The 71889-nt window shown below is 36.5% G+C and overlaps 1 protein-coding gene across 2 annotated transcripts; it reads left to right on the forward strand.

Moving 5' to 3' along the window:
* The first annotated feature begins 4584 nt into the window (after nucleotides 1–4584).
* On the forward strand, nucleotides 4585–57732 carry acj6 (abnormal chemosensory protein 6). Of its 2 annotated transcripts, none has more exons than XM_067348395.1 (4): nucleotides 4585–6621; nucleotides 35246–35302; nucleotides 43292–43480; nucleotides 47871–57732. In XM_067348395.1, exons 1-4 carry the CDS (start codon nucleotides 6460–6462, stop codon nucleotides 48633–48635), a joined length of 1173 nt encoding a protein of 390 aa, XP_067204496.1. In that variant the 5' UTR covers nucleotides 4585–6459; the 3' UTR covers nucleotides 48636–57732. The 2 variants fall into 2 exon arrangements, with proteins under 2 accessions (XP_067204496.1, XP_012223404.1); XM_012367981.2 differs by having other exon boundaries at nucleotides 4592–6621; nucleotides 43292–43498.
* The last annotated feature ends 14157 nt before the right edge of the window (nucleotides 57733–71889 follow it).

Below are 71889 nucleotides of genomic sequence, written 5' to 3' on the forward strand. Positions count from 1 at the left end.
TACCTATATTATTTATAATAATATTATAATTTATATTGTATACACATAACATATAATTTGCCCTTTGCTAGTGTCTTTAGCAAAAGTGTTTATAAAATTGCGAAATTAGTTTCCTAAAATAGTATCATCATTTTATTCATACTGTTTGTAATGTTATTGTAATTAACTCTTCAATTTTTATTACGTTATATTTTTTGTTATATTTCTCTTTCGAAAAATTTTTCTTCTAACAAGAAAAATCTTTGACTTGATGATATAATAAAAATAAAGTAATTTTTTGTAACACACAATTAAAATAATTTATATATTGTAAGATTATTAAAATTTATATGTTTCTCAGCGGGATAAATTGTCTATGATAAATGAAAAAATTTGTTCATTACTTGTTTTATATAAAAAAAGTGAATACTTCTTTTGTCATTTTGCTGAAACCATTATAAAACGCAATTATATGCCTATCACATTAAAAAATACCAAATACCAAATACCATTTACCATATAGGAATTGACAAACGGCCCAGTATTGGGTCAATATCGGCAAACGAGACTCGATATCGGCATGATATTAATAGCCAATATTGGACGAATATGCTTAGTGATCAGATCAGGCCAACACTGGCTCTTAAGCCTGGTACGATATTAACTTTCGATATTAGCCCGATTGCTTTTAAGTATTGGCACAATGTTGCAGTTTGATACTGGCGGGACAATCTTAGCCAATACTGGCCGAATATTCTTAAATCAAAACAGACCGAAGTTGGCATTTAAGCTTGGTACGGTGATACTTATTGTTAGTAGAAAGAATTAACAATGCTCTTAAATTGTCAGAATTAATTTTATTAACGAAAAAATTATAATGCCATCAAATTTTTCAACTTAAATCAGTCGGATATTTTTTCGAACAAAAAATAAGATTATAATTTTTAATTTCATCGATTGACTAAATAAAAACAAGAAAAAATAACAATATGAGTAATATTCTTGCGCACAGAAAAAAAAATAAAATTTGTTTTTTAAAATCTAATAATAGTATAACTAAAGTATAGTCTAGTATAACTAATCAAATAAAAAATAACTTTTTATATGCTAAACATACACATATATAATAAGAAACATTGAACAGAACCTATTAAAACTGTAACTTACAGATTGGTCCATCAGTAGTGCCAGTATGGGTCTGTTGTTTTACCAGTGCAAAAACGATGCTTGGTAAAATTACAGTTCCAATGTTGGTCCTGTCTTCTTGTCAATATTGGCCCAATATGGATGCCGAGTACTAGTGAAACAAGCAGGCTAATATTGGGCCATTTATAAATACAAGACTGGGACAAGACTGGGCCAATTGTCAATATCGAATATCGGCTATCATGGTTGGGCTTTTATTGGTCCAGTAGTACTACAGGAATGCTATCGGCAATTCCTACATGGGTATGGCTAAGTTTCTTAAAACAAAAACTTGTCACAACTCATTGACATATTTCTCTAATTCGAAATCTCTTAGATTTTATAACACCTCCATGCAGTTGAACTGATTACATGTCGTATTCTGATAAAAAAACGCAGTTATTAAAAAGTTCACTTTAACCCTCGGTATAAAACGTAATTACACATATGAAATATTAATAAAGCTAGTATTACGTCGTGGTCAAAATATATAACGACATGCGTGAAACTATATATGTTAACTATTAAGCGGATATGGCGTTGTATGGAGTGTACCATTTCTGTATTTTTATGAATAGCTAAAATAGTAACACATTCTTTTTGCAATTATTTTTTTATAATACTTTCTACAACCATTTTGTCACGTGTAAAAAGTATCATCGTGTGCCTTGTAATCTACAAGACTAGCGTAAAATAAATAAGTTACATTTCACTCTCTCATATAAATTAATTTGCTGCTTGCTCGATCAACGTATATATAAGGATCTTCCACAAATTTTGTTTTCAATTCTACTTTAATAGTGTCTTGGAAAGGATAGAAATCGAACCAAAAACATTGGCTTATCAATTCTAACTTGAGATAATTGTCACAGATTTACATCTGTGTTCTTTAATTGACTTTTTGTAAAAATAAATAAATCAATTCTTTGCGGATATTAAATTCAGCCAGCGTATCGATAAGCCTGCAAGCATTCGGAGCTCTCCTCCTCTCGCTCTGCCTTCGTAACATCGTCAGAAAACAATTTTTCCCGGGCTGGCGCGGTACGAAATGGCCGCGCGGCGGCGAATTGTGCGGCTCTCGCCACGAATATCCGACGTTATACGAACAAACAACGTAAGCACGGCGGCACAAGCGGAGAGAGATAGAGATGTAGTGCTAGGCGTAGGTTTTGATGGTAGCCGCCGCCGGTGTGCGGTGCGCGGCAATGTGGTATACGTGGTAGGTCGGTTAGGGCGGCCGGTTGGTCGCGGGGGTTCGCGCGGGGGACGCAGGGGAAGGTTTGGATATCTTGTCGAGGATAGGCTGCCGGTGCAAGTAGGTTTAATATTTGATACCGCGGGCTGGTCATCCTGCCGAGGCGATAACACAGGCCCCGCGGGAACCTTCCGCCCAACATCCCTCGGAAAACGACTGCCGCCAAACTCGCAGTGTCCCTCCGCCCTACCTACCTATCCCCCTCGACCTCTCTTCTACACGATTCTCTCTCTCATCCGCATCCTTCGTGTGCCAACGTCCGTTCCATCTCTTACCGCCCTGTTCTATCCTTCCTATTTTTTCTATTTTTTTTTTTTTTTTTTTTGCTATACCGAAGCTCGTTTCGATGCATCCTCGTGACGCGCTACGATGCGCGCCGCTGTTTTTATTCGTCCGCTTTCGTCTCGCGACGCTGATATAAGAGACGATTAATCACGGGGTGCAAAGGATAAATAACCAATATTATTTATTAAAACACACCGATGGAGTAAATTGTTTACAGCGCGCTTAATGGTTTGCGGAGCGCGGATAGATTGAAATTTTGATGTTGTTAGTGAAAATCGTTAGTTAAAAACAATTTGCAGCAGTGTGTTACAATCGCACTTGCAACAATTAAAAATGTTGAATAAACGCTGTAGGACAATGTACAATATATAATAAAAGCAAAGGAGTCAATCTTTGTTACGGGTCAGTTTCGTTGGCATCTGAGGATCATATATAGCACGAAACGGCTTTATTCGTTTATTCGATCGACCGAAATCCCGAAGCCTTGCGGGACTAACAGAGGGGTCCCGGGCTATACGAAGGGTCCACGGTACGTTAAAAATTTACTATAAAACAGCTCACACAAGTCTGCACTTACTGCGAAGATTTGATCGGTCAAATTTCCGCGTGCGCGGTCGTTAGACAAAGTCATCGCATTAATATCGAGATGAATGTCGAAAAACTTGGATTACCTAAAGTGATAGCGACAGATTGACTTTATCATAGAAAAGATATAATTAATCAAGTATATCCTGTAGGTATACATTTTGTTTTGCAGAGAAATCGATATTTGCGTTATTGCCCTCCATGTGCTTAAAAGAGGATATGTTCAACTGTTAAACTCAATATTACCAAGAAATACAATACAAAACGAGAGGCGTTCCTACATACTGCACCCTTTCGTCGCTTTAATTACAGTTTTGACTGCAACATATGCTTCAAGGCTGTTTTAATGATAGAGCAATACTTTTGCGTGACTTGAGTATTTTAAAGAAACGAAACGAATTAAACGGGATGTATAATTACAATGTAGGATAGCTATTTTTTCAACACAATTTATACTACGCACGTCGTTGCGCGTACCTTTAATGTCGTGTATATTGTCATTATGAGCATGGCATGAAATAAAAATTTCTATCAGCTATCTTACATTTTTATAACATTAGATGGAAATTTATTAAGCGTGCGTAATTTCCATTTGCTAAAATTAATATTGGACTAATCGAATAAAGTATGAAATAAAATAAATGGATTTCATTTAAATGAAGTTCGAAAAACATTAATTCATATATTTACATGTTAGCGTCCTATGTGACTGCCTGATTTTAAAATTTATATATCGCAAATAAAACTTGTATCCAATATTATTATGGACGGAGAATTACATGGGCAGATAAGCATTTAATGTGAGAAACTGGGCATGTGCCGTTACACTTGCTGCGACGTTAAGAATATTCTGATTAATTTACCGACAATATAAATGTTGCAGCAATATGCTGTAATACGGACTAATTAAGTTTAGTTATTTCGAAATTCCATCGCGAAACATTTAAAACGGATTTTATATGTGCAATTTTAGCAATCGGTACGCTCATAAACATTTAATATGGGAAATGAGCGTACGCTGCGTTTGCCATGATATAAAGAATATTTCAACTAATATTTTTGATAACAATATAAATATTTTAATAATACGGCTTAATGAAATTCAATTATTTCGTCGAAATTCCGGATTAAAACAGATTTCAAACGTGCAATTTTTACGATTGCTACACCGAGTCGCACCTATCGCTCATCTCGGATGACAGTGACGTCAGATTTAAACGTGTCTCTTTAGGAACAAAAGTATAAAGTGGCTGCGTAAGATCGGATCTGATGTCGCTAATACATCAACGGCGAGAGTGCCGTGACAGCGCGTTTTGCACCAGAGCAAACCCGGAAGTGTAATACTCCATACGAGGTGTGGATAAAAAAAAAACGCATTATCCGTTTCCGTGCCGACGCGCGCGACGGCGGAGACTTACGGAGATGAAGTTTGCCTCCGAACGACGACTTTCCGACGCGGAAAGGCGTGTAGCGAGTAGCGGAGAAATAGATTGAGCGCGACGGGCGCCGAGAAGAGCGCGCGTACGTACACGCGAAAGAGACGCGGACGAAGGAAGTGGAAAGGGATTTATTACGATAAAGATTACAATGAGCGTGAGCACGTGCAGGTATTTATACATCGCTGAGATGTAACGATAACGTAGCTTATGACATTTGCGTACGACCGAGCTCGCGCGAGCGCGCGCGCCGGAGGGACGAGTAAAATAGCTGATATTCGCTATGGAGGAGAAAGACGCGCCGGAAGAGGTTACAGAGATGTACGGGTAGGGAAAACAGGGAAACCGGGGGTGAAAGAGAGAGAGGGAGGGAGAGAGAGAGAGAGAGAGAGAGAAGGATAGACTCGCTTCAACTAGAAATATAGAGAGAGGGTGTAAAGAGGATCGAGCGGCGGCGGCGGCAGTGGCGGCGGGCGAAGCGTAGACGTAGAAGGGTGAAGGGATGTCGTACACATACACACGCGCGCATATACACACCTACATTTACCGACACACACGCAGACGCACACGGAGGGAAGGATGGACAAACGGGTGGTCGCGGTTAGCGACACCCATGCGAGGCCTGAAAGCAAGGGCAAAGATGGCCGACGTGCATGAGATTAGGGGCGCAAGCGTAACCGCGCGTAGCTCCGCCCCCGTTCGGCGAGGTTCTCCGTTCCGCTAGCTGCCGCCGACTCACCCCCTCGTATGCGCGAGGTAAACCCTCTCTCCGCGACGTGGGGCGAACGCCACGCTGCGCGCCGCACCGACGTCCAGGATCGCCGACCGACCCCCGCCGCATCCCTATCCACCCCACCGGTCGGACAGCGCTGCTCCTGCCATCCCCCTTTGGAAGAGTTCATCCGCGAAGCGCTCCTCGCCGGCCAGTCAGCGCCAAAAAGTGCAGAGCTTCGGGACAAGAGTCCGCGTAACTGCCCCGCGCGTATTTGTCGTATCCCCCTTGTGCATGGCAGTGGCGAACCGGTGCCTGTTCCCTTTCCCTCTTGCCGGTGTCATCCCGGTTGACCCCGAGTACCTCGTGGGACACAAATTTTGGTGACTTGATCGCTTGTCCCGATCGCGATTCCTCTCAGTGGTCCACCCTGGCGGGAACGTTTAATTGCAAGTGGACGCTTGGTGAACCCAAAGTGAAGTGTCCAGGTAGCGTGCGATCGATTTGAATTCGCGGGAAGGAAAGGTGCGAGCGCGATTACCACGCGAAATCCTCATCATCGGATATCATCGGCTCCGTTGACTGTGAATTGCGCGAACAGTGTTCAGTCGCGGTGTTTGAAAGCAGACTAACGATCAAGATGCGGGACCGCGGGTCTCTTCAGCGTCCGTCGCCGCGCAAATAAACTCATCTCGCCTGAGATATCAGCGAGATATCAAGTGGTGCACTGTGCCTGCCAGGATCTTTAAAGATTGTAACGTGCGTTCTCCAGATTCTGAACGTGCTTGACTCCACTCGATTTCGGTGATTTCGTGAACTACGCGAACAACAGTGAACGTACTCTGAATCACTTCGATTCCCCTCCCCCGGACACTTCGGTCACACAGATGCGAATGCGTCTTGGAAGCAAAAAGCGCAGCCGTCGCTGCTGGTGTCTAGCGTGTCATTCTGTCTGAGGGCGCCAATTCGCGAAAAACCGAAGGCGCGGACCCGAGCCGGGGTAAGGCTCAGCGGCACGCAAAATGATGTACTCACCGGACAAGATGATGGGGAGCAAGGGGCTCCACGGGGCGCCGATCACCGCCCCGGGATGCTTTCCTTCGGGGAGATACTCGCCGTCACCTTATCGCGCCGCGCCGGATCCGATGCCGCCGCCGCCGAGGCGATGTATGCCGAACCCCACGGTGAGTGAGATTACTGATTTCCTGCCATTTTCGCGGCTATATTCTACGGATGTTCCACAGTTTCGAACGCTTACGCAGTTGGAAAAAAATCCTTTTGCAAGAATTTTCGCCATCTTCCTCAGATTACAAAAAATTTGCAATCTATTTCAAATCGAAAAAATGTTTGCATTATCTCGACTCGACGCGCAAATTAATTAACATTTTCCGTTTCTGTACAAAAGTTATTGTATATTTCACATTTTTTACTCCAAAAACTTTTATTAGTCATTGTATATAAGCAATTTCAAACAGTCAAATCTTTTCGAATAGATTCTTTAAGTGATAAATGTCTGAATTTTGAAAATCATGAATTGACGTGTTCATCTGACACAATTGTCATGTTATAATATCTTAGATGATGTAAACAGACAATAAAATAATAGTTAGAAGATGATTTATTGGATATTTTTCTTGACTCAATCTCTCTTCAGTAATTGCAAAAGTTTCTTAGTGAATGCATTATACGCGAAACGTTCCATGAATATTCTAATGTGCTTAGGAATAGATAGGACTTAGATATAACCTATTCACATCGATTATGTTTCTTTTTCTGACAAACCGAATCAAGTTTTTATTTAAGAAGGAAAACGCAAAAGTTTGGGATATTTGTAACAAAATTTGTTGACTAAAATGTTATTCTTAGCCTTTGACAGATTTAAATGGTTTATTCGGTAAATTTAGATTTTTGAACTAATAATCACATCAAGCTCTGATACTTTGATAAATTAAAAATATAATTAACTTTATTTTTTATGAATTGAAAAATGTCTAAACTTATTAATAAAATCAAAGACGCAGGCATGTACATACCTTTAAATAAATTTAGAGCCAATCTTTTTGTATCAAAAATATTTAAGAAGAGAATTACTTATTAAGTTTTAGTATTTTAAGTATTTTATTTTGAAAAGTCATAGTAAAGTTCTACTAAATATAAATTTATACTATTATCGTTAGATAAAAATCAATTAATATTATTTAACGTTCGTAAAATAAGAACACAAAACAGATTTTAGATTTGTTTTAATGTATAATTTATGTACAACACGTTTCAATATATTAATAATTATTATTTTACACCGCATTTAATTGTGTGCATTATGGCGGAGCTGAGACGCAGACTTTTATCTGTGGTCATTTAAAATACGGTTAAAATGGCGGATCGGATAAACGCAAGGATACGATACTGTGGAACATTTAGGAAGCGACGTGGGGTGGCGAGAAACACCGTTGAAGTTTCTCTTCATTCGTTTTCATTGCCCGACACTTGACCGCGTCGGCATGCTGTATATGCTCATATTTCTCGTGCTTACGGGCGACATGTAGACACTCAATTTTAGTGCGAATATCTCTATAAATATAACTGTGGGGAATATCAAGAATACGTACGAACTCATGTTTCTTTATTCATGGAAAGATCAATATTTCTTCCAAGTTGCGACTATATTTATAAATCATCGCTTTTGAAGAAGTCTGGAATCGTTTTTTCAGACACTGAATTGTATTTAATTAACAAATTATATGTATTTAAATATGTCACTTTTGTCTATTTTATATGATATTTAAATCTTTTTAGAAATAACGAAGCCAATTTTGCAAAAAATTCCGTCTCATAACTCGTATATGTATATTTTTTTAATTACAAGAATTATTATGCAATCATACAATATTATAAAAAATATATAAGTATGAATGATAAGTTATATTTCATTAGTAAGTTTCGTAAATGTTCAAGATTCGAGAAATAATTACGTTGAAATATGTCTCACAAAATAGACATAAGAAGAGAAAGTGAAACAGTATTTTAAAATTACTATTATTTTTTAATAGTTTACTGTAGTTTTATATATTTACCGTGTAAGAGGCTGTTAATGCAATCAGTTTTCTGAAATTTTTATTTTAATTACTTCATTTTAAAAGTGATTCAATATAAAAGTAATTAATTCAAGTAATATTATGCAGATTAATAAAAAAATAAATTTTTTATTTGATTAATTCTTTTTGCGTACTTTATCAATGAACATTGTGCAGAATTGATTTCAAAAGTCACAAAACAATACACATGTTGTAGAAAATACATACGTTTTATTAGCAAAACAAATAGTTTTTACTAACTGTCTGCACATTTCTGATATGTGCATTCTATTTCATCTAAAAATCTATGATAACTTAAAATAATTTAATGACTAACATTTATAGACGATAAACAAATACATCTACTGCACAATTTGAGATAAATAAACGCGAATATTTCATTTGTGGCATGAAAGATTGGTGAAAAAAAGAACAAAGCATTTTTATAAAAAAATTCCAACTAGTCAAAAATTACTAGTACGTGTTTGTCCATTTGAGACAATGGTTAGTCCAACAATTTTGTTCGCTTCGGAAAACCGCCATTTTGAATAGAATATTTAAAAATCGTTGGGGTTTGAATAAATTCAATTGGAGAATCACAAATAGACATTTCAAATTAATGAAATTGGATTTCTCTTTTTCATAGGAAAGCTTAAATAAAACATACATTTTATTTAATCGAATTTATGTACTTTGAGATATTCACCGTTTAAAAGACAATGTGATAATGTACTGATAAACGCGCAAATCGATCAAAACAAGTTTTTAAAAATAAATACAATTAAAGAAAATGCATCTGATTCCATTGAATGCAAAGAGATCACTTATTCACTTATGAATTAAAAAAAAACAAGAGTAATGCAGAAGGAAGACTAGCATCATTATAAGCTAATCTCCCAGCTTGCGAATTTAAGATAAATCTATCCATGATTGTGCAGTTTTGATTTCTAATACAAAGTTTTTTAGTATAAATACCTTAATAGAAAAACAATGTCAATTCTTTGCTGATAAGTTTAATCTCGAATCGGATTGATCGAGGAATTGAATATCATAATTGAATTTAAGCTATTATTCGTACCGGATACGATGAATATAACAATCAATTGCAACGATCTGATCGCGCTAAATCACATTACCGATTTGTCGTAGAAACGCGCTTCACTCAGAGTTGCAAAAGTGAAATCGGTCGAGGGAAATATCCGTAGCAATAGAATTTGTCCAGCGAGAGAAGCTCAATAAAAATAACTTTCGATTTGCGATGCAGTTAAAATTATACGTCTCAAGGTTTCATTTAAATCATATTCCGCCGTTCGGCGAAGCGCTGCATTTGGAGTATATATGTTGCTATCGAGCGCTGTTTCTTCTATCAAGGTCGAACAAAACATTAGCGAATCATTACGCATGACAGTTGTAATGTTCAAAAAAATTTCGCACAGTTGATCGGTGAAAAAAAGTTGAGCACACGCGTGTGTGGGGGAGAACAGATTTGCTTATAAGAATTTTTGGAAGAAATATAGAAATTTGATATTGCAACGACGAAGAATTAAACCGGGTAAAGGCTCTTGGATCTGAGCGGATATCGATTATTTTAATGTCTTACAACCCCCCACGGCGAGTTTACTTAGTTGTGAATATGCCACTAACTTTACTTTAAGTTGTTAGTCCTCATGAATTTAACAGGATCAAGACATGAAAGACATTCGTCGCGTTTTTAATACCGAATAGTCATCGCAATCTTGGAGGCAATCAAACTTATATGTATATAGCTCCGTGTTTTCAGTAGTAGATGCTCTGCAACTACAATTTCGAACTCAAAATTAAATTTACTTTTGTATTATTCGTTAGTTTTCCTTCCAATTATAAAAATTCTTTGATCGAGTGTTATATGCCGTAACTTTGTAACTTTTAGCATTAACTCTATGTGCGGCGGCTTTTATAGAGAGAAGTCGCAAAATTTTTAAATATTCAGTAACAAAATGGATGAATTTTTATGTTTAATTTAAAAAATCAGAAGTCACTCAAAATTTTATTGCTTTTTTTACAGTATTTAATTGACTTCCTTACAATTTACCGAATTATGTAATTTAAATAAACAAAAAAAAAGGAATAAACGTACATCATTAATGGCAATTTAATTACGCAATTGATCTTCTGAACGTTCGATAACTAACTGCTTCCGCACAATACTAATCAAAAGAGAGAAAGAAAAACTTGGAGCAAGGAAGCTTTGATTCCAAGTCACCCCATCGATCCTATTCACCCCGTTTTACGGCAATCATAAAGCTCGCGAAAGTAGCAAATACCTAAAGAGAATCAATCACAGCTGAGCCGCGTTCTTCTTCACCCATACCTCCGCATAACACAGCCGCACTCCCGCGTCTCTCTTGTCCTTCGCTTTTCCGATTCTTCGGCAGACTTCTTCGAGAGGTTGAAATCAAACCATATCGAACGACGGAGCGAGCGAGTCCCTCCCCGACGGCGCGATGCGTTCTCCCCGGGCCACATCGCGGGCTCCGCAGTCTTTAGTTTATTCATGTGACGTAATAGGATAAAAACCGTCGCTACGAGCTGAGTGCCTAGATGAGATTACAGCCGTACTGTTACGCCCGGTAACGCGAATCCGATGTAATCGCCCCTTCCTTTGATTTTTCTGTTCAGTTCTCCCGATAACGCGGAGAGGTGGCGGCGAACGGAGCCGCGTCCCGGCGCACTTACACCATCGCCCCGTCCCCTCTTCATTTTCTCCTTTTACCCAATCCCATACTAATGCTTTATCGCGCTTTTTTCCTGGACACGATTGGACACGATCAGAATAAAGCCGATCCGGCGGCAATTCTGAACTGAAAACATCCGCGAGCGGAATACTTTTGACGCATTTGTTTAATTACTTCATTTAGCTGAGCAAGAGAACTGGAAAAAGAAATATTGATTTTATTGGTAATCTATATTTTGAAATAACATGTTAAAAATCGCCGCTGATTTACTTCGTTTATTTGAAAAGAGATGCTGGATTTTTCATTGGCATCTTTATGATTTCTCATAATCATTCATTTTTGGAAATTCAATAAAATTCAAAAAGCGCTATTAATATATCATTTCACTATCATCGTGTATATTGAGTGTACTTTGAAGTCGACAAAATAATTGACTTAAACGCGAAAACGTCATAATTCTAGAAATTTAAGCAAATCGACACAATAAACCGATCATTAGCAAACTTACTTACAGTTCAAAAGGAATTCAAAGAGACTCTCAAAAATAAGATTACTTCCAAACATCATTTTGGAAGAGCGATCAGCGCAAGTAGCATTGCCGATTATCACCATTTGGGTGTAGATTTATTTTGATGTTCGGCGCAGCGCTTTCGGAACGAATGTTCGTGTTTAAAAAGAAAGCATCGATGAAGGTCGATTGTTAATTGTCTATCGCTATTAATTGTCTATGAGCATGAGGCGTGGCTTTCACCTACGGTGTTAATTATCTATGATAATTAATACAGCGACACATTACGTATTCATCGGCTTGATGGTAATTATTCACGCTTCGTTGGACATTACTTTGCATGTTTCTGGTTGGCGACCCTTTTATCCCGGGTGGCATATTAACGATGCGGCTTAATAAACGTAGCTACTCTCTTTTTACACGTCATTAAACTTTTAATTTTCCCCCTCACGCCGCAATGCAGTCGAACTTTGATATCAAACATTTGGATGCTGCGTGTGAATTATGCATTACACGACCATGTCGCGGTGGCAGGTGAGTGATGCTCACTTTACACCGACCTAATTTTTCTTAACATTCCAGACAGAAATAGTGAAATGTTCAAGAAAATTCCATTGCGCAATTTTATTTCTTTCCACCGGAAAACATTTTTAAATCTTGTCAATTAATTAATATTGTGCTTATAAATACTGCCTTTTCCATTCTTTTCCATTTTTAAATATATTTTCTATTCATAATTTGTTTCATAATTTGTTTGATTTTATTATTCATAAATATTGATATTTATATATTTTTATTATATTAATCTTTAGAAGAGTTCAATAAAGAATGTTTAATTTGAAAAAATATAGCAAGAATTTCATATTATGAAGATGATTGTGAAGTCTAAGCACTGCTATTTATGCAGCTAATAAATTGAAGACGCAACAGTTCCATCTGCATGCATTGAATGAGATTAGGTTACTTCTTATGTTTCGTTTGTCAATGTACACCAGACTCTCTTAGTTGAATTCTTCTAACATTATCATTAGGACCTCGCGCTGACCAGATCTGACATGTAAGGCTCGTATTAACTTTGTCCATAAATTAACAATTCTAAGACCAAGTTACTAGCAAACTTTGATCAAACTAAAGCGGCCTAGTCTACATTGAAATAATGCTCAAGTCATTAACTGCGCTCCCTTAGTCATTAATCGTAATCTGTATTCAATACTTTTCAATTCCTGAATAAAACTTAGAAAATTACGTATTAAACGATAAGGATTAATTTTTTTTTTAAGTGTTGCACTTTTAAATTATATTTGAAATTCTTCATGTTCGAGTTAATAAGTATACAATATTGTACTGTTTATGATAATAATCTCTCTACTACACAGCACCTATTTTATCAAAAGAAAAATACATAGGAAATCGGAATCAAAATTAATAATAATGATATTAATATCACTATTAATATTATTATTGATACCAGTATTATTATTTACATGGAAAATCACTATCGAGTCAATGGATATGCCGGTATCACAACAATTTAGATTATAGCATACCGATATCGGTATTGAAATAATTTAGATACTCAGTTTCTACATAATAGCGAGTGTACGAAAAACAAATGCAGCTTCCTAAATCAACACTGTCCACACAAATAATATCTGATTTTAAAAACTAAATATTTTAAATTTATCAAACAATCGAGAGATTGTATTGAAAGGTTCTTCATATTCTGATATAAAAATACATTTTATAATTATTTATTTCAAAATCTGAAAAAGTATACTTTAAATGACTTTACAAACTTTTTTACACAATTCTAATAATTTGTTATTAATTAGTTATATGTTATTTAACATTTCTATTAGAGGACTTGACACCTTGTTTTAAGTGAACATTAATCGTAATGAAAAATTGAATTAAAAATACATAATTCTAATAATTTGTTATTAATTAGTTATATGTTATTTAACATTTCTATTAGAGGACTTGACACCTTGTTTTAAGTGAACATTAAGGAAATGTTTGACTTGCATGACCAAACGAGCAACTGCTACCAATTTCCCCTGAAAATTGCACGGAAAGGCAGCGCGACAGGCGATAAACATCGCGCGAAGAGCCGTGGCTAGTAGCGATTATCGATTAGTCTTCTATATTCGGCGTGTCATTACTCATTAACCATTGAAAGTAAAAGCTCTTTTGCTATCGGGGTAGCACACTACACACGACAAGGCCGTCAAACAATAATGATGTGACTTTTAATTATTCTCTGACTCTCTTATTGTACATTTTTATTAATACCAAAAAAACATTAACTTGATAATTTACATTAACATGTAAATTAATATAAAACGTGTATCTGCTTGCCGATTTCTAAATTTACATCACCATAATCGACGCATTATTTTATTCATCTTCAATATCATTATACGCTAATGTGTAATAATCATTATATGCTAATGTGTAACAATCATTATATACTAATTCATAATTAACCTATCTCTTGTCAAGTTTACTTTATTGAATAAAATCATATAATTTCTGTACGTAAAAAAATTATTAAAAATTATTATTAAAAATTATTTTCCTTATTTCGTATAGAAAAATATTAATTTGACTTTTATATTTTATTTTACTTTTAATATGTTCTAAAAAAATAAAATCCCATCCTTTCTCTAAGAGTACCATAGAATGCCTGGCCGCAATGTAACGAAATCCTTTGTCCTACTTATTATTACTCTGTCTTATAACTCAAATAGGCGACTGTTAATTTCGAATTGTCTAAAATTTACTGAAGATAGATGGTGACAAACCTGCCGTGTTGCCCTGCGCTCTCATCAAAATCTGAAAAGCGACATATGTAGCGTCGTGACAAGCGATTGTTCGTGCGCGACGCGACGGTAGTAAGGCGACAATTAACGTCAGAAGTGCTTCACGGGGCGGGTTTGAACTATTTTATGCGCGCGGTGGTGGCTCGCGGCGGGTGAAGGGACGCTCGTAGCCGTGCATTACGGCGTATACGTGCCACGGCTCCCCGCTCGGCCACAAGATTGCATAATCGATATCCGGCCTACACCTGTGCCTCTCTCCACGAGTACACCACCTGTGTACGAGCGAGGAAAAAAAGTGAAGCGCGTGTGCTCGAAAAAGATTATTCGTGGATAGTTGTCGTCGAAATATTCGTTGTTCTACGGCCTGCCGAAAGCCGAACTGATATCAGGACAGATATAACTGTACGGATCGTTAATATGTAGAGTGATTTTAAAATAGATTGCTAAATTTTGGTTTGGACTTTTCTTCGATGAAAACGTTAAGATGTTACTAGTTTTCGAATTATGTGTTTGAAGATAAAAGGTTTGTCGTTAATTTTTGCACGGAGGCGAGAGTAAATTTAAAGTCCTATATTATGCACTGAACTTTTCGAGTGAGTTTTGTTTAAATTGAAAGCATTTAATTTGAAATATAAGTATCTAATTCCACATTGAGCAAAAGTTATTAAAAAAATGAAATATCCGATTGCATTGTCATAAAGTAAGAAATTGAATTTCAGTTGAACAAAATATATCTACACAGAGAGGAAGAGAAAAAGAAAGAGGGTCGATACTAGAACTTTAGCTAGTTATAGTTCGTACCATACTTGATCCACTGAAATAAAATCGAAGCATATCAACCTTATTATGAGATTTGAAATTACTTTGTCATACCGCTATCCACGGCAGTTGTTACGCTCAGTTATTCGACTGATTTTAAGTTATAAAGAGCTGGCGACGACACAAGAGTGAAATTAAAGTAATAAAAGGCCGCGTGAGAAACCGCCTGCATTGCTCTGCCGACGGTGCATTGCTCGTAACGTCTGCGGAATACTGCCAAGTATCGAGACACGTCGACGCCGGTCGAATACGTCGATCATAGACATCTGCAATAGTGAGGGTAAAGTAGGTGGATAAGAGAGTAGCGATGGAATCGATGCATTCGCGCTGGGTATCAATTATGGTGCAAACATATGAAAAAATATGTACGATGTTAAGGTAACCGCTTTATGTATAATCCGGTTAAAATAAACAAGTTAATTTCATTTAAAAAGTTTAATACTCTTATGTCAAAACTATTCTATTTTATTTTTAAAATGTCCATCAAGCATCAGCACAACTGATAATTGGCTAAAACAATTTTTGAAGATTTTATTTCGATATCGCTTGCAGAAAACTTGTAATGATTTTTTTGTAGATTTCTAGTAATTAATTAATAATTAGTTTGTCTCGTCAATATTTAGTACAAATTAAATCAAAAACTAATTACACAACTTGTGTTCAAAGTTCAATCGCTAAAGTATTTTTATTACCAAAAGACTCTCTGATTTTCTTAAAGTTTTCAAGATAAATAATCAACAGTATATATTAAAGTTGTTCAAAATTCGTAAGTAAATAACAGTTCCACCCCATCGCTACATGGAGACATTTCATCGTTTCGCGATCGCTTCACCTACGTTTGCCGGATGTATATCTCTTTCTCTCTCTCTCTTTCTCTCTCTCTCTCTTGGTCATAGAAGACCCGCGGACGATCCCACACACGGGACACTGGGGACACATAACACCCCCGGTTACATCCAATCACTCCTGATTTATATTTACTACTCACTTGGCCCCCTTTTTATTTATTGCGTTTCACGGAGACGCGCAGAACGAAAATGTTAATTTGCGCAATTGAAAATTATGGCGAGCCACTACCGGATAAGACACTCTTCGAAAATGCGATTCTCGCGACAAGACTAAAGGAAGATAAAAGAAGGCTAGTTCTTCGAGTATCTCTTGGAGAGACATGTCCGCAAGATTAATCCCACATTTCGACATACTTATTTATTTGTTTATCATATTTTTGTCATTAGCAAGAATTAAGCAAAACTATTTTACAATTGTAAAATAGGTAACAATAATTTTCTAACTTTCTTAGTTTAGATTTTCCGTCTTAAAAAAATAGTATTATAAATAAAATTTGTTAATAAATTGTTAATAAACCAGTAAAGACAAATATCTGTAAGAAATTCTAAATAATCTTAATTAAGAATTCAAATTAAGTCAGCATAGTATAATTTTTATCATGCTTTTGATTTTAATGTGTGAATATGATGAAATCGACCAAACCGTAACAATATGCTTTACGAATCGCTTTCGAATATTAGCTATTATATATTATAGCTATTATGCGTATCTTAACGGGCGCAGTCTTATTTCTGACATATTCATATTGTCCATCAAATGCCACACGAAACTTGGCAAATACGACTCGATACAGGGCCTGCGATGTGTTGTTGCGCCATGCAGCTTTTACACACGTAAATCTATGTAGACCTTGCTTTCCGCCTATAAATAAACCTACACGCGCGTACACAGGTGCACATAAACCACGGTTCTGGACACCACGAGGGTCTTCTCGCTGTGTATCAGTGAAACATGGGTGGTAGATAGACGAACGACACTTCCGCCTTGTCTCTCAAACTTCCGCCGTTGCATCGATTTTATCGTTCCCTACTTTATGAAGATTATACCACGTTTTATAAACACGGTGGAGGTTTATTTACACTAGATCGTATCGTCATATATAAGAAAAAATCAAGTTATATTTCTCTTAAAAATATTAAAAGAAATCTTATAAAGAACTCACTTCAATGTTACTTTAAAATAATTGACAGTTTTCTCGATTTTTACCGTCAAAATATAAAGATAGTATAGATTACATTTTTTACCGGATGTTGAAAAATAGGACACGTAAGCTTCATCCGCGAATTCTCCCGGCATATCAAAGTCCATTTGTTCTTCGACAAAATTTCATCGGGCGTCGTTATTTATCGGGGAATCAAATCGAATCTATCGTCGGCTAGAGAAGCGGCGAGTGATATATGTATGCGTATGCAGCCACTCATTGTGCCTCCCTACAAATGAGGGCTCCACGACACGCGCAACTTGTACACGCACTTGTACACAGCGATTCGCCCGCCGACCGCGGGTGGCCGCACGGAAAGGTGAACGTTTTATCCCCACATCGTTTTCTCCTCCGCGGTTTAACGCTCTTATTATTATTTTTATTAGGGTGCCGTGGTATATAATGCTATCAACCCCTACGAGTACGCGTTCGCAGGAAATAAACCTAAGTGTATAATTACAATAATACTTATCGGGGTACCCTCTCGCCGTGGGTTCTTCCCCCGTCTGCACATACCCTTCCTTCCTTCCTGCGTTCTCGTTCCCTCTCTTGCCTTCTCTCTCTCCCTCTCTCTCTCTCTCTCTCTCTCTCTCTCTCTTTCTCTTCGTGATTAAACGTGACGTTGTGTGTGTGTGTGTGCGCGCGTGTATCTACGAACACGATATACCGAAGGGGCGAAACTTAACGAGTACTAAATTTGCTCGGGGTTAGTCCTCGGTCCCCTCGTCGCGATTAGATCTGTAAAGACGAACGCGCGATGAGCGCCAAGTCCTTCCGGAGAGATTTAAGAGCCGAATGTTTCAGGAAAATTACCGATCATAAGTAACGAGCCCAATGCATTCAATATCTCTTGCAAAAATTTTTATATTTATTAACAGACTTTTCATTATCGATATTTATTTAGTATTCGATGTAACAAATAACGCAAAACAAAGTTTAAATAATTTGAATAAATATAAATTCGATCTGTTCGACATTTGTTTGAATATTATTAATGATCAAAGATCTGTAGCTTCAATCGAAATCGTTTGTGTCATTGTACACGTAAATCGGATGCACGCACATTCGACGGTGCTTTACACGCTGTAAAACATGTCGGAAACAGTGTCGTCCTTATCCAAGAAGAACCACACGTGTGACCCGCGTGTGTCGTGTCGTACATGGGTAAGGGATGGAACGCGTACGTGTACCGGATGCCGGTTCGATCCGTGGGAGAGATGATCGGTGCGCTACAAACACGGGCCATTCCCTATCTGAACTCTATCCGAACTTCGCAATTCTCCCGTTTAAGAATTCAGTCACGTATACCGCCGCGCCGTATTCAAACGCACACACCGCAGAATTGCTTATCTTTTATAGCCGCGTCCCCCAACACACGTGTGTTTTATGTAGAGCATGGGGACATCTATTATCCATGTCAAAAATTATGACGTAATATTTAATAATGTAACAACACCTAAGCAGAATGAGATATTATTTCCACACTTGTTAGTACAATTTTATCTTTTCTTGCTGGAATATTGTAATATTAAAAGTAATTTGTTTTTATTAGTGGTTTTTACAAAAAAATCTGGGGAAAGCATTCGTTGCCATTATTTTCCATTGTCCGTAACGTTTATTGGTAAATCCAATCCATGCTTTTCTATTATATTTTAATAAAAGATCGAGTATCAAGCGAGTAATGTGCTAAAAATGCTTTTCATTCAGTATATATTACAAAAAGTCACCACAATTCGAAATTTGTGATCTATTTATTTTTTCCACTGTCAACATATTCTGCTAAATTCATTACCGTGATAAATTTACTAAATGATTTTCTTCAGATAATATAAAATATAAGAAAATTATATTAGTTTAACAGAAATTTATTTAAATCTCGTTAATTCATAAATTATAATTTCTATTTTTCCCATTGTTTAAAATCAATTCAAACTTTGTTCTAAAAATGTATTCCTTTTTCATTATCGTAGTTTTCTCTGAGATTGATATTTTTGTCATTTGTGAAATATTGAATGATAGCTAATGAGATCTAATGACACGACTGGAATATTAATTGTAAGCTACGAATGTGAAAACACGGAAAACACCGATGTTTTCCGTTTCTTGACGAATTAACACTTCTATGTTTCAAGGTATCTTTCCCTCCTTCCTGTCTTCCAAGAACTGTTCTCGGGAGTAATGACAGCATTATCACTTTCCCAGACCTAATATACCGTCGTCAAAGTATAGTTTATGCCCTATGCGAAGTTACTTCTATTGCCGGCACATCGTATAAAACGTACAATCAATTTTTGAAGAGGACATTCAATCGATCTGTCTTGCAGCATGCAATCAAAGACGTTCCCTGAATAACAAACTAGCCGAAGCGACTTTGGCAGTCGATTCGTGCATGCCGGCTCATGCAGTATTATTTGCTAGATCACTATTTCTTGATCCGCTCGCGTTTGCACAAACGAAATGAACTTTCACGTGAATGGAGACCGTGCGCGATACAGAAGCGATACGTACATACTCTGATTTGACTCTACTTTCTTATAGCAAGATATTTTAATGCAACTGTTTCGCAAATATAAGATTGTACTCGAGTAACTTTTCGTCATTTGTTATATAATTGCAATTAAACATTCAGTACTTTTAACAATTGCATAGTTATTAATTTTATCAATGTAAAATTATTACGCTGTATATCACTCTAAATATCGAATTCAGGCATTTTTTAGAACATAAATTTTGTCTTAGTTTAGAAATAAATTTTGTCGGCAAAAGAATATTAATTAAATATTATTTATAAATATTGCTTTTTCAAAAAATAGAATCTTTTAATTTAATATTAAAATACAGAAACCATATTAAAATTTTCGCAAAGTTACCGAAAATTCAATAGCCTCAGTATCTTTTGTATATTAATGTAAAATGTTTGATATATTACTACCATTCATAATAGTAATTACCTAATTAATCGACGAACATGATAACTTGCTAAATTCACGACAAGTAATTTTCCACATTCCACGCCATGTTATTCTGTATAATTTGTTTCTCGCTGAAAGTAATGATTGCTGACTATTGAATAACCGAAAACGCAACGCCATTGTGAGAAACAATTATCGGTTCATTAAAATGAAACAAATCGTTAGCGAGACCATATATGAGAAAGTTGGATAACTGTTTTGTGCAATCGATAGCGTATTGCGCGCCAAGTATCTCATTTTAACGATACAACAGAATCACTGGCTCCAAATTGAGCGCATTTTTATTAACCTGACCTTTTATTAGCTACGTCTTTTTGTCAAGTATTATTTAAGTGTTCATTATTAAGTATCCATTATGCATTGCATTACTAATTTAACGGCTACGCTGTTATTTGCACTTTTTAATATTAACTATGGAATTATGAAAACAATAATTATAAAATTAAATAATTTCGAAAAAAATTAATTCTTTTACAATAAAATGAAATTACTCTCTCGAAATAGAATAAAATTACGTCGAAAACTTAATCTATTTAACGCGTTGTGTTTGCTTTTATGTTTAGATATTACAAATTAATGTTAAAAAATTTTTACCGTGCTGTGGCGACAAACAGCAGTCGGTACTTGTGTTTTTTTTTTTTTTTTTTTTCCCCCAAATCTTCTTCACTTGCTAGGCTGAATGTCTATGACTGGTTGTACGTTTTGCGTATACACTAGAGAAACAATCACGGGACACTTCTCATAGGGAGCACCCCTCGTCAAAATCAAGAGTCTATTATTATGACCATATGTTTACGCCACGATTGTATCTTGACAGAGAGGGACGAACGCGTTGGGGTGAAGGGGCACGGCCGAGCACCTGCTCGAACACAACAGCATGTGGATAAAAGTGGTGCGTGGGCAGAGCAAACACCCACGACGAATATGTGTCATTCTATAAACAGGATGGCACACATCACGCAGTTTATTGCCGATTATATTATATTCGAAAAATTTCTCTTTCACCTTGCATTTCCGAAACTCGTGCGCACGCAAAAATTCAATTATGTTAAATATTTTTTAGTAAGTTATATCTTTATAATCTCCCAATACCTTTTCTTCTTACCTAAAAGTCCTGAAAATTATGCGTTTGCAAACTACATCGTGACAAACTACCGAAATGTTTCTTGATCGCTGAACTACATGTTATTTTTCTTTTTTTTACTTTCAACTAATTTATAAACTTTATATGTGTCATTCTCCTGTAATCCTCCGTTAACTTAGTTTTTGCTCGCTTTATTGACCTATCGAAGTTTTTTTTACTCTTTTACGTAACAATTTTGACAAGAAACAAAATAACTGATAGATAGAATGAGCGATACTAAGTGAAAAATGCAATAAGTCGAGCAATAGCTCAAATGTCAACATCGATTTTATAAAAATCTCGGTTTTTTTATTGTGACAAAGCTTCTGTGATACCTCTCAAGCGAAACCTACCGAGACAGGTTCGTAGAGAGTCTCAAATAGGATCGTTTAGAAATCTAATATACTTATGTTCCCTCATCTTTCACTGATATCGTAAAAAAAGGGTCCGACATTCAGGTTAGACGGCCGGATATACTGCGTCGGCTTAAATTAGCATCATCGGCGGATAACTGAAATCGACCGCGAGATATCCTGCAACACGGTGGCCCTCGCCGGCACGACGGTTCCCTCCCTTCGGAGAAACGGCGGTCTTAATAAAATTATCGTCAGGCCGAGTTTCGAGGACAAATCGACGTTTCAATTTTCTTAATGCGCCTGCTCATCTCCCCAATGGGGGATATGCCCATGAGTCCATGGTGCGGGCAGGAAGGATATGGTCCTGACGGTGAAGTAGTAAGAACCAGGGCTGGATTACTGACTAGGTACTACAAGGGTATAAAGTCTAAGCCCTAAATCCTGCGGAGCACATCATCTTTATGTCTCAAAAGCCTTAGATATGCGGGAATCAAAAGTTACCGCTTCGAACCTAAGAATTTTACTGTTAGCCATTTGTCAAACTACTGAGCGTTCCGAAAGCATTCTAAAATATGTTCGAAATATGTTGACTATGTACGTAGAACGTGAGAGAAGAGAGAAAAGCAGAGTGTATATTTTTGCAAAATTATCTAGCAAAATTTGAAGAAACAAATTTTATGGTTGAAAGAAAAAAGAAAATTATAAAAACAATAGCGGAAATGTGTAAATAAACGCAAAGGAGATTCTAGGCCTACGTGATCCCGAGACCGGCACTGGACACGTATTTCGTATAGCCTTTTGAATCGCTGTACTCCAACCGGTATCGTGAAATTTGACAGAGAGATGGCCGCGCTCGCGTGTGTCGGCGACACGTGCCGGCACGCGCTGCCACGTGACCGACCTGCTACGCGCTATTTGCTCTCATCCTTCCTTAAGTGCATTACTACTGTTCCAATTATAGGGGTGGTAAATTAACGCGTCACAGTATTCCGCCTCGGACCCTTTTTCGCCGTCCGTTCCCCGATGCTCGACGCGTAACATAGTTGCGGATTTGATTTGTCATAACAGATTATCCGGCCGGGCTTCGCGCTTCGTAGAAGAGTTTAAACCATACCAGGCTCGTGATAATAATTTCTAACAGTAGAGCCGCGGTACTAATTAATTAGCGGTAATTACATTAACAGCGCAAATGTTTTATGCAAATCCGTTTTTCATTCCGCTTAATTTTCAGCAAGCTCTCGCTCTCGGGAAGGTGGAGATGCAAAAAAATTGCATTAAATTAATGCAACAAATATGTTTCTTTCTGCGTTGTGTTTGCAATACAAACGCAATGTAAATGAAATTAAATTAAAAGGTACAAATTACTAATACATCCGAAAATTGCTTATGACGAATTGATGTATTTTACATTCGCGATAACGTGCATGTAACGCGCAGCTTATAATTTTATTTAATGCGACTGTTATAGATTTCTACATTTTCGGTTTTAAGTACGGAATGGCAATCAGAAATGAATTTTGCATATCCTTTATTTAATGACCGTGTATTTTATTTTGCACGTATGCAATGATTAACGCCGGTAAAATGAGATCGGTACCATATCCTCCTACCCTACAGTGTTTTCCGGTAAAACACTAATTGCATATTTTAAATCGCAATCGTACCGCCGCAGAACTCTATATTATGCGTAAATATAAAATTTCATCCATATTTTCCGATTATTCGTGCGTCACTTAACATTAAATATGTAAATCAATTACTTATCATTTACATTTTTTATTCGTAATGATTTTATCAAATATCCAGTTGTATTAACATACGTGATGATGCAGTAAAAGCTAATGTATTTTCGATCAGAGTGCATTTTTAACATTTCATGTTTTTAATAAATAAAAACTAATTTTTATGCTAAATTTTATGTTTCCCGTTGCAATAGCATATTACATTATTACTAATTGAATGTTTTTGTTGAAATGTACAAAAGCATTAATTTAAAAACACTGTCGATTGTATCGTAATTACATGATAATCACTATTCGTATAATTCTATATATGTGAAACAATTAAATATACAAAACAACCTTTGCAAAATTGCAAAATATATTTGTAAATAGGGTATTGAAAAAAATCTTTTAAATAGACATTTCTCACAAGGCAAAACAAAAAACAAGAAAAAAATCATCAAATAGTAAGAGAAATCCGTGTTGTGACTTCAGAAAGGAGATATTAATGCAATCGGAATAAACAGAAATGGTAAAAAGGAAAAAGTGAGACTTCGTAGAACGAAGAAAATAACGCGATGGTGAAGAAAAACGACAGAGGAAGAGATGACACCGGGAAATTTGGCGGAAATAAAAATCGGAAACACGCGAGTCTGGGATACGACGAGAAAACGGTATAATGACACACGAGTTTCGCACGAGTTTCACACAGAGGAAAATGAAGGAACTGTAAAATAGAAAGGGGAAAAAAGCGCGAAACAGGCAGACAGTCGAGTGTTCCTAAGTGCAAATCAGCGAAAGCATGAACAGACAGGCGGGATGTAGAAGGTGGTTCCGGCAAGCGAGTACTCTGAACGGAAGAGTGACGGAGATGGACAGAGCCGCAAAGTGGGTGGAACGACAGGGAACGACTGGGAAACAAGAGAAAAAGAAAGAGAGAGAGGGGGGGAGGGAGAGCGGAAGAGAAAGAGGGAGAAAGAGGAGAGAGAGAGAAAGAGAGAGAGAGAGAGAGACAGGCGGTCGAATTTCGTCCGGAGGTAGCGTAGCTCGTCTGAGGGGGAGCGTGAATGGGTGCGCGAGAGTCGATCTGGGGAGAAGCGAGCCTCCATTAGATGATGTCTACCCGTCGCCATATATGCGGCGCATTATTGCGGCCGCGTGTTAACTAGGTGGAACGTTCATATGCAATTACGACCGCCGCCGCTGCGCACGCATACCTTCGTCCTCAAGTCAATTTGCGCTGTAATCCTTGTCGCTACGAAAAAATTCAATATTCCAAATGGCATTAATTTGCGGAGTAACGAAGAATACTGGAGCGCGAGCTCATTGTTCATGTGAAAGCGAGTCGTTGAAAGCTAGCCGATTAAACCGAGTCAAGATCGCGAGACCATATTTTAAGGTAAAATTGCACTTCGCTTAATTGAAAAATGTCTGTAAATAAGAAACTCGAGGATCACGAAGGTTCGAAACTATCATATTCGAATCATCAAAAGCATAAAAGCTACATCTTTAATTACGAGAAATTATGAAGAAGTAATATAGAGTTCTGCGGCGGTGAAGATACACGTAATAGCATGTAATATTTTCTATTTTATCATAATAAAATTGAAAATACATGTCACGTTTTTATAATTCTAGACAATTTTTACAAATGATATGCGAGTATAAAATATTCAATTTTGTAATTAGTGTTATTGATACAATATTTGTTCATCAAATTAAACGCATCGTTCCGCGAAATGATATCAATTTATTATTGAATCAATCCGATCATTAGATGCAAAATATTTGGAGACTATTAATGCTCAATCATGCGTGAGATGCAATTGTGCATAAAGCTAATTTATAGACTTAAGCCAAGACTATGAATGCACCCCATTGGATCCTGTTTAAACGTTTGCTTCCCCTTAACCTTCTTCTCTGTTTAGCGATTCGTTCATAATTCCTACATTGTCGAAAGTGTTATCCTTTCGTCTGGGAAAGTAACACCCGTGTTTGACGAGCAACGCGTGTGATGGATGAGGAATGATTACGCAAGAATATCACTTTATCATATTTAGCAACAATCGAGCAAGTTCCCAGAACTCTCTCCGTCATGCGAAATGTCGTGTGCACGTCGTTTCTGTGACAAATAGATCGAGTAATCTTATTATAATTTTTCTTTTTTTCTTCGGTATCGAGATTTATATTTCGCAATAAAGAATTTGGCGGCATTAAATTTCAATTTACCATAAACATTAATATCTCATTAAATTCACAAATGAAATATTTTGGTCTCCGCATAAATGCCATTTCTTCGATTGACTTATTAACCGACACTGTAATTTTAAAACGTTCAAAGATAAAATATCGAGCATAAATACAATCCACTTTGTACTAATTTTTCAACGTTTATAAAACTATTGAAATTGTGGCAGAGCAAAAAGTAATGTTCTTTATAATGGCGAAAATTCTCACGTTCGCTGAAAAGCGGGAATATGGTATAATACTGCAAATTAACGAATTCCACGACAACATGCGACGGCATATCAATTTTTCATCGCGTGTGGCGTTTAACAGCGCCGTGCGATAATTTCGTTTTTGCGAAAATGTCCAATCATTATTACGTTACTCAGAGATGATTTTTGATTGCTCTTATTACTCGAGTAGTAATTATTCCTTTATGTGATACATAAAAATGCAGCCTATGTTACGAATACATACTGTCAGTACCAATTATAATAAATAGATTGTTTCTCAAAATCTAATAAAATAAAATAAAAAAATAAAGTAGTAGATTAAAAGCTTATCTAATGCGGAACAGAATGAACATCTAGTTAATTACAAATGATTAAATCAACATGAACTACAGCGCTTCGTAAAGATCTTAATCATGTCTGTCAAATTTTCCGGTAAATAGCATTATGAAATAATAAACAGTCATGTCAAATAATAATCATGTTTCTCGATAAAGCTCACATATAATATATATACGTTATTGTTACCCTTATATGTTGAAGTATATGTATACAACGAGGTTCGCCAAATAACCGAGAACTTTATTTTCTGTGGATCAACCCTCTTTCGCGATGTTTGCTTGAAATATATATCGATAGACACGGTACGATGAATAATAAACGTTTTATTTGAATAATCTAGATATATTACATATTAGATTAGAAAAATACAATCATATTATATGATACGTAAAAAATTTAATGCAATATCGCGAATTATATTAAGAGGGCAATCTAATTATGTAGCGTAATTAGCGTAAAGGCATTGGAAGGCAAAAAGAAAAGTGAGAAACGCGCAATTTTCCGCGTTGATCGTATCAATAAAATGTCACAGTGGTATAACGTGTGTACGAAAACGAAGGCAAAACAAACGTATGATTTATAGTCGTGTAATCGCCGCGAGTCGACGATGCGGACGAGAGGAAAAAAATTAACGACTGCGTCCGCACCTGCGCTTGCACACACAGCAAGTAGATACATTCTTGTGCAAGGACGACGTAATGCTTTTATATTTCAGACACAATGATATCGCGAATTGGAATTAACATTCAACAGAAATTAAATCTCTTCAATGAAGATGACGAACCGATAGCCAGTCACTTATCGTTAAGTTTGCGCTTCACGTGTCCCAAATAATAAACGATAATTGTGAAATAAATTTTCAAACAAAGTTTAAACTACATTCGTAATTTTTGGTACAATGATTAAATTTAGAGAATCCGTGTGACTTTTAGAAATCGGTGATTATAATTATACAAATTTCTCTCATCATTAATTTCATCTCACATACCTACATCATTACGCGCTCGAAAGTAATGTAAACATATAAAATTGGTTGACCAAATTATCGTCGATTTTTGACGACTGCTAATTAGTTGATGAGAAACTGATGAGTTTGTTTCTATACGGAATTCAAGTCCATTATCATTTCTAATTAATTGATTTTAATGCTTAAAGCATCTAATAAACTGCTAAATTGATGATTATTCACGCACACGTGGTTAATACGAACGCGCGTATGTGTCCGTATACGCACGCACGCATCATACACACAGATGTACGCGCAATCTCCTTTATAATTCATACGTAATCGTTACTTTTCACCTGCTATATCTCTATTTTCTCTCATGACCTATTTCTTTCGTCGTTACGATTGCACAGACGGAAGTCATCGACTCGAATCTATATTTTCTTACTTACTTAACAAGATCATCATCACTATAAACGTCCAAATAATTTTCTAAATATTGAATAGAGCATTTTTATCTTCGTCGAGATCTATGTTACTTTTAATTTGGCCGTTCAATTCAGGAATTATTAAATATTTTCGCATTTTAGAAGAAAAATAGAGCGAACAAACCGATTGGACTAATTAACCAGCAATCGAGCACTTCAAAATAAAAAACCTCGCTCTGTATCTCTTTCTAATTGTTATCCACCGATTTGCCCGTCTTATCGCGGAATGTGGAAACGGGAATTCAGGCGGCTGGCAACGCTAAACGTTCCTTCGCCTGCGCCGCGTTCGGCTTTACATCGTCGTGTCTTATACTAGATCGCTGCACGGCCGGAGAAGGATAGGGGAACGGGCAAGAGAACTGAGCATGGCGGCTGAGTATAGTGTGGATGGTTTGGATCGATGAGAGAAAGCCGCCGGTCTGATTGGCGGGGCTGCGGGGGCGGAACAGGACGTAGCCAATGAACGTGGCCATCCCCGACATATAGTGGTTACGAAATCACTGATTTTTACGCTCGGCGCCCGTCAATTTCGACTCTCCACGGTAAATACCATAAATCGAATAGTCACAATTTAGATATCGCGCTGCCGGTGCCCCGAGATAAGTCGACTCGATATTTACACGATCAGCATATTCCTTTCCTTCGCAATCGTCACACTTGCAGTCACAATACAAATATTATGAGAGAGATAATTGCGTAAAATAGTAATTTTATAGAGAGCTGGCGAGATGAATTATTTTAATCAGCGACTCCGCTGATTGTTATTATTTTACGTGCATAAAATATACAGCCTCTAAATTATCGCTTGTCTCGTTATTTTAGCGAGTGCATCGGACCGTTCGGTTTAGGCAACGCACACAGTCGGCGCACGGAAACACTATAGGCACATCGCTAAATTATTCCGCTACTCTTCCCATGCGTCACGTGATGAGTACCGATTATGTGATAGCAAACGAAACGTGACCAGCGCGTATTGATTCAGGTGATAATTCTGGTATACCTTGCATTATCTACTGTCGAATTAGCGTAGTGTCATTAAATCAAAGGGAAGGAAAGATAAAATGTTACGATATTACACGTCGTATGCTAAATATTGACATTGTCGTTTCCATAATCTAGCAAAGACACTAACTCTGCTCTCCACGAAGAATAATGGATCTTATTTTTTACAACTCTTCTTATCTTTTAAAACTCGTAAAAAAAGCCTCTGATTATTGCTAACAACTCTTTTCTTGAGAAAAATCTTTATACAATTCGATGTAGTTTGTATAATTACACATAAATTAAGAAACACCGAGACACTTTCGCACTGTTTAAGTGCGTTTACGTAAAAAATTTTGAATAATTTCGGCCACATGCTCTATATGGATGCTAAATTGGACCATCGTGATTTATAGCATTTCGTTATCTATGCAGAAACGCTAGCGTTAAACTTTTATATGGTCTCGGATGGAAAACGTCGCATTTGTTTATAGACACGGTCTAGACAAAAAGAGCTCGATAAGCGTTTCGGAGTCTCGTCGCCGAGTGAAGCTATCTTCGGTGTCATAGGTGCGCAATAATTGATTATTATTCACTGATTTAACAGTCTCCTTGACAGGCATGTTGAACTCCGTCTGACCTCAGCACATCGCCTCGGCCATTGATCTCACGAAAGCAAGAGTTGTCAATGCGCCGACCCAAATTTCAGCATCGCATTTTATCTCTTTTTATGTTTTTCGACGCCGCGGAGATACATGTCATGATAAAAGCTGTTGAAATGCATTTATCAAGCCAATCTCACTAACGTGTATCATCGATATCTATTAATATCTCATCATAAATGTGAATTTTTATCTTAATCAAATATTTATCACGTCGTGCTATTAAATATGCTATATAAAACAAATGGATAACCAGTCAGCTGAGAAATTTCGTAAGCTATTATCTTACTATTAACTCAGAGCAACTATACAATTTTCATTCTGGAAAAAATTTGACAAACGTGTGTCACAAATGCGCATTTATAATGCATTTTACATCATAATACATACATAGACATGTGTATGTGATAAAATTACAAAATAAAATCAACCTCATGTCAAATAAAAAATATTATTAGATTATGGGCCACATGTGAGCTGCTAATAATATATGCCAATATTTTACATCTTGTATAAAGCAAATATTTCTATCTCTAGCTAGTAGATCTTAAATAGTTTAACATCTGTTGAAATGCGAATGAAGCCAGAGATGTCTTACATTAAAGAGCAGCTTAAAGGATGCAATGTTTCGTACATAAAGCAAATGTTATCTTATTAGCGCTTAAAATCACATGCAAATTTCAAACAGACGATTTCGAAGCATTACGGTTTTATTAACTATCGAGAGGCGAAGCCGAGGAAAATAACGTTAGCAGCGACGAGAAAGCGCGACATTTGATCGCACAAGAGCGCTGTCCGAATTTTGTCAGAATTGCATTAATTTATTCCGCGCCTCTTTCATACTGTGTTCAGTTGCGAACGCGACTGTAGCGAAATGTCGTTTCTGAAGTCGCTTAATCGGGTTTCGCATTAAGAGTAAAAAAATCGCCACGGAAAGAGTTAACGAGGAGCTACGGTGGGGCGCCGCCTGCGCGAACCGGAATATTAAATTAGAAAATTTCATAAATTCCCTTTAGCGATCTCTTAGACGATTCGCGCTTCAAGACCCGTGTTTTTCGCCTGAAATCGTAATGAGCCGCGTCAGCCTGAATCTACATAGCTAGCTATCCGTTCCATATTTTGTGCGACGACGGCGCCGGCGCCGGTTTTTTTTTCTCTGACCCGGCTGTATTTTATATTCCCATATTGTTCACATTGCGATGGAGAAAAAGGAAATTTCAAGATCAGATATTAAAATAAAATGATCATAGTGTAGTAAGTCGATTATTTAAACAAGCTGATAAAAGAGTTACAGATAATTTTCAGATAAAAAATAACATCAATAAATTTTTGTTATAAAAAAAATATAAATACAAGTACAAATTAAAAAAATTAGAAAAACAAAATTTTGCAATTAAAGATTAATAATATCATCAATACTACATTTTAAAAAAGGAAAATAATTCCAAAGATAAAATTTTAATTTTATAAAAACGAAAAATTACTTAAGGAAATGTAAGATATTCTTTTTCAATAATTTTACTTTGAAACAAATGCAAATAGTTTTGTTCCTGTTTCATGCTAAAAAAAGTTATTTCGCTTGAATTCGCAAAACGTAGTGTCATCGACGGTGATAACACTCGTGGATCGCGGGAGAACGTACTCTGGGAATATTGCGAGAAAGTACGTAAGATTCTTCGCGGAAGTTTCGCCGGTAATTATCTAAAGTTACCAAGGGCCACGAGTCAAAGTGTGAAGTCGTGTTCGAAGTCTTTCTGCACTTCAACGCTCCTTCACGCCGGTTAATAACAAATGAGCCGGGCTGCGAGCCCCTCACTTTTGTTATAATCGGAGACACTTGCCCTCGTACAGTTACCGTCTACCGTTCTGTATTATTCAGTGAATTCATTTGTAGTATTCTAAACACATCCATCTTATATTTTTCCGCTTCTTTCACGCTTTGGTTGCATTGAATTTAATGTCAATCAAATTTTATAGAGGTGCCAAAATTATTGTATTATATAAAAACTTTAAGTTATATATAAAACTTTTCATGCTTTTATTTTTCTTATCGGTAGATTCTTAAATCCTTAATGTAGTCTTGTTTAGCTTTGACAGCGAAAAGCAGTTTAAAAATATGCACAGTTTACACATATTTTTAGAACCTTGAAAACTTGTTATATTTAGTGAAACAAGTCAAAAATAATTGCATTAATCTAATATTTTTCACATCTCTATAATTGGCAACATTGCTCATTTAATTTTTGCTGGTATTTAGTATGATACTACAATAGTCATGACAAACAATACTAGTTTGTCAAATATTTTCATAAAGCTTCTCACATTTATTACGTAATAAAACAAATAAAACTCGTAAAAAATCGTACAAGAATTTTTAATAAAACAAAAATCATTATTTATCATTTGTAGAAATTATCATTATGCTTTACGATCGTTGAAATCATATACAAATTATCATATACCAACATCGCCAAGAGTTTCGCAACATTTTTCTCATTTTACTAGGCAAATGTTGAATTAAAGATTCTTTTTCCCTCCCTAGAAACGCCATTCGCCATTTGCGCTCCGTATCGCCGTGCCACGACAATGTTCAATCAAATTTTTTTCCGTGCATCCCGGCTTCGGAAGAGGGTTAAATTTCCCGATATCCGTACGCACCGCCATTCCGTCCAATCTAAAGCATCAGTATGATCCTCCGGTGCAGTATAGCAGTTGATTTACAATCGGCCGCGGGAATTCGCTTGATAATCAAACGAGAGTTTCGGATTGGATTTGTACGGCGCGTTGCACTGTCTCTCTATATTCGGACCGCGTAGCCGCGTCGCTACGCGCGCACGCAGTGCGCGCTCTGCATCGGCCATGTGAAGGAAAATCAATTAGCCGGGCAAACTGATTCGACTGCGTCTGTTTACTCGTGCGAGTCCGCAATGTGTTACGCGTCGTAGCACAGACGCTTCCGCTGCTGTATATATGTACGCACACATTCACGAGAACGAATACGCATGTGTATATAGAGATATATATAGTCTCAATGCAACCAGGCTTTTGTGTCCGCGTAACTGATGCATCATAGGATTCTCGCACAACGCACTGCAATGCATACGTGTGTTCCAACACACATGCAGAACCACACAGCTATCCGCATGCAAGCACGCACGCACACTGCACATGTGCACATACCATGTGAACACTAATTCATATATGACCATACATAGATTTTAAGAGATGATGTGCGTTCCGGCTTACTGATGCTAATGCGTTACAGCGCATTGTCGCATAAGCGTATTATTCTTGTTCAAAGAATTCAATTGTGAAGTATCTCAAAAGCCGAGTCCAACAGTTTTCAATTGTATTAATTTAAATTAATTTTTTTGCGGATAAAATTATTTAAGGGGAAAAAAGGCGCGCTTAAACACTTTTGCACAAAGACTTTAAATATCCTGGATTATAATAGACAATTTTCAATCTTCTTTGTGTTTTTCAGCAGCGCAAAAATATCTGCATATATAAATCTTTATCATGATGCATGATATTTAAATTGTTCTAATTTGCTCCGATATTTAAATATGTCTTCTTTTTTTGTACCTGACATCATCAATTTGAAAAGAGAGGTGTCAGGCTTTTTTGTTTTTATAATATCATATTTTATCAAAGATAAAAGTGATCTATATTAAAAATCTCTTCAAGACAACACCACTATTCATACATTTTTAAATGTTGATATTTCCGCATAATTTTGATAATAACTTATCGAATATTTTTGTAACATTGTCAGGCCTTGAAACGTTTTTCACGTAAAAAAAAAATGACATTCAAAGAGAAAAATCATTTTTCCTTATATATTTATTTTTTTCTTCACGAAACTGATATCTCGTACATCTATTTATATTATTTATCTACTTATATTATTTACTGTAATTACCAATCTTATAAAGATATTATAAAGCCAAACTATTTTCCTCTCGGTGACGATAATTATATCCGAGGCGTTGAACTTCTTAAGATACGGAGAGATTTCATCCAAAATATTAAATAAATAGAATCATAGGAATCTTGTTCAAAACGGCAAATGGACAATATTAAATTTGACGGCGAGATAACATCGTCAATGAGCATTTGACAAATCCGCAAAAATACGATATTGTATCAGACGTCAATAATGTTTTACACTTTCAATTTAGAATTTTTTGAACAATGTACCTTTGTATCTAGATATTTCATGCAGGATTATGATAGTATTGCATCCCTAAACGTTTTAGATTTTCTACTAACAGTCGCAACGCACAATCCAGATTTATATTTGACTCGAAAAGTTCTAAAGTGTAAAACATTATTGATATTAGGTATAATATTCACCGAGACCAAAGATACCCGAACGCCGCAGTTTTTCAAAATTCTCGCACACCAACTTTAACCACAAATCTCTTAACATCTAAATTTCGAGTCAAAATTGTGTTAAAATCTATCTAAAAATTGACTGAAATATAAGATTAAATCTATGTTAAAAACTTTCGACGGTTGTTTGTTTCGATGAATATTTGACAATCGCGCGAAAATATCGAGCACCGATATTCACCGAGGCGAGAGCTAATAAATGACTGAAAAATCATGTCAAATGCACATTAAGTGGCACGTATATCTGCAATCGAAGCTCGGTGATATATCGTGCGTATACGTCGAACCACGAAGTATTACCCCGCGGGCACGCTGGGACATGTGACACGTTAATAAAGTACGTCGCTTCGAAAGAGTGATGCATTCATATTAGTCTCGGTGCCCATAATGACATAATCATTGTCATCAAGAAACGCGCGAGTGCAGAATTGGCCGACGCTTTAATAAGGACGATATTGAATTACCTAGTTCTGCGCGAATCCTAAAATGACTCATTTAATTTGCGACGGCGTCGCGACGCCGGTATGCCCCGATTCTGTCAATCTTTCGGCTTCGCTTTAAATATAATATAAATGTATACGTATGTATTATATATGCGCGCATCTGTGTGTGCACGGAGACAATTGCGCGCGCGGGTATGTCTGTCCTGCAGCGATCGGCAAAAATAAAATATGCAGACCAGATAAATATTAAGTGCCGCTGACAGGTAAATCGCGTACGTTCGATTTCCATCGAGTGAAAATATTTCTCGGCTTCGGTCATTAGTCGTGTATTGAAATTTGTTACATGGAACTCGGAACCGTCATGACATCCTTTGTCGAACACAGATAAACCAACGGAAGATATATTCTCGTGATACGATAATTCGATGTTGATTTCTATTTCAGTACTCTATCGCGCATATTATCACGCATAACTTGTCATAGATAGCAATGATATATTATGAGATAATGCTTAACTTGTTGCAAAATGAAAAAGAGAGCACTTCACCTTCAAGGCGAAACAAAATGTCATATATTTTTGAAAGTAAAATAATTATAATTAGAAGTTAATCGTAGATTACTTTTAGAAAATATTTTATATTAATTATTAAATCCACTACAATTCAAGTAATAGCAAAATTATCATGAAAATAACAATTGTCTAAGTATAATAAAATTGAATAAATATCTATTTAAACATAAATATCCATTTAAACATATTTAAAATCTCGCTTCTTTAGCTTTCAGTTTCATTTTATCTTGTAAGCTGCCATTTCTGCGTAAAAAGTACATTACAAATATATTCTACATAAAATATGTAGATTAAATTGGTTTAATATTGTACTATATAAAAACAAACTTGACTTCTATGAGAAATGGCATTCTTTCATTTTGCAGAGTCGTATATTGGAAGATGCATCCATTGTGTGCAATTCTTGGTCACCAAGGCATAATGTGAGTACATAATTACATTTTTTTTTCTTTTATTTTCCTTCATGCATGTAATTAGAAACTAATTCGACGACTTTGCGCCACGTGTTGATGAGATTGACATTATTACTAAGACGATATAATTTGTGAAACAAGTCAACCATTTTACTAATCACTTCTTGTAACAGAGGTTAATGAAGTGCCTAGACCGCTTAATTCCATTTTTACAAAACGACATCGCCATGATGTCATTTTAATAGAACAACTCGATTACTTGATCCCCTTCAGAGACGAGACAATGTAGTATTACGTGTCGTCTGTCTAATAATTAGACAGATAACTGTACGATAGTTTTGTTGCATTGTATATTCTTGTAACATTGCAACGTTTCCAATTTTAGAAAAATTTATTTATTTAATTTGCATATTTATGTTTTGTTTCTTAAGTCATATATATTTCAAAAGTAATATTAAAAATAAATTTAATAATTTTACGGTGTCATACTTGTAAAATATACATTTACTTCAAATTCTGTACTATATATTTAGATTATTCGTTAAAATTAAATAAATTCAATAAAACAAATATAGAAAGTATATTATCATAAATATTGTGAATAAAATATATAAAATGTACTTGAAAATTCAGTCTTGTATAGTGTGACGACTCTCTTTTTAAAAAATTTGGAGAAAATATTTTATTAGTGAAAATCTGATCAAATCTCTTTCCTCAAGTTTGTAAGTGAAGGAAAATAAAGAAAAAAAACAAGAAAAAAAGGGAAAAAGAGAATAATGAGAGAAGAAAGGAGGCGACAAGTGAAGAGAAAGAGAGAGGAAGCGAATAGGAGAGAGAGAGAAAGAGATTATGAGACTGTTGCTGTGTATACGAAATGCCCCATAATATTTATACTTTACGGAGCCACGTAGTTACGGTGGCCGGGCTCGCATAAACTCGCTAACTCGTGGTTACGATTATGGCCAGTAGTAAATTGATTATTTAGATATACGATGAGGTGATGCGGGATAGTCGTGCGCCGTAAAAAGAGCTATGTGTCACTTATGCCTGCCGTAGATGCAACAGATACCCGCCACTGCTGCAACAAAGTCAGTAATGATCCGCGTTTTTTGTCAGCCGCCATGCCTTTCTTTCCGCAAGCCGTGCCAATATGATTTATATTCATCGCTATTTTGTCGTATATTAATTATTGACGTATTTTTATATATTTGCAACCTAATAACACGGGTGTAGGAAGTTCATGAAGAGCACTCTGTCATATAAATTTGCGAAGAACATTGCCGATAAAGATAAGAGCGTATAATAAGGCACGTAATAATAATAGACAATATCAAAACAATATGCGACGTTAGGGATAATGCAGCAGAACCAGTAATTGAGAACTAAGCGACGGAAATGGAAATCGATAACGCAGATTTAACAATAATCACGGGAAGGATAATAGAGCGCAATCGGAGTCGCGGCGCGCGTTTCGTCGCGATGCACTCCGACGGCGGGCACATAAAAAGACGTTAATATAATAGTATTAGCGACAATAGCAACGCTTAATATTAACGCCGTTAAGGGAGCGCAGCGTAACAGCGCTATTATAAATCGATGATACCCGCACCGACGGCGGCGGCGGCGGCGGCGGCGGCGGCGGCGGTGACGGCGGCGGGGTCGAGTCGCGTCTGCGCTACGAATGAAACCGAATTTGATGGTCCTACAGGAGGCAAGATAGATCCTGCAGAATAATGTTCTTTACTCTAGACAGTAGGTACTCCGCCATGCAAGTGATAATTTGAACAGTCTCCTCGTTTTCGTGTCAGACGTCAGATTTTCTGGAAGAAATTACTTATTCATGCGTCAGACTACTCCGTGATGTAGGTTATCGGACGGAAATAACGTAATTGTCCCAATTTGCGATATCCGATAGCCGACGGTCCGCGAGCGCACCGCGCCGCGCAATCTCCACATTCAGAACCGGCGAGCAACCGCGCGTGAGTTGATTGCTAATTAATTTCGTATACGGACGATATACGTAATTGATCCGTATCGTCCGCGTGACGGGATTTATTTTTTTTTTTCCATGAGCTATTGATGCGCTCGCTCTTAGTATTGATGCCCGTGGCTATTCGTATCTTATCGACGCGACGGACCCTACTTGGCGGCGCTATCGATCGAATCTCGCGGATAGCTCTCTGACTGAACGCTTGGCTCAGACACGGCTGAGCTTTAATTGCTAATTGATTTTGTGCACACGCTCGGGGGGTTTATGTACCATATTGATGTGGCCGGGATATCTAATTCTGCATTCGTCTGCTCGTCGGACCAAGTGGATTAAAGGAATCGGTTTTCTGCGAATATGATTTTCCAAGAAATTGTATCTCTCCGCGATAGACGCAAACAATTTTGCACACCTGTTACAATTGAATTATTTACAATCTGCCGTGACACAATCCGCGTATTTTCCTGGCGCTTTCGCACCGAGATCTGCTCGGAAAAAGATACACTCATATTATATTTTCGAATTTGACGCGACGAATTTATATCTTCTTTATGGTATTAATATAATATGAAGAGATTAATAAAACAAAGTTTTACGGAATATACAATATTAACGTCTATCAAATACTCTTAAAACGTTGTTAATATTTTAATCAATATTCTTATTAAAAAACAATGCAAATATAACTTTCAGAAAAATTGCGGTGAAAAATTAACAAGCATCATTCGTTTCTCCGTTCATTTTGCATTTCTCAATTCTAACGCTACTAATGCACGATCCTGCACGATGCTGAGCCACCTTGTTATCAGTTACGTTAGCCACTTAATCACACCCGCCATCTACTCTCGGATAAATTACATGGAGGGACCGCAGGGTCTGATAATTCAATTGTAATTGGCTAATCCTCATAATACTTTAGCTCCCGAAGACGTATCTCTCGCGCTGGGGTCGGCCGCGAGTCGAAAAATGACTCTATTAACCGCGACGACGTAGAGAATCGCGCGTAGGGGAAGAAACTTTGCTAAACAACAGCAGGAAGTGTTAACTATGTGGCTAATAAGAGCGATCTGTATCCTCGGTAGCTCCATTAAGCTTCATTCACAATGTATAAACTATAAATTAATACATCAACGCATAATTTATTCATTTTCTTTTCAATAATTATTCAGTCTCGCAAAGAAAATAAATTGACTTTTTTTGGTCGTTATTATAAATGACAATATTTAGCTCACGTTAATGCGATGCTAATTAATATGACGTTGGTTAGGTAAACAAACTCATTATTTTAACTAATCTCATTTAATGCGGATAAAGTCGTGAACGACTCAGATCCAATTCGCTGTTATAAAGATAAAAGAAGCAATAGTGTGAGAGATACTTTAGCATTTTTTTCCCCTACAAACACAATTCTGCTAATTTCGGTTCCTGCGATCTTCTACGTACATACATATATACGCCCGTATGTGTGCACGCATGAAGATCGAGTGACTACTGTTCAAGTGTTACGCTAAGAGAGGGTCCATCGTGTATTGCCCCTTAGCCGCGAACCGTGATTTATCGCCCTGCTAATGCTTCGATTAAGCGGTATGTCCGCGTGAAAAATGTCGTCATTGAGTGTAAGCTAGGTACTGCGGCAAGTTATCACCTGGCATTAATATTTCCGCATGAGAGTAGTTGTTTCAATCACATTCTTTTACGTGCAACACCTTCAAATAAAGAATCAAGCATTTGTGAAACTTATTTTTAAATCCACTGCTTCATTCTTTTTACGAAATCAGTTTAAACTTTCGGCATAATTTCTATGATTACGTATAACTTCGTTAAAAATATATAAAAAAAAGTTTAACATAAATTTTCAAATGTGTTGAAAAAATTATTTGACAACTTAATAGATTACAATATATGCAATTATCCTTTAAAATATCCTCCCCAAAAAATCCTCAGACAGTTCAAATTATTTTAGTTTGTTCAAATAAAATTAGATATTAGAGAGACGTAATATATACGATTGTACAAAAAGTAGCATTTAATAATTTATATGCAATATACAAAACTTGATATTGATGCAAAGATTGATATTCTACAAGAGAAAGCGTCTGTAGATTAAATGTGTATAATTTTTATATAGCTTGCGATTAACTCCTACTTTGCTCCAGTTTTAAGTACTTTTTTTCACTTCATTCTTACAAGAGCCGAGCAATATAATTTATGCAAAATGTTAGATAACAAGCATACATATACGTGCGACATATAGAATGATACGTTTTTGTAACGTCGTCAATTCTAAAACGCGTTTCTACATTTCATTATGGGAAACACGGTGAGCGACAAGACTGCGAGAGAGGAATTTCGAAATTAAAAAGAGTGACGGCAGTTCAGCAACCTAGAGACAGCCGTAGGTACGCCGTACCCGACGAAGACACGAGGAGTTCATAAATAATCGAAGCGCTGGAACACGCCAGTGGTTTCCGCATGAAACATTGATCGGGCAATGCGGACATTACAGGTCGTAATGAAATAAGTGGGCAGTGAATCACTTTTAGCTTCACCCGCCTCGACCAGGCTAACGATATTTTGATAACTCTCTCAGATTAATCTGGATAGGAGAGACTCAGCGAGTTGCAGAAGATAAAGAGAGCTGTTAAAGAAAATAAAAAGGTACTGTTAATTTGTGTGGCGTAAGATATAACGTCTGACAAATTAGCTGTATACATACAGATATATATCGACGACTCGAAACTTTAAACGTGTATTTGAATAATTAAACTTAATTATTCAAAACTAATTTCAATGTATCGCATGTAAAAAATATACAACAATAATATAATTCGAAATCATTTTTCAGCAGACTGCAATTAATTTAAAAAAAACTCTTAAAGATTAAAGTTGTCTATACTTTTATATATAATCTTTCTCTTTATTCTTATTTCTATTTCTTATGTTCTTATTTTATTATTTTGAATTGTTTCAAACTGCAACTATATATCTTATAATCACTTTGAATAGATTTTACCTTAGCGCCGTAAAATAAAACTTTGTTTAATTTTTAATTTGTGTTTAATTATGATTTTAAAAATTGTTAATACATATTATAATATTAGTACCAAAATTAATAATGTAACATTAATAAAAATCATTAAATTACTAATTAATCACTGTTGGAATGAAAACCGATACTGAAAACCGATATTGTATAATAGACTAGCCGGAAAAGTGTAGGTGTCGCGGAAAGACTTAAATACTTTTGAAATATTCAGTATTCTATTGTTGGAAAAGACCATTAAGATCTTTCATCAACTTTCCGTACTAACTAACAATCTTTACGTACATTCATATTATAATAATGAATTATGAATACATATATCAGCAGACTCTCTTTTATCTGTCATGTGCGGAAACTGGCTTATCCAATTATGATTTGAAGCAGCGTTTACAGCAGCTAGTGCATGTGGTTAACGAATAATTAATCGATCACTTTACATTAACGTTCAAAGGTCCGAATTTTATTTCGAAACGTAGGTTTGAGAAGTGCCGTCACGTTGAAGCGACTTCAAAGGTATACTGTAAGTTATATACGACTTATAACCGCGATATTCTTCGAACATAGAACGAACCTAGTAACATGTCGCAAGTGACAGATGTAGTTGATGCGGAATGTCCCATATAATATCGATCACCACGGCATACAGGCGAGTCTAAGTGATATGAGGGTATGAATGTAATGTATAGCTTTCATTAAGATATCCTTTTAAAAGAGTTGCCTTAATCAATAGCGCGAAACATAGCTGCTAAGAAACCGACTGTAGTCACTATTGATCAATATTAAGTTTCGCAAACTTAAATTCGTTGCACTAATAGAAATTTACGCGAATCGCCACGAGACGTCTTTAACGTGACGTAGTTAAATTACATACCGGTCAAGAAAAATAACGTTGGAAGAAACAAACAAACCGGAAAATTTAAAGTAACATTATTACGAACAAATAAATTTTTTCCAACAGAATACAATATACAATGTTAACTGCAAATCGATAGAAAAAAAATATAGCTTCAAATAAAATAAACTAAAAGGATTGAACAACTGATAAAAATTGAAGAATAATTTCATACACATTGACAACAAATATTGACGTCGCCATTAGAAATGAGAGATTAATGACAGATGAATACTAATTGCATGTACGAAATTCGTTCCACATCGACAGGTTGTAAAAAGGAGATTCTGGTCAGCCCCCCTCGCACATAACGCGCCATGAAATGAAATCACACCCGCCCCTCTCGTTACTCTGTTCCGCGCTGCTCATAAATTTCGCCATAGCGTAGTTTAAGCTATTTTCGTTACCATTAAATGTCGACTTCGTCGAGGGGGATCTCTGCAAACATACGCGAAAGGGAATCGGAGTGATCCTACCCCCCTGGCTCGTCCAGCTTCGCCACCGCGTTGCGCGATAGTGACGGATATATTCTGTCCACCGTCCCCTGAGGGGGGGGCTCGGTCAAGTATCCATCCTTTGGATCGATTCCAGTGTAACGGATGAATTTGATTACCGAACATCATAGGGCATTGTGTACGCGTTAATACAATGACGCTACTGGGCTCGAGGGGACCGTAACTTAATGCCGTTTATCCGTGCAAATATCACCGTTTTTCCAATTACATACCGCTGTTGTTTTATCGTCCCGAAATTGCTATTATATGCACACTCGACCTATATCTTTAGTATCGAGCCTCTCACATTAATTATGAAAACGACAAAGCCTATCAGGCCGTATGAATTATTTTCAATCTTGCAAATTTAAGTAACAGTATAAACAATAATTTTTCGATACAATTTTTTTCACAATTCCGAAATAAATGGCCAAATTTTAAGATATTTCGCGGGTGCGATAGTGCTATTTTAAGGGTGGGAAAAAATGTCATGTAAAAATGCGAGTTCAAAAACGATCTTTTTCCGAGTTATAAACACTTCCCTTGCGACATATGTTCGTAGTTCAAACGATACGTAAATGTTTTGAATGTTCTCACCAAACTTGTAACCCTTTATACGAGACCACGATGGAACTTATCGTAACTCCGCCCGAATAAACTTGTCTTCAAGAAAAAGCAATTTAACGTTCGAATGAAAAATTTATGTATAACGCAATGCCGGCAAACATATGCATTCTCGTAGTTTTATTTTAAAAAGTTTTTTACAATACGAGTTAAAAATTTCGCGGAAGCAAATATACCCGCTGAACTACTACCTCGAATTACAGTTGAAATCCTAATCGAATAAGAAGATATTTTTAAATAACAAGTATCATTTTTCAACATTCATTTACAGCATATTGTATATATTCACTTAAATTATGCTAATTAACAAAATCTAAACTTTTGTCCATTTGTCTAATTCGTGCTGGTAATTAAATTTAAACAATGAAACAATGGAAAGTCCTGAGAAAGCTGTAAAAGAGGGCGATTTAAGCGATAGAAATTTTTTAGAGCCTAAAAAACTCGCAAAACGTTCCAGTGTCTCGTATAACAAAACTATTTTCGGAATATCGATCGTACAGCCATGTTGTCGTTCGGCACACAAACTCGCTGTTGCCCAGACGACGTCAAACGGATTAAATTCAATAAAAATTATATGGCAAATAATGGATTATAACCAATTTCTGAATTATTATTATGCAAAAAAAGAGCTAGTCTACGTCTACAAAATGCAATGCATAATATACCTTGTTCTTTATATGTTTCTAATTTATTATACAAAATGCAATAAGTAAAATCAATAATAAATAAATAAAAATAAACAAATATATCAAAACAAATTTAGTATCAAAAAGTTGAAAAAGATATTATTTAATTATGTCGAATTTTTTTAAGAGTATGAAATAGAAGAAGAAAGTTCAAGTGTGATTGTAAAAATTGTCTCATAAGGCAACAGTCACTCCTCGAATTACTTAAAAAAATTTCAAAGATATTATTTTAATATTTCATTCACTGATACATAATATGCTCCGTGTTTCAGGGTGATTTATTAAGTGGCTTAAACAGCGGCTTTCAAGATGGCATACTTTCAAGAGCGGAGGCTTTGGCAGCAGATTTGGGGAAGCACAACGCTGGGACACCAATGCAACTGAAGCATGATCCCGTATCTGTGTACCATCACGGAGCACACATGCCCACCCCCCATCCAAACAACCGGCCACATCATCAGGTACAATCACACCTTCTCGTGAGTCTACATTTATGACACATTATTCTATCGCATATAATAGATACATGTTACGCGGTAACATAACTGCCTTACGCAGTGTACGAATAAGCTGCAAATTTTACAATAAGGTAGGATTTTCATTGAAATAATAACATTTTATTGTAAAAGAAAAATTAAATAAACGCGAATATTAATCGCGCGACGTAAGCTGCTTAAATATTACATAAAATATGCACGACGCGACCACATATTTAATTATACCCACATTAAATATTAAATTAAATAATTTACGCACTTCCGCATTTATATTCTTGCATCTTTAGACAATGTATTCAGAAATTTCATGATATTCAGAAATTCAGTAATACTGCTGATAATAAAAATTGCCTGTATAATTATCGTAATAAAAGTGCAATTGTTTCGTAAACTCCCGGGTAACAAGGAGAGACGGGGACAGGGAGGAGGGGTCGATGCATCCATAAAATGTAACGAGTCCAGCAGTCGGTTAAAATCGTTGCCAATAATTAATTACACGCAGCAATTAATTTTAGATTCATATTTAATCGGCGAATTGAAAAATTTAATTTACGCAGTTTATTTGTTAATATTACGAACAATGCAGACAACGATTTTAATTTCCTGCGTTTTAATGGTTAATAAGCCGCCATTATATTTATAATTGTGCAACCGTGTTGCGATAGCGGCAGTCTCGGCGCAATTATGTCGCTTAGAAACTGGCGCGACGTATGATTACGCGCGAATCGCATTTCAATTTGTTGCCCCGCGTACCTTATGCTAATCTGAGCAATCTGATGCTGATGAATGGAGCGGCGGGTCGACGCCGGGTCGACGCCGGGTAACCAATGCGCATCGACCCGGAATGATCTTCTCAAATATAGGGGCGTGTTGCTTGTATATTATCTCTATGTCGCGACTGCTTGTAATATCCCCTCTCGACAGGGCGCGATGAATTCTAAGGGTACACACAGCTCGTATCTGCGGCGAGGGCTCAACGCGAATTTTGCTTAACTTCTCGTACCGACTTCCCGCGAATTTGCCTACATGATTTCAGGGTCATAAATGGGTCTTCCTGATTTCTCAATGCCGCTGAGATATAAATTCTTTAGAATTTCATATTTTAATTCCATCTAGCGCGGTGAATTTTTCTATGAGCACAGAAAACCCCGTGATGATTAGGATGTTTGATTACTTTTGTAAAATATATCGTTAAAAAGTAGAACAATCTGAATAGTTTTGATAGATCGCAATTATTGATATAATTAATTTGACTTTATGTACAACTATTCAAAGATTTAACTTTGAAGATTTTACGGTTATTGTATAAATGATTCTTCATTTCATGCATCGTGACAAAAAAAGAAAAACTTTTCGTCTCAATACAGCTTGAGCAGTAGAAATAACGTAAAATCATACTCTAAAAACTTTAAAAGACACATGAACCTACCAATTGAGAGAAAACATATGCATGTACATGAGTTAAAATATAGAAAGAATGAGAGAAAACAATGAGCAGTAAAAAAAGCAGATTTTCGGTGAACAGGTACATTTTAGGGAGGAAAGGCAAAATAGAAAGACAAAAGCGTCAAAGCTCTGATGTAAAAACAGGCGTACGCGTGAATGTGCACGCACGAGAGAATGGGAGAAAACAGCGCGGCGAACAAGAAAGAGGGGAAAGAAAAATTAAGGGTGAGGTGGGCAATAGAGCAAGGAGAAAGAGCAAAACACAGAGGAGCTCGGGCTAACCCTACCATCGTGTCAGCGTAATGATGAAATATTGCGCAGGTCCCTGGGGCCCTACCTCGTACGCCCGTGTGCAAGGTCCCCCCCACCCTCGTACACTGTATATTTGCCACCGGTCGGTCCGGAGGCTCCCCGACACAGCATCCACCTTCTGCCTTTTCCACGCCGCCCGACCGAGCGTCCGTGCAGAGTGCGCACCCCCTGCATTTCTGATGTAACTGCGCTATCCCAGAGCACCAACGCCGACCGAAACCGTGCCATCCAGTTAGCTCGCTATACTGCTGTTCTCATGAGAATAGATGATGCGCGTGCTGCGTACGCGTGTATATATGTGTACATGTATAAGCCGATACCCTGTGAGATCGTATATGAATGTGTGCGAGGTAATGGCCGGATTGCGAACGACGTAGATACTTCTAGTAGCAATTTTTATAGCGATTTCTCGGTGTTACGTACTTAACGCGGAGATATTCACAATTTCAGCTTGAAATTGGGAATAATTGATACAGAATATAACCAAGTAAAAGAATATTAAATTATGCTTCAAATAAATTCAATTTTCGGCAAAAAAGAATCCCAATAAACTGTATACGTAAACACACGTGAAAAAATATTACTAAAAAAATGTGTGTACAATATGCTTTGAATATTTATGTGAAATTTTAGACAGATGTGCTTATTGATTGACAAGAGCGCTCAAAGTCCCTTTATAAATATTATTCTTGCGAATTATAAATTTTGGGAATGTCGTTTGCGAATATATAACTTTCTCTTATAATGAGTTTATCGTATGTGTACAAAGAACATTTTACCTCTGAAATACATCCGCGAACTAATTCTAATTACATGTCCTGTCCCCATGGTCGAAACCGTGGCGTCTAGTTAATTTAGTATATTCTCGTGAGACTAGACGATTTTATGTGTACAAACAAGGTCTAATGCATATGTGTGTGTATGTGTGATACTTTACATACTTAAGTATGTAGAGAACATGATGAATAAATTATACACTGGGGAAGATTAACGATTAAAATAAGTTAATCGATAAAACTGATCATAACGCGTCTTAAATGAAAATCACGATATACGTATTATTGGAATATTTTCAGTAAATTATAAATAATGAAAAATGAAGAGAATAGAAAACAAATATAAGAAAAATATCTTTTATACGCGTGAAAAATCTTTCCAATTAAGTAAAATTAAACAAAAAATTGTCTTAGTTATCTACTTGTAATTTGCGCTTTATCGCATTTAACTGACATTGCATCTCTCGTCTCGCTTACTAAACAGATGTAACACCCGATATTAACATTAAGAAAACGAGTTAACAGCATGTCACCTATGTAACGGCACTTTAAACGAAGAAAAATATGAAAAGACTTCATAAATAATTTGCAAAGAGTTGTGCTGAAGGTGCGTTCTGCATTCGTGACGACGGCCGCGGCACGTGCTGCATAATTATGCGTGTTAGCTTGTACATATTTCCTGCTCTTCCCACCGCACTCGACCTAACTTTGCTTTTTATCCCCTTCATTCATGCCTTCCCCACACCACGACGGTACTTCATCAAAATGCATTTCCGCAAACTCGGCGATACGACGCGCATCCGGCCTTTCAACGTGTACCTCCGTATTTGCGTTTCCACTTTATCCTATGTATTTACTTCATATTTTGTATATATGTATATATATATGTGTGTGTAAATATTGTAGAATTGTAAATCAAATTCTATATATGCTAAAATTATTATTTAGGTATAATTATATATTGTTACGATTTGACTTTAATATGTCGATTCATGCAACGTTAAAACAGCATACAGTTTGCAGATGTTTTACCAAAACTATTTGAAGTTTGATAAATAAATGATGTGTAAAAAATGCTACTTGTAACAAAAATCTTTTAAAAGTTAATTGTTTTCCTCAATTCGTGATCAATTTAATTTCAAATATCTAATCTATCTCTATTTAACTTTTTATATTAAATATCGCGCCAATAAATGGTAACTGAATATTAAATTAAAGTAAAACTTTAGTAAATTAGCTAAAACATCACTTTGCTAGCTTTTAATTATTAATAACGATCTTTAATAATTTCAAAATGTGCCATTAAGAAATTTATATTAATAAACTCTTAAGATTATTTATATTTCAGCATATGTAATTTAGATATTACTAATGTTTAATAAATATTATTAATAGTTAACTAAATCAATTATAGATTGTCTCTTAAGCTAATGTATGATTGATTATGATATTAGTAACACAAGAATTAATTAACAACATAAAAAATCTGTCGTAAAATTTTTAAACAGATAAAAGCAATATTGCAACATATATTAGAAAATAAGAGCCTCAATTTTAACAAAAAAAGAGAAATAAAAATCAAATAGTGTAGATCTTATTCTATATATATCTTTACGCAGCTAATCAAGTTTCAAACAGTTAGTCGTAAGGCGGCACTAATTATCATATCGTCTCGTTGAAGAATCGGCGTCAGTATGTCCAGCGCCAATTCTTTACCAAAGCTTTCAAAATAATCATTACACCAGAAACATTGCATCGAAGAATTTTCCACAATCGCGATACATCGCTCGTATTGAGGATGCTTAACTTGCGTGTTTCAGATGAGCCATCCGGGGATGGAGAGTCTCGACATGCTGGACCCAGCGAACTCGATGACAACACTGACGCCGATGTCCGAGAGCACGGGCGGCGGGCCCGGGCATCACGCGGGCATCCACGGTCCGTCCGTGTACGGCGGCATGAACGGCATGATGAGCCATCATCATCATCACGGCAATCTGGGCGGGGGTGGCGGTAGCGTGCCGCACCCGGCGCATCATCATCCGGCGATGGCCGCCGCGGCGGCGGCGGCAGCCGCGGCCGGTCTTCATCCCGACGCCGATACCGATCCACGCGAATTAGAGGCTTTCGCCGAACGATTCAAGCAACGACGCATCAAACTTGGCGTCACGCAGGCCGACGTGGGCAAAGCGCTCGCTAATCTCAAGTTACCGGGTGTCGGCGCGCTCTCGCAGTCGACGATCTGTCGCTTCGAATCCCTCACGCTCTCGCACAACAACATGATCGCTTTAAAACCGATTCTCCAAGCGTGGCTGGAGGAGGCGGAGGCCCAGGCGAAGAATAAACGACGCGACCCGGATGCGCCGTCAGTCTTACCAGCCGGTGAAAAGAAACGGAAACGCACGAGCATCGCCGCGCCTGAGAAACGCTCGCTGGAGGCGTACTTCGCCGTGCAGCCGCGTCCCTCGGGCGAGAAAATCGCCGCGATCGCGGAGAAGCTCGACCTCAAAAAGAACGTCGTACGCGTCTGGTTCTGCAATCAGCGGCAGAAGCAGAAGCGCATGAAATTCGCGGCTCAACATTGACCCGAGGGTGGCTTGTGACAGCAGAACTGACCGTACCAACTGCCCAGTCTCGAGCCGAAACCCGAACCCCTGACCGAGTTTCAGGCGTGGCCGTGAGAGGCCCGGAGGACTATGAACGCCTAGGAGACTTTTCCGCTTGCGGTGGACAACGCGGCGAGGAGAATCCCGAGTCGCCGGACGCGCCGTCGCCGAGGTGTCCGCGCACGCGGAAAGTCGTCCGGCTCCTAATGATCTTATCGATGGCTCGATATTATGGGCAGACTCTCGGTACACGAGGCTGTCACAGGCTGACGATGCAATCGCTTGTTATCACTGCGCGTGTGTAATATGCCGATTAACGCATATTCTGGAATCACCGGTTGCAGGGAGCTATTCTTGACCCGTCGGCGCGCGATTCTCTCTCTCTCGCCCTCGTGCGCGATTACCTCCCGTTGTGATGTTAAGACGATAAAACTCCAGTGCAATCATTGAACGTAACGCTGGTGACACATTTACGAATGTCTTACGATGGATAATGTCGTCGCGATACGCGATCACAATAAATACAAATATCCATATCGAAATCAATTCTATCCACCAAATCGATATTATCGTTTTCTCTATGCGAAATGAAGTCGTTGAAAACAACGATTTTTTATGTAAGGTACTCACTTTTAATCGATCAATTGATTGAAAACCGACAGAAACTGCGACAAATTTCTATTCAATTTTTCCTTAATGAAAACGTCGAAGCGAAAAATTTTACATACATCGCATATACGGTAAAAAGTTAAAATTATACGCTTATAAGTAAATAAATCCAAGTATACACATAAGCGCCTTTTTACTTCAAACAAAAATACGAGACTAATTTTTGTTCCTAATAAAAAAAGGTGCGAATCACGCATCTGCGAATAATATACAGATAATGCCGGGAAAAAAACATTGAAATAATGCATGATGCTTTCAACGGTATGATTTCGAAAAATGGAGAGATGCGCCCGGAATACATCAGAGCTTTCTTCATATTTTCATTTGCATTAGCAGAAAGCGTTGTAATGATGGATTTGCGTTGCATAGTAACATTATGGGGTTACGTAAATACAGTTTGATTCGAACATTTTATCCAGGATATAACATTTGTTACCTTTTTTTTAAGAATCCAGGCTATAATATATGCTAAGTAGTTTTAAGTTTTCAAAGCAAAATACGTGCTGCAATACTCGTTTGTAATTAAACGGCAAATGTAGGACGAATTTTGCATTTGCAATAAATCAAAATACGAAAGTTATGAATATTTTAATATCATAGATAACTTTTTTCTTCTTTATAAAAAAATTATGAATAAACTCAAATAAATTCCGAAATAATTAAAAGCAAGAATTTTTTGAAAATTTGCTTAATATTATTGCACAATAGACTATCAAAAGATTTTGGATTATCAAAAAGAAAGTTATAAAAATAGATTTACATTATGTTTGTACTTTTAAAAGAGCTATTAGATAAAGAATTTAATTTAATTTGGATATGGTGGCACTACAATGTTTTAGTCAGACAACACTTTCTCGCGACCTCCTCCGAAGTAAAGCTTCCGAAGTCTGTAAAACTACAAGATCGAGAAACACACCGCCAACGATCGCGATAAAACAGTTTACGATGCCATTTGCCTTGCGACCCCTTGCTACATGACATCCGCGGTCGAAATCGCCGTTTGGTGCCGATTTCAATCATATTTCTCGCAGACACAAACATGCGAAATCCCGTAACTCATGCAAAATAAATCCACAATAGAGATACTATTGCGTATGTCTTTGATATACGGACATGGAATGACAGGTGATTCAAAATTTAACGAGTTTCTATTAAAATTTGATTCTCGTCTATAACATTGCATCAATTTTCGCAAATGCATGATTAAAAATTTAATTAAAAATACAAAATTATCGTTTATAAAGATATATAAAAACTTGTACGTATTATCGCAATTGTAGTTTACCAATAATTTATTAGCTGAAAACATCATGCATAAGTGCAAAAAATATCTAAATATTACGAGAACTTTGCAACTTGTCGCAGTTTCGACAATTATAAAAAATTTAGCAAAATTAGGAAAATAAAAAATTATACTCTTTCGTTATAAAACGATAATATTTAATTGGATAAGAGTTGTTCAAAAAAATTCATACAATACATATTATCGTATTGTCTATTTATCATAATCGCGTTCTTAGCCATTTTTTACCTCTGATAACAGCAGATGATATTTTACGTAATAGAAAGTCGATATCACATTTACGGCGCAAAATAACACATCGGAAACGCTCGTAAATCACCAAGTTACCATCGCAATAATTTACTGAGCAATAATCATTGAAGGCACGATCGATCGTCGGGAGACAATCCCGACGGGAACGAAGGCGAGGGAGAGAGACTTCTCGTCGTTCGTCTTTCACGGACGAGCCTGCCGTGACGAGTGAACGCCTAGGGGCGAGGATCACCGACGCGTCTTGAAAAGTACAACTCGAAACATAAAAATATAAAGTACGTATTGTTATAACGACGACGCGCGGGTACGTCGCGCCGAAGAAAAAGTGATATTAATCCTAATGCAGACGCTCAGTGCAGTGTAAACAGTGAAGAGAACGATAGCGCGCGTGTGAACGATGTATGAATGTAGTGCGTATGCGAAAAAGAATCAGAAAAAGATTGAAATCTAGGAGAGAAAGAGAGAGAGAGAGAGAGAGAGAGAGAGAAAGAGAGAAAAAGAGAGAGAGAGAGAGAAAGAGAGAGAGAGAAAATGAGAGAAAAGGAGAACGAGGGAATGTAGACACAAAGAGAGAAAGAGAGAGAGCGAAAGAGAGAGAGAGAAAGAGAGAAAAGAACAAACTAACAGAGCTAAGAAAAATGTTTTACGTAGTGATATTGGACAATCAGTGACAAGACTGTACCATATCATATTGAAGCAATACCGTAGCATGTAGCAAACGAATTAATTATACTCTGTTCGTATTTTTTATGATCGTCCGCGCATCCGCCATGCGCTATGCGCCGACTATTTTCGTAAAGAGGGACGGCAGGAAAAAAAGGGAGTCGAATAATGCAACGAGAGCGGTGTTTTGAGTCTTGGTACATCCTGCTTTCGAACCCGACGATTAATATCTCCTTATCGATCCGATGTATCGGGGATGCGAACGACGCTATACCATACGCTCGCTTTCCACTCGCGTGAGATCAACGCGTGCGCGATGGAAACGCGGTCGGTCGTGTGCGACGTGCATACGTCGAGAAGAAAGAGTGAGTTTAGTTTCCGGTTCTGTTTCTCCATCTATACATACAGCGCGATCAGTAAAACGCGCGCGGATAATCCGAGATCGTGGATCTACCTGTGCGCGTCTATCTCATAATTTTTCGTTGCTTTTCTCCTTTCGTTCACCGACGAGAATCCGTCGTATTGCGCTGTTCTGTGACAACGAAATTCTCGAGCACGAGATCGACATCCTCTTGGCAGAAGGTAAGACGCAGCAACGATTCGAATGAGAAAGCACGGTCGATTTATAATAATACACGACCGAAGCGGGTTTCTTTTTTGCTGTGAGACGCGATTGTTGGAATTTGCGCAATATTTTCTCAAATTGGATACACATGATGATGATTCACTTCACGTGTAATTAAAAACGCATTTGAATTGCTTTTAATACCGATAAACAATTTTTAACGTTTTACAAACCATTTTACATGTTGTACTGTTCGATAAATACTACTTGAATTCTGAAGATTTTGTATTTATAAAAAAAACGCTAATGAATTTTAATAATTAAAGAGAAAATAATTGCTGCGGATGCTTTACTTGAAAAACAGCACTAGAAATCCACAGAATCAATTATTTTTAAGTGAAAAAGTGCATAATACATATTTAAAGACACAAGATTCTGTAATCAAAATGAAGTAAATATATTAATCTGGATTAACACCGAAAATCCATTCACAGAACAGGTCGAGGAGGATCAACTAATCGAAAGATTGACATTGGAAATTTGCTCTCTATCCTTACAGATAGAAGAGAATTGAGAAAAGGACACGAACGCGTATCCGAAATGTCGATTTCTCGTTTTATTTCAATCATTTTCAATTATTTTCAACATTCAACTCTATAATATTAATTATGATAATATATTATTCGTCATTGTGTGATAAGATTCGTAATTTAACAAATTATATGCACCAACTTAGTTATCAATTTTACTCGATACAAAATTAAGTATATAGTTATTTTCTTGAATGCAATATAAATTTTCACGATACCAATTTTTCCTTAGCAAAAATATAAATAAATGTTTTATAGAATTATTTTATTATTAATTGTACAGAGTTAATTTACACGTTAGAAAGACGTTAGAAACAAGTTACTTCTTAGCTATTTGAACGAATCTTTATCAGTCTTAACTTGTAAGACAATTTAAAATGCATTTTAAAATTTTAATAAAAATTTGTCTGAGACTTTATTTAAAATTGTAAGAAAAGTCGGAACAATGAGACTTGAAAATCGCAAAAAGATTTGTCAAATGAGTGATCATGTGTATCCAATGTTGGAAAACAGTATCCTGTGAGGAGGATGAGATATATCCAGGAAAATGAAAAAAAAAAATAGTAATAGTTAAAGGTAAAAATGAAAAAAACGGTAGCGGTTTTTAAATTGTACATATGTAAGAGGATAAGTATTTTATAGGAGAATAATAGCCTATTTGCCATTCTACTAGGTAGTGGAAAAGAGGTTCTAGTGCAATATAGAAGTCTAGTGAGACGTTCATTATTCATTGTTTTTTCTCTCTGTACATGGCGCACACCCGCTCGGGCGGGCCAATATTAGCGCGTTTATCAGCCTTTACCCACGGTCATCGAAAACCGCAGACCCATTCTGCGTCGCGGCCATTTTTCTTGTAGAACAAATAAAAGAAAAGTTATTTTCCTACACGACTGTTCAATTGCGTAACGTAGATATTGATTCTGTTAGCGACACGGATTGTCTTAATGCATTTTCTAATCACTGTATATGTGTTTTCTTAAAAACTCTCACACAAATCTTAATGAGTTAAGTAGATATTTAAACGAAGGAACAAAAAACCCGCTGTTCTTTTAATTGTTTCTCATCTTGTTCTTGTGTATATCTTATTTACTTTTTTTCGGACATTATATAAGAGCTATCGTGATGCCATTATAAATAAAGTTCTTGATAATGTTGTTGTTACGTAACTGATAAAATTATGTAAATATAATTCATATCTCTATAAATTAGGTTTAAGAATACGTTTCACGCACTTGGACAGAACGGACATCGAATAAGACGCCAGGAAGTATGCCGAATGTATTAGCACAGTTTCAATTGTTACGAAATGACTTTTGTCGCATTAAATTTTTGCAAAGCAAGTTTTTCGTATTTTAATGTTTGTCAAAGAAATTATCATTAAAATCTTTTGTAAAAATGCGATTTGCATAACCAGAAATTCAAACATTCTTTGAACCAAAACAAATTTTTTAACATCAAACATTATAAAAAAGTCAAGCAAGAAATAAAGAAAAATTTTTAATAAAATTAATCGTTCCATCATAATCGCGATGTATAAATATACAAAAACGCCCTGAAATAAATTCCATACTTCCTGCATTTCGCCAAACTCAGCGTCATTGATTACTCTTTTCTCACTTACTCATATCGTATCGTTATATAATACCAGTATATACAAACAAATTCTCACTTTACATTATACATTCATTAAGTGACTAAATGAAACATTCGATGGGTTGTGAGTTACGATTTGTCGCGCTTATAGTATGTCACGATAAGTTTCGATCATTTGAACGAACATCGCTGTATCGTACGAAAAACTCGAAAAATTGCGCGCTGCAATATTGTACACGAGATGTGTCCAGAGCCATCGAATATCCTTCCAATCAGCGTTCTCTGATTGAAAGGACAAGCGATGATTGCGGATCACTTTGAGAATAAGAGATAAATGATAATTTGTCTATTATACATGTGTAATGCAATAAAAAAGGAGTACGCCTATCCGTGCGCCATTATTTGCAACGTGAGCATTAACTCGTCAGGTTCATATTAGGTAATTATTGTTCAATGAAAAATATTCTAAAAGCAGACGTTTACTCTGAAAAGGAATCTCGATGAACAGTATTTATGTTAATCTACATTTGGCGCTTTAATTAAAAGATGTGACAATTATATACATGAAATATATATATAAATATACACTTAACGAGTAAAAATATATGAAGCATCCAGAATCTCGATAAGTTTGTAATGCAGAAAAATATATATCAGTTTTTAGCGGAATAAGCTATTTATGAGTAAGATTGTAAGGCGGAATATAAAATCTCCTCAAGCGCAGACTATTGTATACATATTTAATACAGGGTAACAAGTCATATCATAATATGTTTTATCAATTGTTATCGACATGAAATGCACTTAAGAGTCTTGCCAAATGACGCGATTAGGCACACGCGACGGAAACTACGTCGCAATCTTTGACCCGCGCATATTTGCGCGCGTTCTCAATACGTTTCTCCGCATTATCTCCTAGCTTTAAAAATCTTTTAACGAGACAAGCTATTTTTTTTTTTTTTTTTTTTTCGAAGTGTGTGCGTGCTTCTGTTACGCGAGAGATATTTATTATCAGATTCTTTTCATATATATCAGTTTTAAAATTAAAAATTATTTTGAGAACATTATTTATGGACATTTCTAAAATTCTCGACCGTATTCAATCGAGATAGAAAATGTAATACATAAATGTAAATACATCTGGCTATAATATTATTTAGAAAACAGCCGCTAAGCGCTCGCTACAGCTCACTGCAATCCATGTATTGATTATAGTCGTCGACAGTCGAGAACGTATGCATTTCTGTCTCACCGACACACGGGTTTATTTCTTTTACCTGACTGCAAGTCTTAAATTCTTAAAAACATTGATTGCAAGACAATTACGTAAATTCTATTATAACGGTACATAAATCTACCGCTATAATAGAACCTGAATGTAAAAGTCCGAGCTATGGCGTTCTAAGAGATTCCTGCAGCTCCACACAAAAAGTGAAATATTTAATATTTTATGTGCATAGAGAAGCGAACGTGAATAGATGTTTACGAAAATAAGTTTGAAAAAAAGCATGACGCAGCATGAATTACTGCATTCAAATCTGTTTGATTTATTCCTATGAATTATTGTGACGCGTGAATTATTTAACACGTAAAATATACTCTACAATCGGATTGATCTGTGGCGAAAAAAATGATCGCGTTGTACCGTCGCATGGTATTGTGCGTAATCAGTGAAGACTCTTACGTTGGCGTGTGTATAATTTATTCAGTTTTATGGCGATTGCGCGGATCATCAACAATCGCCCCAGATACCCGACGCGATATTTCCTGCCGGGTATAACCGAAAAGTATTACGTCAAAACGTATGACGGGAGCATATTTGTATAAAGAAATACGGAAAAAAAACCGATAATTAGTATAAATAATTATTATCAGCAATTAGATTAAATGTTTATACATATAAATTGAAAAGAGAAGCCAAAATGAATTGTTAAATTTAAAAGTCTTACTCATAGGTGTTCACGTGGCCAGCTTAGATAGCTAAATTCTACATAGGGAGAGAAACGCGATGTCGTTAGTAAATTTTTCCTCATCGTTTCATTGGATTTGCCAAAGTTACTACGCGAGCGCTCGAACAACTTCGATGCTACTGAATACCACTTTTGTGAGACGACGTCGTCGATTTCTCGTTATTCGGTTCGTTTTTAAGATACTTTACGCGTAAAATACTTATAATATAGAAACAAACGCAACTTTGAAAACTATTTTAAATAGCGTCGATAACGATAACGATGTAAGGAAGAAGTAGAAGCATATTTATCTTCCATTTAAGAAGAATCGCTTTCGTTCTACATCTATTCGTTCTACACTCTTCTACCGAGCGTCCCCTCATGCGGCGCTCACGTATGCATTTACAGACTGGTAAAAGGAAAAGAAAGATCTGAAAACGACCGCGAATCGTCGTTTTATATAATAGAAATAACAACGTACTACATATTTATGTTTAACGCTACGTCTACGTACTACACATTCAACTGTGTCTCATAATAACTCCAGATGTGTCAGAATATGAATCTATATGTGTGTAATAACGATCGACAAATCATAATCATAATTTCCACAGCGAATTAAATTCTCTCATTAATCTCTAATAAATTGTAATTAAACGCGAGTCAGTGTAAAGGTGAAACGCTATTTATGAGTAAGACTGTAACTATCGCGAACGATATAATAATATAATAAAGACATATCATAAAAGAATACTAGTTTAATTGTCTGACATTGTAGAAATTTCTATGTAAATATGTTGCGTGCAACTTGGAGCAATGTTTCGAGGTACTATGTTTATGTATAAATAAATCATGTGTCCCATAGCGAACTATTTAATGTTATCCTTCTTCTTATTTGCTTGGCAGATGCTTATGCTAGCTCTTACATTCGTAAGCACTTTCGCGGATCTGTACATAATCGACAAATTGTACGAATTGTAAATTGTCTTTGTAAATTATGTAGCAATTAGTTTATTAGTTCAACTGTATTTGCTTCTAATATGTAGCATAATTCACAGTAAGTACTCGTTATCCTTCGTACGAAATCTCGTAGACACGAACGATTTTCATTTTCAAGCGCGTACTATATCTATATAATTCGTGTTAGCCAATAGCAATATTTGTTCTCTCATACTATCGCTGATTATGATCAAAACAAGATAAAAAGAAAGCAAAGAACCGCGTCCTACGTATCGCAGATATGTGCATGCAATAGGAAAATTTTTTCAGGAATTTGTATTAATTCATAAGCACACACAACATACGTTATCGGCTTCTTAAACGTACCAAATTGCGCGCAATGTACGATAAGAGGAAAGAGAAAGATTCCTCCATACTGTACATATCATGTGCCATAATTCATTTACCATACTTTGTGTCCAACTTTGTTCCAAGTACCTACTCAATTATAAATATTATAGTACATAGTATAATAAAGTAAACCTTGATGTTATTGATAATTTTATTGTACACCTTTCACTTTCCACTTTCCAAATATTTGATCGCTCGAAAAAGAACTGTATACGATTATTTGAGAACAAACTATTGATAACTATCTAGTTGCTTTTACGTTTCATTCATACGAGATATGAAGTAGCGCAAAACCATTCAATAATGAAAAAAATCGTTCGATAAAAATGTGCATAATGTTAATCATTCTCGTTAAAAATTTCACATTATTTCTTCCAATGTTTTAATATTCAATATTAAATATATTTAAATCAATTTTTAATATCCAATATTAAATACATTTTTAATTAAATCACACAGCAAATTTAATATCTTTTAAAATAAAATTTTCCTGAATTTATATGAAATTATATGAAAGATAAACTTGTTTAGTATTAACATTAATTATTTTTTCTACCTACGGTATTGAACCTACAGTATAAAAAATTAAACTATCAGAATTATTTTGGATTTAATCCTTGCTGCTCCCAATAATTGATCACGTTACACAGAAATGCACATGTCATTTTACAATATGAATTTTCCGTTAACAAAAATTAAAAAATGTGCAAAAGGGATAAAAGATATGCAAGCAATAAAAATTTGCATAGCAAATGTACAAAGTAAATGTGATTGCTCTCAACAATGAAAATTAGAGGCAGTCCTAAATGATGAAAGTGAAAAATTTTGTTACAAATAAGGTATGTATTTATGCCTAAATTAATTTGTCGCGAACGACTATAATTTTCAGTCACTAATTACTTGGAAACTATATCTTTTTTTTAAACTTATTTTCTTAATTCCAATATTATATCAATGAATAGCGAATTCTTTAATAATGCTTCTATTTCGTAGCGTAGCGTACTTTAGCAGAAACAAGTTTAAGTCCAGATCAAAGTCATTTTGTTTTTTTTTCACTGCAGTTCACATGTCAATTTATATCTGTCACTGTTCGATAGTAGCAACCTTGCGGTTTTGTGAAATGGACGTACAAACGAACGTAGAAACGGACAGGCGATGGCTGTGTCCGCGGAAAATAAGTACCGCATGCAATGTTTTTATTGAACCGAATCTAGACACTTGGCACATTGCGTGCTACACCAGCATTGCGTGGAATTATAAATTTATACAGGCAGGCACGTGTACGCCGTTAAAAAGATTATTTATCCAAATCAGAATATCAGTGCCTCGCGGCTCGCATTTCACGCGAAACGAATGGCATTTTATACCAACGCGACACAAATGGCATTCCCAGATAATCATCAGAAAACTTTAGATAAATATCACCTAAAGTGGTTCGTTACGCATCTGCGTAATTAGGTTAATAACTTTCCCAAAATTTCCTGTTCAAACGTTACTCGCGAATGTGCGCGCTTTCCGTATTCCACGGATTCAAGTGGGACCTGTTAAGTATAAAACATCTAAAAACGCTTTCCGATAATTAATAATGTACTTAATGTTATCAATAGTTGACACACTTCCATTATACCTAAATAATACGATGCCATGTATCCATTACAGATGATGCAATTGATTACCAAGCGTCAAATAAATGTCTACTACAGAAGATCACCTTTGTTAGACTTTAAATGCATTGTGTTTTACGGATACATATAAGAAAATTAAAAAACTTGGAATATAAAACATGTACAAATAAATATTATATTGTGATTAAATTGCAATATTGACTTAATTTAAAAAATAGGATTTGAACTATACTTGTGTATCGATAGTAACTTCAGTTTTCAAGTCTAAAACATCAGTACGAATGAAATGTATAACATCTACTTTATCACATATACTGAGCTGTGATTATTTGCAAAGTTACGCTACTATTGCGGTGTATGTGTTGAATTCCGCCACATAATTATCTATTTCGCAGGCAAATCATTATATAGCGCGTACTCGAATGCAGGTAAATTTTACAAGGGGCAACGTTTACTAGCAAGACGAAATGATGTAGCCACCAGCCGCAAGCTACTCGCACTTTACTTGCTTCAACAATATCTGCACATGTAATTCATAAATGTAAACAGATAGAAAAATGAAGAACAAACAACGCGTATAGCTGCAAAAATATGATTTTTATGTCAAAATAAGAAAATTGATAGAATAAAGAAATCATTTCAAGTTAAACTGCAATAAAAATCTTGCAATAAAAATAGTAATTTAGTTTTAATGATTCATAAGTTTCAGAAAACTATTCTAAATTATTATATTTTACCGTATTGACTCAAAATCGCAACGGTTTACGTAGGAATAGCCGAATCTTAGGACCTAATTTTAGGGAACATCAAAGCAGGCGAAACAGAATACAATAAGACTTTATTGTACAGTATTTTTACTAAATTTAATTTCAATAAACAATTTATTTAAATAACGATTCTTTAACTAAAAAACTTTTATAATTCTCTGAAAACCGTTTTATAAAAATAAAAAAAATCTAATCAGTAAAGCAATATTAAATAAGCATAAATTTTACAAAGTATTTTACCATCTCTAATTTTACAGAAAAAAGCATATACTTTTTAAATTTAATACGAGTGAAGCAATATTACGAAATAGCTTTCTGAAGCGGCTGCGCGGAATTTTTCGTTCACACGAGAATAATAAAAAATGAATAAAAAATTAACATTAATCTGAAATTTCCCTATCTTTCTCAAAAGATCTTCATGAATCAGTGTTACAGACTAAAAAATAATCTGCTCGACACGGCGTCGGTAAGTCTGTGACTAAGAAAAAGCCGCGAGGGAAATGAGTTTACGGTATCTGCTGATTAATTGGCATGGCGAGTAAACATTGGTCGAGAGACCTAAGGCTTGTTTGCTTGTATATACATCGGTAGTAAGGATGAAGGACTATATAGGTTCGTTCACGTATTGAACGAGCGCACGTTGACACGAACACTCACGTACGCTGAACGTTCTCCAGAACATGTGGCAGGCGCGTACCTACCCGTGTAGCTTTTGTGTTACAAATCATGTTTACATTATCGCTACACTTGTGCCGCTGCTAACCGGTGTTCTATACGCGCACTCATTCTCGACAGCCTAATAGCCCGAGGAGGCTAGGCAGCCAATTTACTAAGCTTGAGGGCTGTAGCGATTAGTTTGATTTTCGGATTCGTTAGGTCTGTCGTCGTCGAGAAATCGGCCCGTGAATATCGCGAGGGCTTTTGGCTACGATCGCAGAGAAAATATCACGTTAAATCTACGCGAGATTTTGTTCTAAATTTAATTGTCAATAAGAGAGCATATATATTCTACAATTTGCTACTTACATTAGCTACTCTCTAAAAAAGTATTAATATTTCAGTAAAACTTGTATTACTTAAAAGTATCACTATTTAAGTAATCTAAATCTCTTTTACGTGTAATATTAATTTTAGGTATAATTTTCGAAAATATTTTCAGTCACCTGTTCAAGTAACAATAAATAATCAGGATAACTCAAGATCTTATCAAAAGCGTTCGATCTATTGTGACATTTATTTGACATTTAAAGTAACGTTTAAAGTAACAGTTAGATTAATATTGAAATGTTGGCTAGAAAGTGGTAGTGTTAAAATGCAACTCTTTCACAGATAGAGAATAGATGAGTATAATGGCTCTAATGCGACGGTATTAGTTACAGTGGAAAGCGTCTAGCGTCGCTGGGGTTACTAATACCGTCGTATTAGCAACCAAGTTAAAAGTAGAACAGACTATAGCTTTTAAATATTGATTCGAGGAACATTTAACCGTCTGCGCCAGAACTAATCAGCCGGAATGTATTTTTCGGACAAAATTGCATTTTCTATGTTTTGCGCATCAAGTTTAAAAATATCCTTCGCACGTACCGTAGTAATATTGTTAATTCTATTTCTCGTATCTCATAGATATCTACTTTTGTTCAGCCTATGAAAACAATATTTTCGTGTAAAGTATTTCAAACATCTAAAGATATATAATTGATGTAAAGCAAGATTAAAATTTTTTTTTTAAATTTAGGGGAAAGAATAATTTTTTAAACAGAAAAGCGACGCAACGGAAACAAACAGAATGCAATGAACCTAGATCCGATAAAAAGATGTTCTAATATATTATTAATAATTGTTTATTATCAACGCTTTAACATCGTGGTGTTACACATTTAATAAATGATGAGCCATATGTGGCGCTGATTTGAAACCTACATTTCATGTACATTCTAATGACCGACAACGGCAGCAACATTAACAATAAATTTAGTCCGTAAATAGAACTTCACTTCCATATCATTAATTTGCATCATATTTTATATCACAGCGTGAGCTAAGATAATATAGAAATATCCATTATATGAAACAAGAGCTTATACGACTCATAATTTTTTCTATATAAATTTCAAGATAATTTATAGATACGAGCGTTAATTGAGAGATTCAAAGTGAAAATGGCTTAATTTAATTCTGACATAGTCATGCTTTCTTTGGTCAAGGAAAAACCGATTCCAAATTAGTCCAAGAATTCATACTAGATTTCAGACACTATGCATAATTTAGCGCAAATTTAAATTCGAAACATATTGGAATTGTATCCCAAAAATATATCCGAAATATTCTCGATTTTTAGACAGAGCCAAGTGTCACTACCGCTGGGATTACTAAGTAAATTTCGAAACGATGATAAAGTCAACAGTAAGTTTATAAAATTCTTTACTACACTTCCTGCTCCGTCCCCCATCGTACCGATACTAAACTGACATTACAATCCCGTTGGCAATGACAACCGAGAGAGGACGAACGGGAACAACTTTTCCAAGAATTGCAGTGTATTAGCCCGCGATCACGTCATAAAAGTTATTGCGATACAATGACCATCGTCATAAATGATTCAACGGGCGCGGAATTGTCGGAGTTATGTGACATTGTTCGACCGCGCTCGGATAGATGCCCCTTCGTCCCTCCGCCTGCTCTTTCCCCACCCCCGGAACAAAGGACTCTCTGACACGCAAAATTGACCGAAGGAAAAGAGAGTAAAAAAGAGATGTGACTGGAAAGAGAATGAATGTGTGCGGCCGGCGAGCGGAGCGCTACGCGACGGAAATGGCAGAAGCCAAGAGGAGAGAACGAGAGAGCGTCGCGGCGAGGCGCGTCGCGGCGCCGCGACGAGGAAGCAGGGGTAGAGGAGAGATGGTCTCTCTTGCCGGCAAGGACGCACACAGCGCGGGAAGGAAAACGAGAGGGAGCGAAAGGAGGGTCTCCAAGATATCGTGACAGTGAGGGGTCGGATATATCGTTCCACGAGCCACTGCAACAGATATAACGGGCACGGACGGGGGCTGGAGTTGCCGACGCGAGACCCGAGCGATGAAGGTGAATTATACATGACGCAGAACACAATCGTTCCTCTCTCTTTCTCTCTCTATCTCTCTCTATCTCGTATGCGCGCGCGCGCGCGCGCGCGAGCTTTCACAACCCCTTTCTACCCCTCGCGGCCCTTTCCCGAAAACCGCCCCTACGGCATCCGCCAACTGCCCGTACAAATGCCGACACTCGGATACCTCCTGATGTCCACTGTCGCTCGGCCTGTCGCTCGTCGTTTGCGTCGTACGCGGCGAGTGTCTTCGATTTCTCCGGGAAAATCAGAGATCGCGAAACGTCACGGCGAACGTGGCTGACTTTGCCCGTTGCAGTCAATGGATCGTATTTATATTTGCATTCAACGCTACGTTTTTCGTCTAAGCACCCAGAATTGTATTTACTTCAAATAAAGTATCGTCGGTGAAAATCCTAATTCTCGACCAATTAATTTCCAAAGTCGACCATACGACATTAATATGCATATTGCAATAAGAAAAAGCTTTGCTACTCCAACTCAAACCGTTTGCGAGGAATTAATTTTTTATAAATTTATTTTATCTTTTTCAAAAAAGTAAGCAGTCAAAAAGTTCATAATTTATACAATTAATATGAATTTTACAATTAAAAACTAAAAAATTGAAACGTTATTAGATATTTTCTATCTATTTTGCACCGCCGTTGATTTCATATTTAAGCGGAAGAGTTGATGCGACAAAGATGACGGTCCTTCGTATTTTTACGAGACTGTTAATGGTGCCGAAAGACCCTCTCGTCTCAACGAGAATCTACCCTCACTTCTCCGCTCGTCCCGTAATTGAAAAAATATGAACTTTTTTGTCGCCGCAGGAGAGTACTTTCTTCCACCCTCGTTGCCCACCGCTGTCTTAGTTGGCACGTTATTATAAAACATCGTAGCTCCGTAGGCGAAGAATTAAGACCAGTTTCGCCGAGAGAGCGAAATTGATTTAAATAGAGTTACACCGGCGGTTCAACAGAAATTGAGTAATATTACTTAGATGCGCGAAATTAGTGAAAAATTAATTAATTTACGTTTTACAAAACTGATATATGGGTTTCATTAAACAGCAGTTTGTTAACAAAGTATTTTATCAATAGGACAATTTTAAAGATAAATTTAGAACGCAGAAATAAAATGAAAATGTTAAAAAGAACGGCGTTAACTACTTAAAACAACTAAATTTTGAATCCTTGCAAATAAATGATTTTCTGTTCTGAAAAAGGGTTACAGCATAATAAATTCAAAGTTACCAAAACTTTTAATCTTGCTTTTATTTATATATTGTATTCTATAAATGTGATACATTTAACAAGAAGATTATTCCTCGTAAAAAAAAGCAAAAAGTGTAGATGTGAATATTTTTATTGGCATAGTTTTTGAAAAAAAATGATTTACATTTTTTATTCGTTTTTTTTTCACGGAGAATAATCTCCCCCTGTTGGTTTTACCACATTGATTTAGTTTTACCAATTTTGGTAAAACTAAATAAATGAATGATTGTTTCAACAGATTTCGTTTTAACAAATATTTAAAAATGGAAGGCCTTTTACAAATCAAGCTTTACAGACAGAAACAAATAACAAAATCTTATTCTCCGGTTAATTTTGAATAATCTTTAACAGAACTTTTAGGATTTAGTTATTTATTATTAAAGATCAAAAGATTTGATGTTAAAAGTTAAAGAATCGCAAAGATGACTTCTAAATGAATTTTCGCTAAAAAAATCAACACTAAGTTGATTAAAAAGTATATCTCTAAAGTTTTGGTTTTTCCAAGTACTTCGAACAGTTGTATATTCTTCAGGCAAATATATATATATGAATGAAATTACCGTTATAAATATCGCATGACAGACACTCGTCTACTTGTTTGGTAGACAAATGCGCAATTGTATGTTTCTTAATCACATTTACATCAATAATGTAAATGTAATTTAAAAAATCGCTGATTAAATAACCATACACGTATCTTTCAAAATTCCAGGCTGCATTAAGCGTTCGGCAAACTTACGGGGCTATTTTTGCGCGTATGGCGGCTTCGAGGCGTTACCTTACGCCTCCGCGATTACCGGGAATTGTTAACGTTAATCCGCGAGCCCCAATTGCCGCGGCGGTTGAAAGACGCCACCGTAAGGTAAAAACAAGAGAGCTCGTCTCTCCGCTAATCAAAGTGTTTGCCTTGCGCTTAATCCTAGAGCTTAGCGGAGACTTAAATATTCCTTGTAAACTCCCGGCCAACGTCGGGGATTACTAAATGGGAGCAGCGAAGGGTCTTGTCTTCGACTTAGCTAGAAAGTGCCAAGCTTGACTGTAATAGGATAAGACCAGGAGAGAGGAGTTTTCTCCGACGACGACGGTGTACGCTTCAAAGCGTATAATGTATCGACGGGAAAATCTTTACGTCCCCGTCCCTCCCGAGCCGTCCGTCGTTTCTCCCAATGTCGCAGCTTTGCGAGCAAAGTCCTGGGCGCTCGGTTTTGTCCCGTAATGACCCGGAAGAGATTCTAATTGCCGCATTACAAATATCGCGAGGAGAATACCTGCCTAATATCCGCTATTTGAAGCTAATTTGACAACGTGAAGGACAAAGTTAATCATAACAGATGTACGCTTGCACTAAATAGTTCAGTAAGCTAATTATCCTCTTCTATAATCAATATAATAATATTTCCGTAAAAAATCACTTGTCCTTGGGATAAATTAAGTTCATGAAATTCACGAAATTAAAATTAAAACACGTGTTGTTAAGTAAATTTCTTCTTTCTAGACAACTCTGAACGACATCGCGCGTCCATCAAGAGACAAAAAACATAACGCGCGTCACATCCGCATGTATGTAGGTACGTTTTGCGAACATAGTTGTACGAGGTTATACTTGGTCATGCACGCGCTCGCTCGCCCGCCCGCCTGCCTGCCTACCAGTAGAATATGGCACTGTATATCTATTGTTGCGCCACAAACACACACGGGACGCCCCGCCGCGTCCCGTCGAAGCGCCTCGTCGCGCGTCGCGACGCCGCGCCGGGGCAACGCGCGCGCGTTAAGAGAACCGGAGCGAAGTATGCATGTTTTGAGAGCGGTATTATATCGAGCATAAAGAGCGGCCGCGTCCCAAGAGAATGCAGCGTGTGTACGTGCTCGTATGCCTTATTCGACCCCCCAACTTGGAACTAACCCCCTTCTCTATGCCTCTCTCTCTCTTTCTTTCTCGACGACCCTCACAATCCACCCTACTTTCGCCACACGCGTCTCCCTCGGTGTCTATGTGCCATCATATCCTACCTCGCCCTTTCTCCCTTCTTTTTCTCTCTCACTATCTAGAATAGCGTGGAATGGGGCCGAACAGGTTGATAATCTCCGTATAATGCAGAAGCTTGTACTGTCACTTTGTACCGTCAGCTCCAGCCCTCCTGTACTTTTCTAACCGCTTCAAATCGCCCCCTCGATTCCTACGCTATCATCTTATTAACACGGTTATTTTTAATCAAATAAAGAAAGTGGAAACTGAGAAAAACTGAACGCAAGTCCAAATACGTTGACAATCAATATTTAAAAAAGACTTTATTGAGTTTTCTATTAAAATGTTTTTATATATGTAACTTCAAAATATTAATTATTAATGCGTCCAAATTTGCGTTTAACTCTCTTTACTTGCTTTATTCGATTTAAACTCCTCAGAACGTTATCTCTCTACATTTATTTTTCTCTTTTTGTCTTTTGACAGACGCGTGGGCATTTTCCTGTTGCTAAAGGACTACAATCGGAATCACCGCGCTAACTTACAATATTCCGATCGATACAACAAGTTTCGTTTTAGTGAAATAAAATGGTGCTTGGCATCGCGTGGACTATTGATATTTTGTGCGACAGATGACAAGTAAATAATTAAATATTTTTTATTTAAAATATACTCCATTAAAATAATTATAATGATATCTTTAAAACAAAAAAAATATTTCTTCACACGATTCTCAAACATCTCGCATAAACTTAAACCGTTTATTAGTAATTTTCTCTAGCTCCTCTGATGAGGAGGATACTTTTTCATAGTGTTTTTATAGTGTAAAAGAATAATAAACATTAATGGGAAAAATACATAATCATTAATGTCAACAAGACAAATATTTGTTTTCCCCTTGTAATTCGACGTATCGTCTCGAAAAGAACCCAAATGACGTGATGAACTGGCATTATGACGAATTTCGCAGCCGTAAAATACGGCGCTGAAATAAAACCGACGTCGCGACGCGGATACTCGTCTACTACATGTATAAAACTCGTAGGAATGGTCAAACGAGGCAGCGTCGGTTTACCCAGGGAATTACTACGAGGCGGGCAGCCAATACTCTTAAAAGATTAATGCGTTTCTTTTCTAGGTAGTGACGTGACATTAGAAGGAGGAAAACTACGTTGCTCGGTCTCTGGAACTTGACTGCCGCCGACCTGGCCTCGGTGTTATCCGGTGCCGGGTGTACACATCGAATATAGCGCTGATCGGGTGATCCGCAGTCGGTCGCGCCGGACCACTCGCAGTCTTTTTCCACTTCCGCCGCCTGAGTCTTCCCGAGCTCTGCCCGATTCCGTCCCACCCCTCGTCGCGCTTTCACCGTCTTTCGCTCTTTCGACTCCCTTTCGACTTGTCTTCCCGACCGTTCCCCCCCCCCCTCCCCCCGGTTCTTTCTGGTTCTTCCGGACGTTCCTTGTCGCTCCGCTTCCCGTCCGCTGTCGTCTCTCTGCACAATTAAGTGCCCCCGCGCTTTGATTTCCGTCGGCGAGCACTGCAAATTCCTATTGACCTCCGTCCGCCATGCCGTTATCGCGTTAAATTAGTCGGGAGTAATGATTATCGACTCCGGTCCGCGTATCGTGTCTCGGATGCTGTGATCTTACGCCTTACGTATGGCACCGTCGAAGAACTCGCGGAGAACGCGGTTTAAATAAAATAGTGACGTATATTGGAAGCGACGGCTTGTAAAAATTGATTTTTCCAAAAGGAATTGTATAATTAGTTTTCCAATTTGCCTTTAAGATTTGAAAAAATAGCAATTAAAAGCATTGAAAGGGAATACGCGGAAAATGGTAAAAATATGAGCCGATAATACTGGGAAAATATGATATAGGAGAAATCGGTGATGCATATCGGCAAAGAACATCTTATATATGAATCTGTGAAAGTTAAGAAGACCGAGCATAACGGTGCTGCGTGACAGTGTCTCCTAAATATTCAAGCGGGGCAGGTACCTAAAACTTGGCAGCTTTATCTCGGCATTACTCGAAAATTTATTCATATATAATGAACGGCTGAATAATGTACGAGGTTAACCCCTTGTTCTGCGCCTACAAAGCCTACGCGAGGAAACTGGGAACTCCGAATATTGCGCGGAGGAGATGGAAGAGTAAGAAGTAACAAACGCGGTACCAGATTATATTTAACAGCCCGGAATGGGGGTTCCTCAGATTGGGGGAGAAATGTATTTTCCGTGGAATTATGTGGGGATACAGTAGAATTAAGTGTACCATATTTGATTATTACCCTTTTAATCTCACTGCACGGCGGATGTTTTCTCCCGTAATAGATACTGCCACATAATTGCGCGCTCGATTATCAATAACGTGCCGGCACATGTTATGTAATCTTTAATGCAAATTTCTTTTTTTTGCGCGATATGCATGTATAATACATAGTTTTCCCCATTCGAAGCAGTAAACGTCTGCATGATTAACAATTTTCATAAAGTATGTTTTATCGATAACTTCCACAAACGTCGAGAGAAGTATTTCGGATTCAGTTCAGACGACAACAAGAAAATGTCTTTGCATCTTATATAATACACTATTAAGTCCATAATAGAATGGGGAAGGGCGCTGAAATAAATCCGTTTCCAATACTCTTTGTAATTTGAGATGATCGGCTTGGCGTAGCCGTATGGGACTGCCGGCTACTCCGATATGTGTCACCAAGAAGTAGCGCTGATCTGTGATGTGATCTGGTGGGTGAAAAAGGTTGCGAGAAGATCAGTTCAAATGGATTACGGAGGAGAAAAAGTAAGAGAAAATGTCCTTCCCCGAAAAAGAAGAGCGTAACTTTGTCGACAGTGATCCACCATGCGTTTAACTTGCTTGTCAGACCGCGGACTTGTGATGAAATATGTGTGTGTGTGTGTGTGCATGTGCGTTTTTTTTTTTTTTTTTTTTTAGAGAGTTGGAATTATTTTAAAGACTAAATTTCATAAATTTTTAACTTTACAGCAAGCAAGAAATGATGAGTAAACATACAATTCTTAATTATTGCTTACGTATATATAAAATGCAATTGAATGATAATTTGTTAGACATAAAATCTGCATAAAGTGTGTGTTATAAGCAGTAAGGAAAAAAGTTTAATCAATTATGAAAAACTAAAAACTTGATGTTTGCAAATTCGTATTTAAGAATTAACATTCCATTATATATTTTAATTTGCCTGCAATAAACAAGACTAATAATAAAATTTTAAAATAACATTGGCATTATTACTTCAAAATTAATTGCAATTCCATAATATTTGTTGTAGTAAATTATTCTTATGGTGAACGTCATTGCATATTCTTACGCAAATTATACAATTACACGTTAAATAATCTAATCACATGATTAACTCTTTAAAGAGACTAAATAGATAGGGAGTAAATATCATGAAAAACCTTGCTGTAAGAGATATTACGCAAAATGATATAATAAGATCATTTCTCTATAAATTTATTAATTTTAATCACTTTTTTTAATAGAATAACATTAATCTTGATATCAAAATGATATCAAAAGCTTAGAAAAATTGCTAATACTTGATAAAGCGTAAAAACTGATATTGATTTCAAGTATTAATAAAAAATATTACGATACCGAAATTTCTTAGCAAATCTGGCTTTGTGATTGAAATCGTAAAACCTTTAAAGTAGTTAAGTGTGTGTCGAAGAAAAGAGTGGCGAATAATGCACACTTTCGGCATAATAATGGTACCTGGCTCATCCTACGCTATATAGGAACTTCAGATATAATGGTCGAAGCGGAGTGTGGGGAAGAGAGGCTGGAGGGATCGGCGTAGTGCTTGCTAATGGAGGCGCATTGCTCCCGTCAAATATACGTCTACTTATCAGCTTAATACTCACGCACGTAAAACAGCAGAAATAGCGGACGCAAAAAAAGGACCGCAATATGCGAATTAATATAGAAAAAGACCGCTGCATTGTGAGTACTCTTGCTACGAAATACGCGCGGACTTACTCCCGCGAGTAAATAATTCTTCTGCTAAAATTATGCTCGCGATAACCGATACGTACTGCATTAAATCCGGTTTGTTTAATTCGCATTTGCGAAAAACAAACCAATTCATTCGTGTACATTAGCCAAATAATATAATATTATAGAAAATAATTTTTATAACAATTAAATTTTTCTCTATTTAAAAGAGAAAAAATACAATAATCTCTGAAGTTATAAAGCTCTTTTCAAAGCAAAAAAATTATTATTAACTTACTCTACATTTGCGCAAAAGTTTCAGACATTTACAGATTACTGAACTAGCTTGTATGCTCTTAATATCTTAAATGCAGACTTAACGTAAATCTCGAGATAATACGAGTTCGAGTTATTAGCGGAATTTTCCTATACTAGATAATTTGAGCTGCATTAGAGAGAAATATGAAACATTTAACCTGGATATGCTTATATCAAAAAGGTGATAGATATTCAGAGTGCAAAACAGTTTGACCCACGAATTTCCGCTAAATTTGACGTAATGGAATTTATAAAATAAACTTCTTTTAAATAATTGATCATACATAAGGCAGGAGCAGAGGGAGAGACGGTAATGGTTGTTACAACGAAGTCGTATGTCAAACAGTTTCACTAGAACGCCTTATAAATAGCTCATATGCTTATGCCACCATGTGCATATACTACCTGTCAAAATTACTGCCGCGCACTATCCAAAAGATGCAAATAAAATTTTAATAATACGCATAAATACGCTAATTTCATAGCGTTTATTAATTTTTAGTTTACCTCTATATTCCTCCAAATTTAAGCATATTTCGTTAATTACCGTATGTTTAAGATTATCCTTCTCTTCTTTACATAATTTATCGAAATTATTATTATAACTGAAGAGTTTTATCGTCAAGACAGAGATTGGAAACGGTACAATTTTGCTAAATTCGATTTTCGATGCTTCGGTGTAATTAAATTAATCTCGCTAACACCATTTCGCGTCTAGAGTCTACCTAAATTTGAATTCATTAAAATTGTTAAGTTGATATAGGAGCTTTGTTCGATTTTATTAATTAGAACTGAAAACCAAATTGCTAAGTTTCGTACGCACGATTTCGTACGATATATTTTCTCCATCTAGAATTTTTTTATCTTCAAAAATCGAATCCGTGACGTTATTTAAGACAGAATTTAATAAGATAATAAGAAAATCCTTTAATACATCTATTATTTAATACCCCGAGTCGAAGATGCAGTCAATAATCGTTCACGAATCAATCCTTCGGCATCGATTCAATAATCCATCGACCTATCGCGACTAAAACCTCTGAGATCACGGACCTATGAGTGAGAGAAAAGAAGTCGGACCGGAGAGAGCGAGGGAGCAAGCGACGCGCAAAAGAGAGAGAGATAGCCCGTACGGATGCTGCGTGCTTCTCCATTTTGTCTTAACGCGGTGTATGCGGTTGCTAGGCAACAGCCCTTACGCTCCATTCATATATAATTCAGCAGCCAATGCGGGCCACGCGGGCCCGCACCCTCGCTCAGTCATTCGGCTTCGCGCTACTCCGA

The sequence above is a fragment of the Linepithema humile genome, chromosome 1, assembly GCF_040581485.1.
Source record: "Linepithema humile isolate Giens D197 chromosome 1, Lhum_UNIL_v1.0, whole genome shotgun sequence".
In the NCBI taxonomy this organism is placed as follows: Eukaryota; Metazoa; Arthropoda; class Insecta; order Hymenoptera; family Formicidae; genus Linepithema; species Linepithema humile.

Bases quoted from the DNA above. Each gene is read 5' to 3' on its own strand.
- acj6 (XM_012367981.2), top strand. From the start codon at position 6,460: ATGATGTACTCACCGGACAAGATGATGGGGAGCAAGGGGCTCCACGGG. The intron at 6,622-35,245 runs GTGAGTGAGATT...TTCATTTTGCAG, and splicing joins GATGTATGCCGAACCCCACG to AGTCGTATATTGGAAGATGC. The intron at 35,303-43,291 runs GTGAGTACATAA...TCCGTGTTTCAG, and splicing joins CTTGGTCACCAAGGCATAAT to GGTGATTTATTAAGTGGCTT.